This window comes from Microchirus variegatus (assembly GCF_963457635.1).
Source record: "Microchirus variegatus genome assembly, chromosome: 22".
NCBI lineage: Eukaryota > Metazoa > Chordata > Actinopteri > Pleuronectiformes > Soleidae > Microchirus > Microchirus variegatus.
In genome coordinates, this window is record NC_139823.1 from 4,932,631 (window position 1) to 4,989,346 (window position 56,716).

Below are 56,716 nucleotides of genomic sequence, written 5' to 3' on the forward strand. Positions count from 1 at the left end.
TGTCACTACAACACTGTAACACTGCTGTATTTTAATTAACATGCCTGCGGTGGTAAGCACATTGTATAATGACATGTATCCCATTGTCTTGCTTATTAAAAAAAAAAAACACAGTGGAGCTACTACTTTGTATTGTATTGCAATGGCATCGAACAAAAAAAAGAGCGATTTTACTAGAGGAGTGATTATTTTATTTTATTTTCAGAGTTGCCGTGGGTGAACATGGTCTTGTTAAGTGATCTGTGTGGGGATTGACAGACTCGCTGTAGCTGATGCTGCAGAGACAGATGCAGCAGTGTTCAAGATCCATCAGGGATTCTCTTTTGCATGTTTTGAAGTGTTTTAGTGCGAGCCTCAGCTATATTTATGTCGCTGCGCCTCATTTTGTCTGAGCAATAATAGGGTTTGTAAAATGTTAAGAAATAACCATGTACCATTTTTTTGTGGCTTGACACTGGATGTATAGGATTTTAAAGCTCACATAGAGTGGTCCTGTTGCACATATATTAGTTATGGAGGTCTACTTACATACATTAACTTGTTTTTATGGTCAAAAACCTCCTAGTTGCTGTAAATGAGCCGATAGAAATCTCTCTTTTCTGACGCTCTCCTGAGCCGCGATATTTCAGACTGAAATCTCACCCCCAGAAAACAGAGTGTGTTGTGATTGGCCAGCCAGTGTAGAGCCTTCCCAACTGTCTTGTGATTGGCCAGTACCCGGAAGTGACATATTCAGCAGCTCTCCGAAGCGCAGCTCCCCCCTCTGGAACGGTGGATGCACTGCTACTCATAATCAAAACATTGTTTTAACAGTGTTATATATATATAGCTTCTTCACGACTCCCCGCCGCAGTCCCTTTTATGACTTTGACCTGGAGTCAGACCCAGAGTCAGAAGACACTGTCACTCGTGAAACACCACCACAAGGGACGTTATTCTTCTTCTGTGGTTCAATGTACGCAACCGGATGTGCCCGGACTAGTGCCCGGAGCAGGACGATCTGCTGTTCCAGAGAACCGGTTTTACGTAACCGGACCGGGTTTTTTCAGAGACCTCGCTGAGCCCGAGACTACAGGGGGGTGTGCCTATCTCAGCTGACATAGGGCAATAGGCGGGGTACACCCTGGACAGTTTGTTAGCCCATCACAGGGTCAGACATAGAGAAAAACAACCATTCACTCACACTCTCACAGTGACCCCTATATTGCATGTTTTTGGAGAAAGCCGGAGAACCCGGAGAAAACACACGTGGAGAACATGCAAACTCCTTGCAGAAAGGAGAACCCAGGAACCCGGGTCTTCTTGCTGCAAAGGCGAGACCGATAACCACTACACCAAACGTGGGCCCTTCTCGTGTGATGTTTTTAACGAAATTCTACTTTTCAATTATTGAATATTCAAAAAAATGTTCTTGTTTTCGTTAGATTTATGTACAATCTACAATCACATGTCTGTCATTGCTTAAAAAAACCCAGGCTGTCAGTGGGTTCAGAGTCAAAAAAAGACCTTGGGGCATTTGTTTGTTGATTTTTAATTATGTTTCACCATCTTTCATTGTCAAAAGGGTTGACGTCTAGTCATGGTTTGTTGGACAAATTTGACACATCTTTTGGAAAATCTCAAGCTCACTCTTACAGCCTGTCAAATATTCAGTCAACAGCGAAGCAGTCGCTTACACAAAATGCAACGAGCCTCGTCAGTGTTACGAGAGCTGACACATAAAGAGCTCTGGCAGAGAGTCCTCTCAGTCTTTAGTCTTGTTAGGAGTTGTACAGCCGCACAATATTGAAGGGACTTGAAAGACTTGTTTTGATGCCCGTGCCACCAGCCTACGGTGCACAGCCTTCAGCAAATAATGCTTCCCAGAGTGGATAATGAGCAAAGATATGAATGGTCAATTAATGCTAAAAGATGTGGCTTACCACTCTTTGATGTGCTGCTTTTAGAATATTAATGATATTCATGACCTATTTGCTACTTCACTTTATGAAGGCCTTGTTGCCCTGATGCATTCAGGGAAATAAGAAGAAGGAGTTAGCACAAAAACAATAGGAATAACAGGGGGAGTATATGAATAAACCTCACACAAACCAAGGATTTAGCATTAATGGTGGATTTGCAGTCCTTTTGGTTGTCTGAGCAATTGTGGGGAAAAGTCCCACTCTCATTATACAGTGACAAATACAACTCAGGGTGAAGAGATTTGTTTGACAGTTTGTGTATGACAGTGCTCCCTAAGGTTCAGAAGATGGCTTCCCAACACCCCCACCTTACCATCTGTCTCAATCCATCGCAGCTCATTGTAAATCCCAGAAACCCAGGAAAGTGCTTTTACGGCTCACCCCGAGACAGTCACGAGAGTTGATGACGGGAGAATCTTGCTTGAACTTCTAACTTCTCGAAAAGTTATCTTCAGATTTAAACACGAGCCACCATCAAGCAGAGAGATTTTCTGCGTCTCTTTTCTCATCAACAACACGTGGTTGTACATTAAAATGTCAACATTTGCAGTTCTGCAGCTCTCCACAATCTCTCCCCCTCCTACATTTCTGACCTCCTTCATCCCCACACTCCCTCTCGTTCCCTCAGATCATCAGCTGCACAGCTAACTCACTACACCCTCTGCCCGTCTCATCACCGTGGGATCCAGGGCTTTCAGCTACTCTGCAGCCCGCCTCTGGAACTCTCTCCCACCTGACATCCGCAATACTGACTCCCTTCACAACTTCAAATCCAGACTTAAGACACACTGCCTTCTACCTCTGACCCCCCCACCTTCTCTTTGTTACCTTTTTACCTTTTTTTATGTTATGATTCTTGAAGCAGCATTGTAAAAGGTATAGTTAAACACAATTATTGTCTTAAATATATGCTGCCCTCATCTGTAACTTTGTATAATCTGAACAAAGAGTTTCAAACACATCCAGGTTTGACTGAGAGCCTTTCTGTGTGGAGTGTGCATGTGGGTTCTCTTTGGGTTCTCCAGCTTCCGGCTGCAGTGCAAAAACATGCAGAGGTCAATTGGGCACAAATCGCCTGCAGATGTGATTGTGAGAGTGGCAACCCCCTCTCCATGTGGAGGATAAAGAGAGAAAAGATGGATGGATGGATTTCAAATACCAAAGTTGAACTTACTGACATGCGGAGGCGGGCGTTTAACCAACAACTCCTGTGTTCTGTAAGTAAATAAAAGCTGTTTTCATCAATTCCTGATGAAAAAGCCTGCACCAAAGTCAAAATAAGGTGATTAAATGATATAGTGCATAATCACACATAGGCCTGTGAAAAACTGTGACCAATAAACCTGATTGACACAGGTTATGAGGATCGACTACTGTGGGGCAGCAGCAAGTTGAGTTTCCAGTTTCAAATTACGCAGCTTCTCACTACAACTACAATGTGCCTGCTGCTTTATCAAAACTTTACCAATATGTTAATAAAACTGCTGAAATTAAACACAGCCCCAAGTGAAGCAGGCCATGATACAGTATCATCACATCCATGCTCTACCTCAACCACGGTTCAAAAAGGTCAACCTGTAAGTAATGCCTTATACACAGCACAATAATATTTAAAGGGGTCATATTATACCCTATTTCTCCAAGTTAAACTAGTTCCCTGGTGTCCTAATGAACATGTCTGTGACATGCTTTGGTCAAAATACCATAAGTATGAAGCACCACAGCAGTTCAATCACCCTGCCAAAACAGCCCAGTTCATAATGCTCTGTTTAGTAGTATCTCTTTGAGAAAAAAAAAGCAAAAAACGAAACTTTAGGGACAGGAAATGACATCGGCAACAGAGGCTACTGGGAGCTAACAGCAGTTAGCATTTGGAAAAGTGATCATTTTCAGGCTCTAGCTGGCACATTGCTGTCATATATAACATGTATCCATTGGAAAAGATAAATCCTCTGAGGCTGGAAGTTTGTGTAGAACTCTGTGCTGCACTGTGGAGCCAAGAATAGAACTTTTTGCAGACTTTGCAGACTTCCGGTTATCGGATGCCGTTGCCCTCGCCAGCACTCTCGCGTGTTTTAAGGACCAAGCAGAGCTCAGCAAGACAAAAATTCAAGGAATTTAGTGCATTGTGACGTCCCAGTGAGCGCGGATGTCAACATTGTGTGTTTTATCTCCTGTACTTAGACTGAGGAGGACCACAAAAACATGAGTGAGTCATGTTTTTTCACACTTTTTCGACTATTAGGACCTCCAGAGTCCCAAATATAAGGATTTAAATGATTACAAACTTGGTTTTGCATAATGTGTCCCCTTTCAAATAATAATTTGCAGGTATTTGCATTGTCATGAGAAGTTTAAATCATCATTTTGAAAATGATAATTGCGAAAAAATGATCTGATTTGATTCAAGTGGACAATCGCCTTTGTCTGACATGTCAGGGTTAATGCTCCTGCTGTTATGTTACTGAACAAGATGCCAACTGTGTGTGGTGATGAAGGTCACATAGGTTCTCCTGTCACCCTGCATGTTTACTCTCCTGCAGCATCCTCAAGCAAGACATCACATCCTTATCCAATCAGTAGGAGTAGCATAATTTATCTGACATTGTGCCAGGGTAAAAATATTCCTTTTTCAAAAAGAAAAGAAATTTGGTAAAAAGCAAAAGGAAGAAAATGGGGTTCAACACGTTTATGGGTTTCATTCATCACGGATAAAATTTTAGCTGTATCCAAACATGACAAATTCCATTAGGAAAAGAACAAATGTGACATTTACCGACCACACAAAATGAGATGGAAACATAAAACTCGACAGCAACAGCAAAGTGATGCAGCAATTCTAACAATCCATTTATTTATCGTCGGAACACACTCGTACAGCTACATGTGCTGTACTTCTGACCGTAACAGTTAGATAAGAGGCCTTGGCACCAGCTGGCATTTGCTGCAGTGTGCCTCTTTTAGACTCCTTTTAGAGGGCTATGATTGAGGTTTTCAGATCGTATTTCAAATGCACTGCACTGCAGTCGAAGTCTCACAAGCTTTTCAGCATAATGACAATACCAAGTAAAAGCTGATTTGGACATCTAATGATAATCTTGAGAATAGTGAGCTTAGCCCAGCTCAGCTCCAATGAAAGTGATTTATCCCTATACCTCGGTGACTTGTTATAATGCATAACAGTTCCGCTAACTAATAATTTAATGTATAAGCTCCTACTGTAAACTAAACCATTCCATCTGGGATTTAATGTTGTTAGAATACAGGGCTTTGGACATGTTACATGAAGATACATGAGTCATTTGTTAAGCCTCTATGTCCCTTGACTTAATTCCTGATGGGAAAATGTGCAAAGGGAATAATTATATTAGTTTATCCCTTTCTTGAGAAGTATGATCAGATTAACTGCTATGTCAGAGAAAAAAAAAACAAACAAAAAAAAAAACCCCAGATACATTTAAGTATTAGCTGGCGAGTGGTTAGCTGCCTTCCTCCAGCTGTCAGTTTGGTTTTATGAGATGGCCAGGAAAAAAGAAGGAAATGTGCAACAGTGCAGCAGAAGCTGGATTTAAATTCCGGCTGCTACAGAACATGGGCAGCCTGCAATAATCCACTCACACATTATGTGTGAGCACCTGATACATTTATGTTGGAGTGTGATGTTAGGGTACACATCTATGGACGACATGTAGGAAAGGAAACATGCTTTTGACTGCTGAACATGCTTGTCTTTATAACGAAAAACAGACTTGACATTGATCGGCTGAGAGGTTTTCATGTTGTGGGTGATGGTTTGTAATTGTGCCTGCAGTTTAGTTTTTTTTGTTTGCTTTGCTTCATAAAAAAATAAACCTGCCCTTTACAACGGTGTCTTATCTTGAGTTATTTTTCTTGACAGGGTTGCATTTTCATCAGTCTCTCAACTGAATGAGAAAACACAACGCAGCTTTTCATTTGGGAAACATATTTCTCTGATTTTTAGACACATTTTGAAGCATATTCTCAAAAATGCGGCATGTTTTTTTTTTTTTTTAATACTTATAATTGCTGGCCAAAAAGCTTGGCAATATGTGATATAGCAGCTAAAGTGACACTCCGGGCCAGCAGAGAAGGGTATGCCCTTGATGTGCTGAAAACCATGAGGAAAAAGAGGCTAATAAAGAGTATGGGTATTTGGGCTTGAGCAGAGGTTAATGCGAGAGGAGCATCTCTGCAGGGCTCAGTATTTTACTGACTGATGGAGGGAAAACATAGTATTACTAATTTACCTCGATAGCTTAGGAAATCACAAAGAATAACCAATATTAAACAGACTCAATTCACATCTTATTGAGGCTTTATGTGAGCTGCCATTCTCATGTTTGGCTATAAATGGAAGGATGAAGAAGGATTTTGTCACTTCTCGCAGTCATAAGCCTGGATAAGCCCTCATAAATATAAGTGTGTCTCACGCTCACTGTTTCCAGTTGTTGTCGCAAATGTAACTGGAAAAGTTAAGCACAACCCAAGTCCAAATAATCCTCTCCATCACTGTAAACAACGCTCCATCCGCAGCAGCGTGTCATTTCTGCTCAACCCAGTCAAAACTGCGACATACATTATTCACGACCCGCACCAGACGGAAGTTTAACGGCAGTTTATGTTCAAAGTTTGGAGCTTTGTGGAGGTGTTTTTTTTTTTCGATACGCACACACACAAAAAAAAACGTTTAAAGATGAAAATAATGCAAAGTTATTGCCACGTTGGTTGATTGAAGTCCTTGAGGCAAGAATGAATGTACTCTGAGTCGATTATTTATGCACACAGACACATTCAGACAGAGAGGGGGAGGAAGAGACAGAGACAGAAAGACACAGAGAGAGAGGGAGAGAATTGATGCAAAGTGAAACAGAGGAGTGAAACAGCTTCAGGGACAGAAACATGGTCTGAGACTAACAACTGGAAACTGGAAAAAATACATATGTCGCCAGATGTTAGATCCTGTTTTGCTCTCCACTGTAAAGGGAATGGAAATGGAGGCTCTTCACTGAGGTCTGACTCGAGGGATATTTCTGTAGTGTTTGATTTCCTAATGTCAGCAGGTAGCATGGGTTTGTTTTTCTTCAGAGTGACTGTCACATGCTCTATGACACATCTCCTCAAGCTTACATAATGCAGATCTGCCCTAATTTACCCTCTTCCCCAGAAAAGTCTCCAAGAAGCTATATAAAAACGTCAGTCAGAGTCAGATATCATCCCCACTGGTTGGATATCTGATGGAAATTGACACTTTGATCTCGAATGGATCCGATGTTCACCATAATGCGATAGACACTCATCGATGTAGGCGTTTTAAATGCAAAGTGTACAATTTAGAAAATTGCATGTCTTGTAATCTTATACAGTATGTCAAAAAGTCTGAGGAAAAAAAAAAAAAGACGAGTTATAGATTGGATTACTCTGTGTGCCTCTTGCCCTACAATTGTTTTTCTGTGTCAGGTAATTGGACGTTTCCATGGATACTGGGGTCTCCTGAAACTATATGTTTCCCCTGCGTCTGCATGCACTAGCATATGCACGCTGACGTGTTCATACGCACGAGGCAATTTCAAACAGTTTTATTCCAGCTTCACACATATTAAGGAATCCATCCCTCTGTTGCTTTGAGGACATTTAAGAGCAAATATTTTGGATTTAATCTTACACAAGAAAATTAAATTAGGTATGTGGACATGTCAGCGTGTTCTGTCGCTATCTGCGTAGCTGTTTGAATGCTTTGGACAAGGGAGAACTGACAATTCAACTTGTTTTTAACATTTTTAGGGTTATAATAAGTAAAAGTTACCTGGATGTACTAACCGACACATATTTTTATTTACAATGTACTGTGTGCTACCACGAGGGTGAAGAGAGCACAGAAGCAAAGGTATAATCAAATGAATGCATATCTTTTAATCATCAGCTAACAACTAAATAAACAGCACACCGTTGTTGGACTGTGTTTTTTGCGATATAGGCAATTTTCTTTGTTTTTGTTTTATAGAGCTAATGTAGTTTTGCATGAAAATGCTGATGACGTGTTCTTTTTTTTTTTACAAATTAGAGACCGACATAGAAAACCACGGCTTCATATGAAAATCAAGTAACAAAAGCAAACGTAATACTTGGAGTAAGAGAAAAACATCGAACGACGCCGTTGTCTTTGCAAATAAAATATTTGCTCATATACAATACATATGCCCAAGGGCAATCACATTTCAATTGTTTTTGGATTATCAGTATTCACACACATACTGTATACACAGAAGAGAACAATAGTTTGGTGCTCAATAACAAAAAGAGGAAAGAGAAAGGATATTATTACAAATTGCTTCTGTACATAGTAAATACTTCCTCCATTGCACAGTAACATTTAAAGAAAATGTTAAAATTTCATCTGAGTTGGACATTCCCACTGAATAGAATGACAAACCCTGTGTTAATTTGTGTACCAGATATTAGAAATAAGGAGCTAAAACTGCTAAATGTACAGAGCCCCCGAAGTGACATGAGAAAAAAAAAAATATATAAAAATTTAAAATTTAAATCTCGAGTTTCCAAAAAATGATGAAAATTTCATTTTTTTTCAAATTATTATTTTTTAGTTTATTTTGGAAACTCGAGATCACGACTTTGAAACTCGAGATTTCAAAAAAATTCTTCATTTTTTTTCCCTCATGTCACTTTGGGGGCTCTGTAAAATGCCAGATACAGTAAAAAAAAAACAAAAAAAACACATTGAGTATCTGTGTGTGTGTTTGCAGGTTTACAGTGCTTTCACCACAAACGTCACAGCCACATATCGATACAAAACAGTCCTACACTTTAACACGTTTTAGTGTACAAACATGTGCAGGTTTACATCATGCATCACTGTGTAGACTTCATTCCTTTTGTTCAAGAGCAAAGACAGAGAAGTGACAAAATAATCACAAAACGACGCGAAAATATGAAAGTCGGGCTAAAAAAAATACCAAACCCATAAGACCATATCCTCGATAAACACCGTGACTAATGCTGCAGAGTAACATGATGAGACATGCTGACAGGATCCAGATACACCATGTTCTCTAATTAGCTGAGTTAAGATGACAGGTTTGGTGCAAACTACTGCGAATAATGTGAATTTATTCTGTGTATTAAACTCACCATTTGATTTTATATATAAGTCACATTTCTTGGCTTTACAATACTGACCCAGAAAATGATAACACTGCATTCTGACTCACTTTCTTTGTGGAGCATAAAGCATTTCCATGCATAAAGATGACAATCATTCAGCTCCCGCTTTCGTTCGCAGTCCATTTCGCAATCGAACAGCTAAAGCTCTCGCTCCCCTTCACACATGTTTAAGTGCCCACCGATCCCTCCATGAAAAGAGACTCAAAGAAAAAAATTGTCAGGTTTCCTTTCGAGCCTACACATAAAAACCCCCCACAAACAATGCCATTCAATGTTGCAGTGTTTTCCATTGTCGTGCTTGAATGTACAGATGTACTCATAATTCCCATGGTAACACATGTAATTAAAACCATGTACTATTACACAAGAATTGGGGCATTTTGTACAGATTGTCCAAGTATAAATAATCTATGCATAGTAACACATTTTCCTTTCCTTTGACATTTGATATCTTTGAAACTATATATATATATATGTGTTACTTGGATGTATGCAGTTATCAAGCCTACTCCTATATGGCTATATGCACGTGTTACCATATAGTGCATTTAAGTGACATCATTGTTGACCTGTATAAGTAACCTGTAAGTACATAGTGCATTTTCTTTTGGAAAGAAAAATGACAAAAAGCTAAAAAGCTTAAAAAAAAAAACAAAAAAAAAAAAATCCACATCTGTCTGTATAAAAATATGTAGCAATTTAAAATACTGCGAGTTTATGGGGCCCTGAGGCCCATATTCAATTTTAATTTTTTTTTAAGCTGGAATTCAAACATAGGCTAAATGGCTATTTGACTGTTATTGTATTGTAAATCCACTCAGACATAATGCAACTGGAAAATATTTGGGATATTTTCAGACATCATAGAAAGAAGAAGCTGTACGGGTGCAATAGAACACAGGATTGTGTTTCCATGTACCTTCTGGGCATCAAAATTTGCATATATTATAAGCCTGTGTCTGAAGTGCTTTGGTAGTCGTACAGATGAAGACACTCATTGTTCATCCGTTACAGTATGAACGTCAACATCGAGTGCGTTTTTTTTAGGCCAAATGTTCCCCTAACATCCCAGAAAATGCATTTTGTACACATTACTGTCTCACATATAAAGCTGATAGTCTTTTATGTTACAATGCAGTTATAATCTTTCAGTTATACAACATTTCTTAGTATCGTCACAATACTGATATCCAACTCTACATAAGTGCAACATGTGACCAGAATCCAAAAGTGCAGTTGGTCTGGAGATGGTGAGGCTTTTGAGGAACACCCTGCTCTGGATTTTAGCCTCACACACTGCGAGATATTCGAGATATTCCAGTATAATATTTGATCTAATGGTTTTAAAGTGATCATCCTGAAGCTGTGCACCCTGTGGTAATAAATGTATAAATGACTCCATATTTCCCCAGAGCACATTATATCTTACCACTGTCTACACCTGCACTCGGGTCACAGATCATTTTACTTGCAGAATAAATTTGATTCAGTGTTCTGCATTAGTTTTTATCTTGCATACATTTGAAGAGACACAACCGAGAGTCATACGTCTATAAAAAAAAAAACGGGGTGTGTTTTAGGAAACAAACATATCTGTTTTTATGAGTCATAAAAGCTTTAAATATACAGTTCTTTGTCTATGAATCTTCACCAAACTGTTTACACCTCAGGTGTAAGGTATGATAAAGTAGCGTTCCCCTTTGAATATTCACTTCTGTGACGCACAATTCTCACAAATGTGTATTGTTTTATCACAATGCACATCACACTGTATTAATAAAGGTGAGAAAAAAACAATATTTTCACACGGGCTGATTCCTGATTAAAGTGGACACAGCGATGCCTGTCCTCTCCATGCCAAGTCTCTTAGAACTGTGTGAATGTGGTTCGTTTTTCTAGAACCTCAAGGTAATCAGGATCAATATGAAGCTTTGCTTTAAGTTCCCAGTACTCGCTTCTGTTGGGCTCCACATAAACAGCACTCGGTGCTGCACAATAAAGTATCGTCTGTTGCATTCTGTCTGGCGGCACATACTGATGCCTTGCATCAAAGTCTGAGGTATACTGACTGGATGAATGCCTGCATGGTAGTGTATTGCTGTAGCGCACTTGCTTGTCCGGCTCGAGCACATCTCTGTAGTAACGTTGATCATCGCGGCGAGGGCTGCAGGCCTTATTAAGAGGCTCTGGAGTGGTGGCACTGTACTCTGAGCTTATTATATTACTGACCACCTCTTCATCCGAGTTACCCAGAAAAACACCGCTCAACTCGTCAAAGTCTCGGAAGCCGTCCACCGATTTGCTGTCTGTCCTCGTGTGAGCAGCGCTTGTGCCTGCGGATTCTGTGGGAGGTGGGATGTACTCGTACACGTGTCCGCCAGAAGTCCGCTCTTTGGGAATGGCTCCCTTTTTGTAAAGGCCATATTCCATGTTGAGAGAGCTAATGCAAGCGTTCATGGAGTTGTTCTGCTCGCTCTGACTCTTCTGGTGTCTCTTTTTCATTGTCACGAACAATCCTGCAGCCACAAACACAGACACAATGCACATGAGGAGTAGGGCAAGAATCATTACAGATAAAGGAACGGCGCTGTACTGTCTGTCCGAGTCCAAGGATGTTTCTATGGTGATAGTGCTGCGGGGGAAAGATTCTTCAGAGGGAGGGATCATCGAGGCAAGTATATCAGAGTTATTAGGGCAGAAATTAGCTGCCCTAATGTATCTCATATCCTCCCCAGCGAGCCTCTTAGGCGAACCGCAGATGACATTGTTTACAACTGTGCCAGTGCTCAGCTGCTCCAGCCACATCTTTAACTCCAGTATCCTGCAAGAACAATCCCACGGATTCTCGAACAAGTCGACTTGCACCAGCGCTGTAAGCTGATCCAGGACGCCACTGACGGGCAGGTATCGCAGGTGGTTGTTGCGCAGATTCAGTCTGGCTAATGTCAGGCCGTTAAATGTTCCCACGGGTAAAGTCTTCAAAAGGTTATTGTTCAGGAAAAGAAGCTGAAGTTTGGGCACATGCTGAAAGGTGTCAGACACAACCTCTTTAATGACGTTGTACTCTAAATATAAGAACTGCAGGCTTTCCAGACCATAAAACATATCAGTCGTGAGACGGTCTATTAAATTCCCGTTCAGGTACAGTCTTCTCAGGTGCGTTAAATCCCCAAAGGCTCTGTCGTGTATGCGAACTATTCGATTGTTACCAAGATGAAGCAGGTCTAATCCAGTTGCCTCCGTGAAATCTGATCGACGCACAGCAGGGACGTAATTCCCCGTGAGATACATCTTTTTGGGATTGTAAGGTTTGGGATTTAAATCAGATATATGCTCAATCTTTCGCTCCTGGCAATTCACATTCAGGCCAAGATCAGAAATTTGGAGATTGCAAGTGCAGGCAGTCGGGCAATCTAAAGGCACGGGGGATTTTGTCTGATAGGAAATAATTTGGCCATAATTTTGCGGCTTATTAGATGGGACGCGAGCTGTGGGCCTTGATTTTAATTTGCCTGAATGTCGAGGTGCCTTGGTGGGTCTTGATGAGGAGCGTGCGATCCCAGATGAAGTCATGGAGGTTGTAAGTAGAGCGGACGTGGTTCTGTAGAATGCATCACTGCTCAGATGTGGCAGCAGTGGCATCTCATATTCAGCAATGGCCCTCCTCGGGCACAACTCTTGTTTTGAGACCTCATCAAGATCTCTCCCGTGGAGCCGAAAAGGGAACTCACAAACCACATCGCCGACTAAAGCTGTGTACGATATGCTCTCGAGCCAGGTTTTGAGCGCAATCAGCTCACAGGAGCAATTCCACGGATTCTCCTCCAGCTGCAACTCCACGACACTGTTCATGTGCTCCAGCAGACCTGAGTAGGGCAGCACTTTGAGCTGATTCCCCCTTAGGTCCAAATGAGTCAATGGAACATGCTGGAAAATATTCACAGGCAGAGCTGATATTAAGTTGTCATTTAGAATCAGGACTTCCAGGTGCAGAAGCCTGCTGAAGGCATGAGGAGCCACATGTGTGATATAGTTACTATCAATTTGCAAATACTCCAGACTTTCAAGACCAAAGAAAAGCTCTTCCTTCAAGGCATCAAGTTTGTTATTGTTGAGATGTAAACGTTTCAATCCCTGCAGTCCATTAAAAGCTCCTGCTTCAACCTCCAATAAGTCATTATTTCCCAGGTGTAGTCTGGTAAGTCCTTTATAATCAACAAAGTCATTGGCAGACAGCTTTTCCAAAAGATTCCCCGTAAGCAGCAGATGATACTGGGGGAAGTTCACTGGCTTAATGTTTGAGAGGCTTACAATTCCTCTGTTTTCACAGCTGACTGTAAGAATCCCCTCTCTCTCCTCACAGGCACATTGTCTCTGACATATTTCTCCATAACTGCCAAACATCTCAGCGGTGCACACAGGGGCTGCACTTAGTAAAAAAACACATGGAATCCAAAGATGCATTTTCCTGCAAATTGACGGCCCGAGCTGACAGTCCTGCTATGGAATCCTCAATGTCATCTATAGGAAAAGAAGACACACAAGAAAACACACACACAGTGATGTGAAACCAGGCAGAGACCACAGTGAAAAACTACACTTCCACACAAGAAAGCTGCAGCCTGCATGAGTCAAATCTTCATTTGCCATTATACCCAAAGGTATAACTTCAGGCTGTGTGTGGACTGGATGCTGATCTGAAATGGCTCAAAAACAAAGCAAGACACACAAAAGCAACTCCTTCAAGCTACGTGTGTGGGGGGAAAATAAAGGCAAGGTCAAAGCAAGACATAAGCACAACACAATGGTCTGGAAACAGATGTGAGGGGGAAGCCACCGTGCGCAATTAAAGACTATAGTTTGAATGGGAATCTATTTATATACACTACAGGTTTACTGAAATCCCGCATCACTACAGCGGCGCAGAAAATGAGACAACCGCACGCAATAATAACAAGAACTGTGGAAACTCCTTATAATACATACCTCAGGCACATTGATGAAGATGTACAGGCTCGTCGGGAATTATTCAACGCATCATCATCATCATCATCATCATCATCATCATCATCTCTATTTCAAAATCCATCAAAAAAAACGAAACATGAAACATGATCCTCTCTCATCGCCAGTGCTCGGTCGTTGTGTGCGTCTGCCTCTAAATGCGTCTGAGAGGATGAAAGACGCGCTGATGATCGACCATGGACGCTTTATTCTCTTACCACACTGTGCCGGAGGAGACACCGCTATGCCTTGGAATAAAGTTGCTTATTCTCTCTCTCTCTCTCCCTCCCTCCCTCCCTTTCCCTCTCTCTCTCGCTCTCTCTCTCTCTCTGTGGTCGAGAGGAAGTCATTTCATGCACAAAGAATCAGCTCACTGGAGCATCACCATGCCACCACACACCCCCCCCCCCCCCAAAAAAAAATCTTGACCCACCTACACAAAGATGTCCCAAAGACAAAGATCAATAATTCACCGCGAGCTCCTCCCTGCGCGTGACCCGTTTATTGGAACGAATTATTGACTCTGCAAACCAGAATATTAATCACCTAACGGTGTCCAGGTATATAAGCAGCTGGGGAGACTAAAACAGTCCCTTCGTTTTCACCTGAGGACGTGTTGACATTTATCTCCTAACAGTTTCACACCAAATCTCACTTTTGTTTCCATGTCATTACTCTCTCTCTACACCAGGGGTCTCAAACTCATAATGACCTGGGGGCCAATGCGCATCTATTGTGGTCAAGAAGGGGGCCGGCCTAACCTAAAACAACTGTTCACAATATTGCATCATGATATCACACGTATACATACACTTAATAATACTATTTATGATGCAAAATGAATGTATTAATATCAAAAACAGACATTTATTTTAAATTACATAAAAAATAGTGTGGACATCTGGAATTAAAATTTGTGCCAGGAGCCATTTCGACCACTGCCCTTCATAATTATGACCAAATGTCTTATTATTACTGTTATAATAACATCGCTAGCAAACATAGTATATTGTATCGTCTGTGCCTCCGTTACACACTGTGTTTAAAAGACGGTCGAGGTCGTGGGCCATGTTTTCATTATAACATGATATTAAGTGGGGGGCCGCATGTAATCGATTGGGGGGCCGCATGTGGCCCCCGGGCCGCCAGTTTGAGACCCCTGCTCTACACGGTCAACTCATTATACTCCTCACCTGTGTTGTCCCCCTGCCCGAGCTGCTGCTCACCTGCTTAAACACAGATTATTTGTTCACATTCACCTCACCTCTGTCCGATAGTCGTGTTTGATAAAGCCAAGGCCAAGCTTTTTTTTTCCAGCAATATTACTTCAGGGTATCTGATCTGACCTGTAATTCTGGTTTTTTTGACCCTGCATTCTTTGCCTGCCACTTTTTTTTTGTTTGTATCCGTTTGCCCGATGGACCGATATCCTGTTTTTTACTCTGCTTTGTATTCTGATCTAGTAAACTAGAGGGCCACATTTGAGAATGTGAAGATTCCCGGGATGCAACAGTAAAAAGTTACATGCAAATGCTTATTTTCATTGTCACAATGGCAATGTGACCACATCTGAGCCACACAGGAGTGAACAAATAAAGAAAACAAACAAATCTTACCTCAAATAACATAGTAATATAGTTATATACAGTTATACACTACCAATCAAAAGTGTGGACACACTGCAGCATGAAGGCAAAAGGGCCAACAAGTGCTCAGCATCTCTGAGAACTCCTTCAAGCCTATGCCTCATGAAGCTCATCGAGAGAATCAAAGCAAAGGGTGGCTACTTTGAGGAATTACACACTTTTTTGTTCACTACAAAATTCCATGTGTGTTCATGATGCATTCAGTGAGAAACTACAATGTAAGTAGTCATGGAAATGAAGGAAAACCATTAAAATGAGTAGATGTGTCCAAACTTTTGACTGGTAGTGTATAGTATAACACCAATAATTATAGGCAAAACCTCAGCCAACTTTAAGTTTAATTACTTACATATTCTTATAACCAGACGTGATGTACAATAAACTTAGGCTAAGACACAAACTAGGCCCCTTTAAGGTCCTCTCATCAGATACTAAGGTGTCAGGCATCTGGACCTGATACATTATATCTCAAGTCTATCAGACCTGGCACTGCTCGCCACAATCTGTGATGATGTCTCACTGTTCAGATGTCAGGCAGTGTCTCATTTTCCTGTCTTCAATAACATCTTTCAGCTTAACTCATCACTGACTCCAGAGGTTCCATCATAGGTCATCTCACCTGATGAATCCACAACTCTCTGTAACACTTATTCCAAAGTTAAATACAATAAAGACACTGTTTTATAACAACTGTGCCGTTGGTGTCTTTAATTTTCTGTCCCAGTCAGTCCCTGGAACATAAATAATACATTATAAAAACCAAAGCTGCGGGCCTGACTTTAGACATGCATGAAGTCAACAGAACATCCCTCATCTGAATCCTGTTTTTGTCGTGTTTTTTTGGGTTGACACTCACATGACTCCAGCTGTTGGACAACAAAACTTTATAGATTAAACTTTTATTACTATGGTACTGTAGCTTATATATAATCATATTTTCATCGACTTACCACATGCATGTCCCTGCTATCACTGCATTTCTAATCCTCTCACTCTATACGTGTTTTAGTGTAAGCACAACTGTATTTCTTATTCATGTATAATGACATACGTGACATTTTAACGTTGCTCTTTTGCCAGAGCTTCAGGTCACAGGTCGGTTTGTGTTATATGTATTCAATTCAGAGTGGCTGGAATACTTTGTTAAAATCGAGGTATCAGGAAACCCCCCCCCCTCCCTCCTTAAATGAACTGTCACCGTGATCCCATTTCAGCTCAGCTAAAGCACCAGCCTGTGCAGAACTGCATTAATAATCATGTCATCCCTTTTATAATGCTGCACACATGAACCTGCTGTGACTTGATAGGATGTGAATTGATCCATCTCAGTGTGCCGCAGAGTCTGAAATGAGAAGTAATGGTGGTAAAAATGGGCAATCTTTGCCTCTTGGTTTATTACATTGGTGTATCCTTTGCTGCTCATGGGTGCATTTTCACATCTTACTGGGAATCATATAATTAGAGAAAAAAAAAACCCCACTTCCTATTATTTTAATCCATCAGATGAAGCATGCGAACTGGTGGTTGCACATGTTGCACGACCACTTGTACACTAAACAAAACCAGGAACTATAGAAAAAGGTTATAAAAAGGACAACGGCTTGTTATTGACCCGCTCAACTTGCTGTGCATTGTGCCATTCATGTGGACGTAACATTGTATAGTGTGACCAAGATCCTCTTCATTTCATCTTGCTCACATGGGAGGAGAGCGTGGCACAACAGGGACACTGCCTATAGCTCATAGTAAAGGGAATTGAGGCTTCATGCCATTAATTTATGCTTTGAATTTCAGATTTATGTTGCATATTGTGCTTCCCCCTTTAAACATTCCACCACTATTTTTGCATACATTAACATTTATGTTTGTGTGAGAAAAAAAAAGAAAAGGATCTGGCTGTAAGAGTCATTGCAAACGAGAGCTTTATTCTTCATTATTGTGGTGTTTAAGTCACTCAAAGGTTTGCATCTCTCTGCTCTACGACATTCACGATCACCCGTGTGGTGAGGGAACGTGAGGCGCACACAGGCTATGAGCGTCGTTGAGTGTATTTCCAAGTCTTCCATGAGACTGAACATGATCTTCACCAACTGGGACGACACTCTCTGTGCACAAACACGTGCACATGCACATGATGGAATGGCTGGAAGAAAACGATGACTAACATTTACGTGCTCGGAGGTCAGAAATACACATATGGGCGTTGGATGGGTATTTCTGAAATATAGGTTCCTTACAGATGGTACACATACTTTGTCTTTTGTGTCCAGCTGGAACATGGAAAGAAGAACAGTTGGCATTCGTGTGAAGTTTAAGTTGTTTCTCTGGCAGAAACATTGTTTTTTCAAAGGCTCTTTCAAACCTCTGTTGTTAGCAGCAAACAACTATACCAGCACTTTATGCAGGGCAATATGTTTTTTCCTGTAGTAGCATTATTTCTGTTTTAAGCGACAATGATCTTTAGGTTCCTCGCCTGTCTAAGAAAACACCTTCTTCTTCCCATTGGTAATTGAATAAAGGTACAGTGGATGAAAATAACTATAGGTCATTTTTGTAATGTTATTACTGCGCATATGCAGGAATCCTGAAGTTAATTTCAATACCTTTTCAAGATCTTCTCAAAATATTTGAAAGATCCCATATTATAGCCTATTTCTTCAAGTTAAACTAGTTCCCTGGTGTCCTAATGAACATGTCTGTGACATAAGTTGGTCAAAATACAATAAGGAAGAAGCACCATAGCAGTTCAATCACCCTGTCAAAACAGCCCTTTTCAGAATGCTGGTTTAGTCGTATCTCTTTGAAAACAAACAAAAAAAAACTTAAGGGACAGGGAATGACATCAGCCACAGAGGCTACTGGGAGCTAACAGCATTTAGCATTTGGAAAAGTGATCATTTGCAGGCTCTAGCAGGCACATTGCCGTCATATATAACATGTATCCACTGGACAGATAAATCCTCTGAGGCTGGAAGTTTGTGTAGAACTCTGTGCTGCACTGTGGAGCCAAGAATAGAACTTTTCGCGGACTTCCGGTTTACGGATACGGTTGCCCTCACCAGCACTCTCGTGTGTTTTACAGACAAAGCGGAGCTTCGCGAGACAACAATTTCAGGAATTTAGCGCATTGTGACGTCCCAATGAGCGTGAAGTCAACAGCTCGAGTTTTATCTCCTGTATTTAGACTGAGGAGGACCACAAAAACATGAGTGAGTCATCGTTTGTTTCACACTTTTGATTTTTAGCAACATTTTTAATAGTTGTTACATGCTACAAATGCAACAGGGGCACAGAATTATTACGAAAAGACATTTTATTGGACACAGCTGTTCAACTGCTTGTTAACACAAGTATCCATTCAGCCAATAACAACATCAACTCAACTCATCAACTCATCAACTCATGTAGACATGGTCAATGCAAACATGAGAATGGGAAATAATTACTTTTTAAGTGACTTTGAACACGGCATGGCTGATGGTGCTATAGACAGCTGGGCTGAGTGTCCCAGAAACATGCAGGGATTTTCACGCATAACCTTTTTTTTTTTTCCGGGCTCATAAAGAATGGTCCAAAGAGGATAAAATATCCAGTGAATGGGAACTCATTGGCTGAAAATGCTTGATGCCAGATGTGACAGGAGGACGGCCATATTGGTTCTAAAGGCAACACTGACTCCCATAACCATTAGTTACTATACAGAAGATCACTTATGAATGCACAACATGTCAAATCTTGAAGTAAATGAGCTACAGCAGCAGAGGAGCCCAACAGATGACACTCCTGACATTTTATCAGAAGTACTCAATGTATTTCAGAAAGGTCAGTGAGTGCATTGGGGTATTAGGCTACATTGGCTCCTGATGCAACAATAGAAGTTTGAGGTAAGTCAATATGTTGAATAATGTGGAACATCTTTATTAGTAACCTAATATATGCAGCAAATGAGACAATAAGTCAATAGCTGTTGTACCAATTATAATATATATACCAGGTAATTTAATCGCACACTCGCTTAATCAGCGTTTGTCTTTTGCTTCAAGACTAAAACAGGAGCCTTGTATAGGAGCCTATTGTGAGCACCTTTTGATAAAAAAAGGTTTTATCAAAGCAAATGACAAGGAGCTGTGGGCTGCAAGGACAGGATATTTGCAGGCAGTCTGACATGGAATAGCTAATCATTGAAACATCCTTAAAAACACAGTGCCTTTTGTGTCAGGGACAAAGAGGCACTGTGGTGGGCAGAGAAGACACAAAAGAACAGGAGGGTAATAAAAAAATAAAGAAACGTTAGAGGAGGAAGACTCAGGACAGAATGTAACAGAGGAATGTGAGCGAGTTTGTAACTGGCATGAAAAACATCTTTGTATACAAGACATCTAACAGCAGGCTATCTGAGAACATGCCTCCTAGGGCACATCTGACCTCCCTGGAGAAAGTGGGGGTGAAACAGATGATGGTCACATCATCAGCCAACATGGACGCCACGTATCAAGCTTCCCGTGGATCCCAAAGTGCCCAGGGCAGCTTCTATTGTGCAACTAAAATAATGGCACACCGTTTTTTTGTTATTGTCGTCATCTTTGCTGCCACAAAGTCAAAGCAACAGCGGTGACCGGGTAACCAAATCACTCCCCAAATAATACGATGAACTTCTACATAAAAGTCATATTGTTGAACTCTGAATAAATCTCCACTGTAATGATTCCCTTGCACATCTGCTCAAACATATGCTGCTGTTCAAAGTCTATTCATAAAATGTTATTGAATGAAATCAGTTATATGGGCCTCTTTCATCAGCCACATTCATCTTCATCTCTGTGTTGTTTTTTTTTATTCCGCACACTGTATAAGTGTTAAAATGTGCATGAGCTTTGTGATTACGCACACGTCAATCAGAACACATGTATCCTGCAAGATGCAACCTACTCTCTCCAAGTCCCTCTGTATGAGTCCAACACTCTAACCTCATCTACCCTGACATATGACATATCCCCTAACATCAGCAGCAGAGCACTCTGGACTGATATTAGATTGGGCTCATGGACTTTTTCCAGCTGACCTTCAGCAGACCCCCCATTGTTTTGTTTTTTTTAATAACTGCAATTTTTCTAACTACATCACCTGAGGAAGGAGGTTCTCTTCTTTCTTTTTCTGGTTATTTTGGTCTCCGTGGAACTTTTGCAATTGCAGACCCACACATCCTGTCCAGAACCACACAACCTGTATCAACATAGTGGTAAAGGTTATATCAATGTATAGTGTATATATGTATATATATACACACACACACACACACATATTTATATATACATACATATATACATATACATATATACATATATATACATACATACACATATACATATATATACACATATACATATATATACACATACATACACATATACATATATATACACATACATACACATATACATACATGTATATATATATATATATATATATATATACATACACATATATACATACACATACATATATACATACATACATACATGTATATATGCATACATACATATATATGCATACATACATATATACGCATACATACATATATACGCATACATACATATATACGCATACATACATATATACACATACATACATACATACACATATATATATATACATACACATATATATATATATATACACATACACTTATACATATATACATACAAATATACATATATATACACATACATATATATATATACATACACATACATACATATATGTATACACATACATACATATACATATGAATACATATATATGCAGTGCAAATATAAATAAACTTGCTCAAATTTGATCATATTTACTTGACAGTAGTATATGACAGACTCACATTTTGTCTTGGATCAATGGTTTTGCCCAAACCACCCAAGTTTACACCCCTTATCTTAATGACAACAAACTGAGTCAGTCCTTTCCAGCTCACGTGGCGCCACCTGTTGGCACATTTAAAGAAATGCAATAGTCAGAGAACGGACAGGACAAAAATAACTAGTGGTTAGTTAATAACGTTACACCCGTTTTTATGAGCAGGGCAAAACGTGAAGGCACAGACACATGCAGGATGATCAACATGGTGAACATATTTTATGCAGACACAAGAAATGGGAACTTTACAAAAAATAAAACATTTTGATTCATTAATTAATTACCTTTTTTTAAACCCTTATTCATAATATGATATGAAAAGCTTTATGAAAAGATTAACTGAAATGAGAGATGCATCAATTTTCTTGCATCAGCTTAATTTTACTTTTTTTATTATTATTATTATTATTATTTAAAATATATTAAAGAAAACCTGTTGTATTAGTGTGGTTATTCTTTCTTTCTCTCAGCAACCAAAACAATGTAATTTCACCTCAAACCTCAAGATGTCACTGCTGACTTAAGAAAGGGCCTTGTTAATTTCCCCTCAATATTCCTTTGTTGTTCCCTGCCATAACAAGGACATGTTGACATTTACAGCCTTAAAATATTATACTGATTTTGTCAAGGAAAAACATGGATGCACCTGCTCCAACCGACAAATGCTCAATGCAGCTCTCGACGCCCCGTTCTGCAGCTGAGGGTGACACCTTCTGTTGGAAATCTGATGAATTTGATTTGATTTCATTCAAGTGTTGCAAACGTATCATCTGTCTGGAACACGGTTTCCCTTTACATCTGTGGTGAACTGTGCAAGTGCAACCCACTAATATTCATTTGATTTGAATCGTGTGCTTTTAATATCACACACTGAATTTGGTTGTGCGGGGGGAAAAGAATGCATTAATTGACATTCAAGTATTTTAGGAACAAGAAGCAAGAAAATAACGTTGCTTCAATTTACTGAAAAAATAAAAACTGGCGTTAATCCACCACTTGACAATCGTTTTGTTTGTTTGTGGAAATCTGAAGGCTGTGAGCTATTTACAGTCTTCACAACTCCTGCTTAGGGGCGATGGAAACAAGATAAAGTCTTGACATGTTCACTAAGGTCAATTGCTGTGTGGTATCTGTATACAGCTAGACATCAGGAGGGCTTCTTACTCGCCTAATTAAATACTACATTCACCTTATCTCAGTTCCTCATGCTGACAAGCCTCTCCAGCAAACTAGAGACATCTTTTCTTTGGCTGACAGATCAAATGCTAATGAATAAACAAACAAGCAGCAATCATCATGCTGGTGTGGAATGAACACCTGTGCCATGGCTCTCAGAGGATAATCTGATGTAGAGAGAGAGCTCTGCTGGCTTTATCTTTGACTGCGATGACTCAAGGGTTAAGGTAATTACCTTGGTCACATAGGTCAATGTGGAACATAATGGAAAAGTAACAGTGTGAGCAACTGAGATGACTTGCATTTAACTAAGCACGGGCAAGGAGAGAGGAGGAAGACGTGCTCGTGTCAGATCAGCCGGGAATTATTGGAATTAATAGAGTAGAATTAGAGCCACTTTCATACGTGGAAATCAGTGTGACAGCATTGTCAAGTTTTGTTGTCGGAGTAATTGTTTTGGAATTAATTTCTGGGTAACACTGAGAAACGCTTTCACTGTCGAGTGATGATACTTTTTTCCCTTCTCTTCCCCACAGAAACAGGTTGTTACTGAATTCCCAACAGAGTGAAAAAAAAAAAAAACAAGAAAATAAAAAAAAAATGCGAATTGGAAAAGCATATAGCAAACAAGCACTTGCTTTATTTAGCCGTGTTCCTTTAACTCGCAGGGGGATTGGGTGCAATGTTGATTGTTCACAACCAGAGCATTAAAAAAAATGGAGTCCTCTATGATGTTGCCACGGTAACACACATTGTGCCTTTAATGACAGGCTCTGCTCACATCTTGTTGGTGATCATTTGCAGTCATGACAGTATCCAATTTGCGCCGCACAGATTTTCCGTATTAAATAACTTAGAGCAGGTTCGCACGTGTTTTACACATTCAATATGCATTTTATAATGGGAAACATAGTGTATCAGTCAGTTGTTTACACATGTTAATTAGCTCCCAGTGTGTACATTTTACATGCATATTTTGTCACGCTGTCTGAAAGATTTTTTTTTCTTTGGCATACCTGCATACATGGATCAACATGTGCTTTTTTTTTTTGCACCAATGATGATGATTCTGCTGACCGTCACCTCTCGCTGTGTGGATTTTTTATATGAAAAAAAACCTGGGAAGCAGCAGAGACAGAGACGACACAAACAGCATGAGCATTTCTATCACGTTTATCAAACCATCCACCATCCAAACAGTTATGGAGTTGCTTTCATTTTCAGCTCATATTTGTACAGCCTTAGGCAGTAACCCAGAGTGATACCTGGTGGCAGGCAGGACTCAGATAGTTGTACATCACTGACGAATTAATGCCTCTACTCCATTTTGCGAAATGTTATTTCTCGTAATAGACCAACCCTCTAGCTGCCATTCATAATCAATATTTCATCTGGATATGCATAGAAATAGGAACATATGCAAGCATCCTCATTTAGCCTGCTTTTCTCTGTATAAGATGACAGCCTGTGCTGGATACTTAATTGAAAATTCAATGGATGAGGGGATAATAACTTGTGTGTGCTTGCACGTGTGAAAAAGTGAGGACATGCAGCCAGCAATACAACCCAAGGTCTTCCAAAAATAGACGCAAATTTTCATTTGAACACATTATCACCCTATTAAGTCATTTGGAAATTGGTAGTGAGCTCCCAGTACAGAGCTCTCTGTGCACTTTATAGTTACCCGGAGGCATCAGTGTGTGTTTGTGCCGTCTCCTGAAACCCCCACACGTCAGATGTGCTACAAGGATTCAGCTAGATACACATTCATACTTCACAGCAGATACATTTTTGAAAGTTTACGTCCTACATTTTTTTTTTTTGAGAGAATATTCCAGCTGTGGGGCTGTACCTCACAGGACTCCAAATTCCTAAAAGGACCATGTGTTATTATTACATATTTTGTGGATTGTTTGGAGGCCCTAGATTTTATGAAGACTTCAAAGTATAATGGGATAATTACTGCTTTTACCCCCAGAGGGAGAGAGAGAGGGGAAGAGAGGCGAACACGCCAAGACAGACAGACAAAGCAAGAGGTGCTAAGAGGGAGAGAGTGAGTAATGTGTGTTCAAAATAGACAATAAATCTAATAGTGTGCAAATTGAATGGTAATGTGCTTCCGCTGAAAACAAATCTGTGTTTATGATTAACTTTGATGTTTTCTTTTTATCTGTTAGAGTTTAAGATTGCTGTATATATATATATATATATATTTTATTTTTTTTTCTTCTCCCCAGCCTAGGTAACAGAGAGAAACAGCTGGTGCAAACATGGCTGATAGCAGCATGCTCACACTGATTAAATTGCAATCGATTTCCACAAAATGTCAGGAAACGCTAGGGTGTAGTGTCAGTTAATGTGCATCAGATGAGGGCTGAAGGTAAGGGTCTGTGTTATCACTCATATGTCACGGAATGTGGAGAATGACAGGCTTGTGCTGGGGGTTTAATTGGCGTAAGTAACACTTGTAGTGTGGCGAGCAGTCCGAGTCTCCAAGGCGATGGCCAGTCAATGCAAGTCAAGTGAAGCACTCAACAGTCTTTGAAGGGAAGCAGTTATATTTACTTATTGAGATGGATTTTTGGGGAGTATTTTTATAAGGCCGCACTACAGCCTGCAAAGTGATGGGAGGCATGCAATTTAAAAGAAATAGAAACGGAAAACAATAACTTGAGTACACACAGATCAGAATCAGTGAGCACTACGGCTCTCCAGAGCAAAAGAAATCCTTTGCAGATAAAAACTGATTTTGTTGTCTAATAAAACAGAGCCTGTGATCAATATCGCTGTAAATTGCTTTTGTTGGATACGACGCCACCAGAACTGAATAAATATAATCATGCAAAATAACCTTATATAAAACCTATTCACATGTTGCCTGTTACTGCAAAGGGAGGCAACTCAGCAACAGATAAAATAAATTGTGTACAAGTACAGACAACAAGATTGACTTACAGCATCTTGTCTTCAAAAACCATAAATACTAATTAGCCCAGTAATTGATCAGGAGGGGTCGTCCTGTCCTGCTCGTCCCGCTCGTCTCAGGGCTTCAATGACACCAGGAGATTATTCCTCTGAATTATCAGAATGGCTTTTTAGTGGAAAGTCATTAATCAAAGTCACCCAATAGTTTCACAGAAAATATCTACAATCTCCTCATGACAGCACAGAGATTTCTGGCAAAGCTATAAAGCATGGTGTCATGAATGACTGGCCTCACTCCAAACCCATTAATGATGCGATGATTGAACTCTCATTCAAAGAATAACCCAAGACACTCAAAATGTCATATCAGGTTTGTCGGCAAAGATTGCTCTGACAGACCAAGGGCACACAATAAAGATGTGGCCTTGATGTCACTTATTAGCTGTTTGAGTAAAAGAAATGCTGTGGCACATGTTGTAGAAAACAACAGTTGCTCACGCATGGACCTTAAATAATTTCAACCGTGCATAAACAACTTTGACTGCCAGCCCCATTAGTCACCGTCAAACAGAATAACATATAAGAGCTGCACTCAAACGCTCCTTCTAAACATAATATACAGCACAGAGCAATAACAAAAAATCTATTTCGCTATTTATTTCCAAGACTTTTGTGTCATAACATCTTCCAAATGATAAGTTGCTCCGCATGTAAATGTGTTTCAGTCAAGTGAAATGTTTTCCTCTGGATGCTGTCCTCCTTTGAATTGACTAGAGGATCTGGGAGAATTCCCATACAAACCACGACAGATAAATTAGGCCGTTAATTCAGTCAGAAGCAACAGATAATTTATTCTCCATTGTCTCCCTTGTGTTTTTTTTTTTTTCATCTTCTCCGCGAGGCTAAGAATGCAAACATACAACGCGTGGGTTAATTCAGAGGAATATCTGATAAGAAATGAGGCTTATGGTATATAAATCATGCGTCTTGTATGTTTACAGACAAGAGTTAACATTCTTTACAATTCTCGGAGGCCTCCGTGATGAACGAGGCGGTGTAGGTGGATGTGAATGTCAACTGGATGACGGTGAACGTGCGCAACCTTTTATTTTGCATGTCATGTTGTTGGAATTGTACAAAGCCTGGCCTTTATATTGCGTTACGCAGTTTGCCAGGCGATGCATTAATATACAGGTTTTCTTCCTCTGAATTGACCAATTACTCTCTGCACTGTGGTGCCACTTGCTGTTAGTTCTTGGCTTGTGTAGAGGGAGTGCAGCCAGATGTTCCAGGATCAGTATACCATCACACCCTCTTGAGAGGAGTAGTTGCCAAAATGATGCAAAAAAAAAAAGAAAACCCTGTTGTATAATTTTGTGCAAAAATACAAGATCCAGCATTGTGTGGCAACTACAAGGCTAAAGAATACAAAACCTGAAAATAAAAAAGCAGAAGAAACAAAAGTTACCATATAACAACTTCCCAAAAAAAGGCAATAAAAGCAACTCTGTGTGAGAAAATGTATCACAGAGCTGAGGCCAGTAAGAATAAAGACTAGCTTAGAATTCTGCACAATTTCAAAACTGCCTTAAGATAAAGTTCTTAAAGTGGCTGTCAGATGCTGCTCTGAAGTCAGAAGTAAGACTTGTGTGTGTGAAGTCCTTCAGTTTCCACTTTCATTTCCCTCAGCCTGAAAAAAACAACCCTGCCCTGAAAAGAGGGAGCTGTTGCTGTCCCCCGCATGTCCTCTTTCCAGCAATATTTTAAAGATGACTCTTAATTCAGGTGTCAGATCAAACCTCTGTCACTTCATTACAGCATATGCCAAGTTTTCTTTCAGCTGGATGAGTACAGTATGGAAGCCCATTTCCACCAGTGTTAAAAAAAAAAAAAAAAAAAAAATCCCACTATCTCAAAATAATGAGATAGTATCTCGATATATTGACTTAGTATCTCAAAATAATTAGATAGTATCTCGATATATTGACTTAGTATCTCAAAATAATGAAATATCTCAATATATTGACTTAGTATCTCAAAATAATGAGATACTAACTCAAAATAATGACTTAATATCTCAATATAATTATTTTGAGATAAGTCAATATATTGAGATACTAAGTCATTATTTTGAGATGCTAAGTCAATATATTGAGATAATTAGTCAATATATTGAGATACTATTTCAAAATAATGAGATAGTATCTCAAGATATCTCATTATTTTGAGATAGTATCTCAAGATATTATCTCATTATTATGAGATACTAAGTCAATATAATGAGATACTAAGTCATTATTTTGAGATACTAAGCCAACATAATGAGATACTAAGTCATTATTTTGAGATCCTGTCAATAAATTGAGATACTAAGTCATTATTTTGAGATACTAAGTCAATATATTGAGATACTAAGTCAATATATTGAGATACTATATCATTATTTTGAGATACTAAGTCAATATATTGAGATACTAAGTCAATAAATTGAGCTACTAAGTCAATATATTGAGATACTATATCATTATTTTGAGATAGTGGGATCTTTTTTTTAAAACATTTTTTTTACACTGGCTTTTACTCAGTGCTCTCCCTGAACTTAAACTTTTCCTTGCCACACACTCTCTTGACCCCATGATGCGTTTCCTCCAAGGTCAAAGACAACTGCTTATGTAAACGGGTGAACAAGAAAGAAAAATACAACAGGATTCAAACCCAGCTCTAATCTCCCTTCTCAAGACGACGGCGGAAAAGGATCTCGTATGACAGAAGAGTCTTTATAATGGATTGGGAGAAAAGATGACGAGAGCCCACGCAATCAATCCACCCTGTGGTGCAAGAACCAAATCCCCAAAGGAAACTCATAAACATTCAATTTGTTCAAGGCTGCTTCAAAAATGTATTTTTTTTTGGTTTCTCATTTATTGTACCTTTGGTGCAGATGCAGTGAAGCGCTGTGGTAGCATGACGACCAATCAAATACGCAGGAAAACCGGTTTGCCGCCTCTGCCATTGCCGCAATCATTTCCACCACACTGACAGGCCATCCATTATAATTCACTCGAAGTAGATTATACATTAAATTAATTTAATTCTAATTTCAGTTAATTTGGAATTAATCAGTCATGTAATTTGTTTTTCTTTTTTTAAATGTTAAGATGAGCAAGGATATTCATGAAGCTGTTGAACTGAATGGGTAAGTTTCATATTAAAGGGAGGAAGAGGAAAAAAACAGGGATCAAGGGAATGTGAATTCTACCTCATCTCATCTGAGCTGAGCCCAGTGAAACTTCACTTTGGCTGCCGTTCTCCACATATGGAGTTTTCAGGGAAGGGAAGAGAAAAGCATTTGGCTCCACAAAGTGCATGAAATCCTGCCCATGGTTTGATGATAATGGATCAGGGCTTGAGGAGACATACATTTTGTCTGTGAGGCTTTTGGTAGATGCCACAAAAGCATGTTTTTGTCTGCAGTAAAATGAGCAAGGTTGGACAGGTAATAACCTAATTACCAAGCGTATATCCAGGATCCCCTGCGTTTATTTATATATTTATAATATGGTTAGAAGCAGCATCCTTGTTGCAGAGAGGTGACATTGTAAATTGAAATGAGAGTGGATTGGAAGGGAGGCATTGCATCAGAGTCTGTTGCTGGTTTGAAATGGGCATGCAGCTCATTTGAGTTGAGCTGCCTATGTTTTTGGCTTTGTCCAGGCTATAGTAAACAGTAAACAGACCTTGAATGATCTGACTTTGGATGTTTGACAGAGTAATTACTTTGCAAAAGGACAATTTGTGAAACGTAATTGATGAACTTACTGCCTCACTGTGACAAATTCCGGGAGTAGAGTGGCCAGATTGGCAAGAAGCACAACTGTCAAAGCTGGAGCTCACTGTAGTCGCGGCTCTGGGGTCAATATTGTAAACAGAGTTTCTGCTCCAACACAAACAATTTTGATCAGAGTGCTCCCACTGATCCAAACATTTACTTATTCAAATGTACTCCCAGTTAGTTCCTAAAAAGACAAATAAGGCCTTTATCTGGCAGAGCGTGGTTGAAATATGCTCTTACTGATGGATGGGTTAGTGTTAGAAGAGTCTGTCTGTCATCCATTTGTTTATTTTTTGCTTACAGTGTTCTGAGCTGCTAACACAGATTAAGATTCAGGCCTGTGTTGAGACCTTTCTAACCTCTAATCAGCATAGCTGTAGCACGATGCAGTTTCCTGACTTTAATTATGGAATATTATTATAATTCCATGACAACACCGAGGTCATTGAATCTTTGCAAACTGACCTTTACAGTTTTGAGTGAATTCTCAGCTCCAACTAATGCTCTTAATGTCGAGAAAGGACAATCGCACAACATTTCAGTGTGGTATGATTTAAAACTGTACAGAAAAGGTAAACAGATGCTCATGCGGGCATCCATTGTATATGAATGAATACCTTCGGTCGTAAGTAGACTTTGACAAGTCTTAAAATGTTGGTCTCGTTTCCAGAAGTTATAGCCAGGACATAAAGAGAGTGGATGAAGATGGACTGAGAAAAGAGATATAATAGTGTCACATGCAATTAGATCCAAACCCAAGCAAGAGCTGAAAATGGATGATTTCCCAGAGGGTTGTGCTAATCCACTAAAGTGCTACGGCACCTTGTCATGCATGTCTTTAAACAAATCATATTTTTATCCTGACGTAAGGTCACGCTGTTTACATGCATTTCTGTTTCAGCCAGAATAATTACATTTAGCATTGCTCTCTAAAACATTATGAACTAAATGTTCCCAGTGTGTGTATGCATGTGTGTGTGTGTGTGTATCAACAGCGACATATGTGTCAAGTCTCTGGGTCTCACGATTCAATTGTAACTGATGAATGTGTTTTCCCAAGACCCCTTCATCAAGCAGCCGCGGGCAAACCTGAAAGGACGGGCAACACTCATCAATACTTGTACATAAATTCAAGTATGTGGCGTGTGTCACGACTAAATATGTTACGCGTAATCATGAGCAGCGCGATAATGTATTGGAATGGATGCGTATCTGCGCTGGTGAACTGATGTATGAGGTATGTCGGTGGCTGTGCATATTTGCAAGGAGAATTTAATTCATAGCCGAGATATTCAAGTGCCATGAATTTTGGGTCAATATATGGAGCTACTGTAAGCTGCCTGGAATAGTTTATAAGGACAAATGCTGTCATTATGAGGTTAAGAAGCTTGGCTTGCTGTGATATTTATCCAACTTGCACAGTGTTATGGTTAACCTACTTTTGCTTGGTTCAAAAGTGTGTGTGGGGGTGGAGATGGATATGGATATTCTCTTCAATGCTTTAATCATGATGACAGTGCCTCCTATTTAAGAAGGGTATCAAAGTTACATGAAAATAACGCAACCTTTGTATGTACCCGAACCAGAATAAGGTCAAAGGTGTGCGGGGTAATCTCGAGGCAGTCTATCTGCAATCAGTGAACATTAAAAGCCTGTTGGATTACTTTGGGTACACTATATATATGTATATATATATACACAGACACACGCACACACACATACACTATTAGCACTAAAGCTACCAATTAACGCTGTTTTTTGTGTATCTGCGCCATTACCTTGTCTATGAAGCCCCGAAGGTCCGAAACAGTTCAGCTACTGCTGAGAACGCTGTGTTGTATTGTAATCTCGAGCTCAGCTAGATCGCTGATGCGTACATTGAACCGCAGAAGAAGAACGTCCGTTGTGGAGGTGTTTCACGAGCGACAGTGTCTTCTGACTCGGTGTCCGACTCCGGGTCAAAGTCATAAAAGGGACTGCGGCTGGGAGTCGTGACAAAGCTATTTTTAAACACTGTTAAAACAATGTTTTGTTGAGTAGCAGTGCATCCACCGTTCCAGAGGGGGAGCTGGCGTGCCGATTACGTCACTTCCAGGTATTGGCCAATCACAAGACAGTTGGGAAAGCTCTCGCTGGCTGGCCAATCACAACATAGTCTGTCTTCTGGGGGTGAGATTTCAGTCTGAAACTGCACGGCTTACGAGAGCTTCAGTGAGGGGAGATTTAGATCGGCTTATTTACAGCAACTAGGAGGTTTCTGACCATAAAAACTTAGACCTCCATAGCTCACATATATGTGAGATTGGAACACTATGAGAGCTTTAAGCATTAATAAATATTGAATTCATCATTTATAACGCATGAATACTCATTAGTATGTGGTTTATAAACACAGTAATAAATGTGGTACTCATGTGTTGAAGTGTTGGTATGTACTGAGCGACTGCTGGACACACAGAGAGAGAGGTGAGAGAGCAGTCCCTTGTAAGTCGAACAAAGAGCTTGTTTGTTGGAGGCGGATGCTGATTGGCTGCTTGAGTACAGCAGCTATTTGGACACTGTTCTTCAGCTGATGGGATGAGTAAAACATTTATAACTGTGTTTATAAAGGGCAACCCTAATGATTATTCATGCGTTATAAATGATACATTCACTATTTATTAATGCATAACTAATGCTAATAGTGTGTACTTATTATAAAGTGCTATCTTATTTTGCTGATTTCTTACCACACAATGGCAGAAAAGAAAAACATCATTCAAGTCACATTGTGACACGTTAAAAGGTTTTATTGATTCAGCTGTCACTTACTTATTGTCTTTCGAGCATTATCGTGCACCAACCGTAAAAATCCAGATTTAGCATGTTTAAATAGATTAACAATAAATCAAACTGCCAATCCCCCCCCCCCCCCCCAAAAAAAACAAACAAAATAAACATTGCACAACAGCAGATGAGCTTTTAGGGAGAGGTTAAAGAAAGTGGAAGAAAAGGCAAGTCAGGGATAATTTAAGTTTTAGTGCAAACTCAGGGGGTTGAAAGCAAACTTCATCACATACAGTGTGTACAATATATCACAGTTACCCTTTTCTTCATTTTGCCATAGGTTACACTATAGTCATCAGATGAAACACACCTGAGACAGCTGACCCATGCAAGTAAGAGGTAAAAGGTCTGTATTTATATCACGCTTTAATAGTTGATGGCCACTAAAAAGGATTTACAGTTCTGCCATTCACCCTTTCACACCCATCCACACACATAAATCCATACAGAGAATCTCAATATGCAACACTATTTTTTTTCATCATTCATACACCGCTGGTCAGGGTTATTTGGATTTCAATGTCTTGCCCAAGGACTGGTCTTTTGATCAGTAGATAAACCACTCTTAATAATATGCACAAACATTTCCTCCTGAGCTGCTATATTTGTGCATATATAAACATTGGTGTACATCGTCATGTTCTGACATTGGGTAAACTGTGTTTTCAAATGAGAAACTATAATAATAAAAGTATAAATTGACTCACCCTAACAGGTTTAGTAATGGGGCAGCGTGATGGTTGTCACTTGAACGCACTGTACACACCCACACAGTCCTCAGTCGAATTTTAATCAGCCAAAATACATTGATACACCTGTGTGGGTGGACCACCGGTGAATCAAGGCTTTAATGTCAGTTGCTGTTCTGCAAAACATCCAAATTTGGCATAAATAAATAAACAAATAACATTATAATTTCCATGTTTGCTGTTGCTCCCCGAGTGTGATTTTCCACCATTCTGTGCAATGTTTTTTTTTTTTGAGAGCTTACTTTCAGGTTGAGGAGAGCATTTGAGTGCACAAAGGATAGGTTTTGTACTTTGACAAGTACAACAACACAGTGATGAATAGCAAACACTAAATCACACATGTAAGCTTCAATTTTTCCCTGTGTGTTGATGTATAAAAAAAACAACAACACCACATTAAAATGGATAGAAATCGTTAGCTTCTTGTAGAATGGAAAAAAAAATAAATTATGTAATTAATCCATGCAAATGTTACAGTTAGCAGCCAGAACCAAGTAGACAGATAACAGGAGAAAAAACAGACAAGCAACTTCACTTCTGTTAGTTTTGGCCTCGCTCGGCAGAATGTATTTATTCAGTTTGTCATATAAAAACAATACGAACATTATGTTCATCAATTACTTCAAACTGTCCAGTAATGCATTGTCTCACCGTCTTTAAATCAACAATCAAAATCAAATCACACATCGTCTCCAGCCTTCAGTATCCTTCCTGAGTCATATTGATATTTCTGTTCATTAAACCGATAAAAAAAATAATAGCAATATCTGCTACAATCCCAGGTTACTTCATATAATCTTAAATAAAACAACTATGTTAACCTTCCTACTTACTTTAGGATGCTGTTACTAGTCTTAGATAGTTAGAAAGTGCATGATGTTACAGCCTTATTAACATTTTACTTATTTTCTTAATCTTCTACAATTGCTTTTAACATTTTGTAAACACAAGTAAACTTTTAATAACATCCTAACCCATTACACATATCCACACAATAGAAAATCATCATCAACAGTGGTGTAGTGTGGTCAGGTTGCCAAACCAGCAGAACAATAACCCACAAAACGAGTATGCACATAATGAATTGTATTATATTTAGTGTTTTTAAAGAAAACGACATCTCTGGATGTGCAAAAACAAATTACATGAGTATATTTTTTTTGTCAAAAAAACAGAGTTGAATGCCCATTTTTAAGTGGTTATAGTGAAGTCATGGCCTTTTTATACCTGTGTATCACGTAGACTACAGCACTGAGTCAATCCAAATGCATTGGAGCGAAACTAAACCTCTGTATCTACTTGGACGTAAAGGAAAGAGTTTACCGCAGCGCCATTTTGTAAAATTCTCGGCACCCGGAAAACCAGATTGATCGATTTTACACACACACATCTCAACATTTCCTTACAAAACACTTTCCCCAGCAAATCGTATAATCTATATAATATATAGCAAACGTATTTTAGGTTTCACATACCGACAAACAGGAGAAAGAACAAACACAGGGCAACTTCACTTCCGTTTGTTTCGGGCCTCGCGCGCTCAGCAGAATGACGGAAACAGACCGTGACGACGTAAAAGCCGTAAAGCGACTGCTGTAAACACCGGTCCGACAGGTGAAGTCAAGCGCACCGCTGCCTCCTGCTGGCCACAGAGAGGAATGTCATGTAGGAAGTGAATCACGAAAAAATAAGTACTTTCCATTACAGACATATTATAAAAATAGTATATATATATATCTATATATATATAGATATATATATATATTGACAATAATAAAACAGGTGCCTATAGAACAAAAAGTGGGGAAAAACAACAACAGACATTTATTTTAAATTACATAAATAATAGTGTGGACAACTGTAATTAAAATTCGTACCAGGAGCCGTTTCGGCCAATGCCGTTCGTGGCTCGGGTTCTAACAAGTGTATTTATATATGTAATCTAATGTTGTATATGATACATTCAATAATGGGATAATAATGACCAAATGTCATATTATTACTGTTATAAATAACATTGCTAACAAATGTATATTATATTCTATCACCTCGCTGACAGCTGTGCCTCAGCTACACACTGTGTTTAAAAGACAGTGAGGTCATGTTTTCATTATAACATGATACTAAGTGGGGGGCCACATGTAATCGATTGGGGGGCCCGCCAGTTTGAGACCCTTGTATTAAAAGCATGTTGGTAAAACATGTAAAAATAAAACAGGTAATAATGACCCTCACACACAATAAATACATACATAAATATATAAATAAAGACACTGAATCCACCTCCAAGCTACATTATTGTCTGCAGAGAGAACTCTATATTGGACTTATGAGAGGTCTCCACTTGAACCGTTACAAAGGCCACTGTATATGTGCTGTATTTAGAGGCGTTGTGTCATACTTGTACTGTTACCTTCAGTGTGTTTAACCGGCTGAACAACAAAGAGGACTCTCCGATAAGCTCTGTGCCTGCATGACACTTAATCGGGCCATCCTGTTCGATGTCTGCCACTTAAATCAGATAAGACAGGTTTGCACCACAGCAAACTGCATTGATTCAATAAACTTTGCATCGATTTGAAAAGGCTAGCCATGCAACAGCTAACTCTGCTCAGTGTCTCCCTTCTTCGTTCTCACCTTCACATTTTCTATCTAATTTGTGACGGCAGACAAAGCACTTAAAGGGTGAAGGATTTAGACTCAGAACTTTGACGGATATGACAGAGTGCATTTAGCTTTTCCACTTTATGCAGATATTGGCCCACTTTGTCACTAAAAAGGCATATGGAGAGGACTATTTTTTGCCCAAATTCAAAGTAAGGAAAGTGTGTCATGACCCAGTAACACAAAGCAAAACCTGTGTGAAGTCCTGCCGGAGCGTTCCCTCATGCTGTATCCTTTCTTGGCATTAAACATTAATAATGATTGACAGATTGGCATGCATTTGAACTCCTCCCAGGAGAGAAAACCATCAGTAACACCTTTTAAATGAGTCCTCAAAACGAAAAAACATAGCTTTGTAGTCAAGATTTATTTATTTTTTTGTCAGATGGGGTCAGTAAAAAGTGTTGATTCCTGTGGGTGTGAATGAAAACTAAATGCAGCCAAATGTTCCATTTAAAAAACGGGGACAAAACAATAGATGAAGGGCAGTGTCAAAGTCTGTCTCCACTCACAAAGGGAGAATCAGTTGTGAGAGACGACTTGCATTAACACAGGCATAATATTACAACGCGACTTTGAATCCAAATGAAGGAAATCATACTGAATAGGGACGATTTGCATTTGCATCTATCCCCCACTTCGCCGCGCTTCATAGAAACTTAACAACACATTATTCAGTTTTGTATTCAAGTTTTTTTGCGAGCGCCCAGACGCCGTGCTGCAACGCAACAACAGCGAGTGTGCTATATTCCATCCTGACTAAAGTGACACCATGCTCAGCATTTCTCATCGTTTTCTTTGAGTCTAGACTAGGTAAGATGTTGTGAATAGTATTATATAATCTGTTGGTGAATGCATTCATGACAAGAGTCAAATTAACAGACAAATTACGAATACCCAGGAACCACACACACATTACAAGATGAACAGAATATGACGTCCAAGATGGCTCAAAGTTCCATATTTAGTTTCTCGATTCACTGGTGTACAAAGGCATTTTTCAGTCTAACCTTATTGATTTGTGGAACCCTGAACCTCCACTCGGATGATACTAGTTTGTATCCATGGTTCAGGCCGTGCTTCGGGTCAGAGGCAATGTTCTTAGTCAGTCTCAACATGTCATTGTGGGGTCGGATGATTCATAATGGTTTTCAATTGGTTGACCTACAATCTTTGAGCAGATTTTCATTTCATGAAGTCGTTTTGATTCCACAGCAGCGGTGGGCAGACTTGTGTACCGCGTGGTATTTACAGTACTGCACAACACTCCACACCACAGAGGTATGAAACAACAACACAACATAAGGCGTCGGGAGGAAATAGATCTTTTGATTTGTCTTTTTGCAGACAAGTTCCACGTGGTCTTCTAATGCTGGTAATGGGAACTTTATGGCAGTCAGATGACGATCCAAACACCGTCTCTTCAGTGTTAGCAGTGTTTATGTTGACAGCGTCATTCTCGTTCCGCCGTCATTCACTTCCACGTTGGTGAAAGCGCAGGTTCGTCTGAGTCACCAAACAAGGTGAGGAAAACTGCGTCATCAGAGCACTTTAAATTATATTGATTTGGTGTATTTGCACTACAGGCATCGTCGGCGTGAAGCGTACACAGAACAGCTGAGCTCACACATCCCTGGGGGGGGCAGAGGCGCAGCTTGTGAACAGGCAAGGCAGGCAACTGCTTGGGGCCCCGAGCTGATAGGGGGCCCCCAACACTCGGAGCCTGAGGGCTGTTTTTACTGAAAGTTGCAGTAACCAGCCGCCTCCCCGTCCCCCTTAAAAAACAATGGGCGATTTGCAATGACATCTCAGTAGCTAGTAGAAACCTCCCTAAAGGGGCCCCACCTCACGTTAACCTGTGTGAAGTTATCGTTTTGCAAGTTGGAAAATGAAGAGGATTATTTACAGTGTAATGCATATCTTTTTTTACTCAGTTTATATATGTTTTTTTTCAGTTATTTACAGTATTTTATTGTTCTATATATTTATATTGTTTTATAATGTGGGTTCTTTACAGTGTAATGTATTTTTTTTTACTAAGTTTATATAGATTTTTAAAAGCTATTTACAGTATTTTATTGTTCTTTACATTTATATTTTCACATGCTTTTTAATTACAAGGTGTTTCCATGTTATTTCATTCATTTAAAAAAAAAGAAAAATTGAACTCATACATTTTTCGTTTGTGTCCTATGGAGATTATTTGTAACATAATGGTGATGAACACTGGTTGGAAGGGCCCCCTGGCAATTTTTGCGTAGGGCCCCTACAGACTCTAGAATCGCCTCTGGGGGGCCCCAACATTGGTCGTGACAGCAGAAGACAGATTTTTGTTGTCTTTTACTAACTGGACTCTGTTAGTCAGGAAGGAGGCGTACCAGTGAATCAGAAAGGGCTTTATATTCCCCTTTGAATCATTTTTGTCACCAACATCTCAGCTTGTGTTGTGTTTAAGTTCTCATGAGCTGTCCAGAAATATCGTTTGGTAATAATATGAACCAGTGTGGCGAGCGCATCTCCAGTTCCTCGCCTTGCTTGTATGCAAACTGATACGGGTCGAGTTTATCTTGTGTTGTACTGATGAGATAGTGAAGCAAAAACCCTCTCTAGGGCTTTCACGTGTTGTAATAAAAGGTGTTCCTTTTAATGAAAGACACATTAGTGACATACTGTAAAGGTTAGTTTATTTTAAGGTGTGCTGTCATTTGGTTTGAACATATAAATTTGTGAAACTACTTTTCACACCTTTGATTATTCCACTTGATTAAATAAACATGTGAGAGGGAAAGTGTTTAACTATTATATATATATATATTTTTTTTTTGAATAATTAATTAACACTGTGTATAATTAAAGTAATTGCAAATTACAGCACCTTTACGGTAAATTCAGAAGCATCACATTTTAATAACTTTACTTTACAGTGTTTTTGATGAGCAGGTTTGTCTTCTTCCTGTAAAACAAACACGCAAAAAAGCAAGCGGCAAATATTTTTCGCCCCAAAGGCATTTGTGCATTTTTCTTCAATGACGTCTCATGGTTAAAGCAGAGAAATACTATCTCACTATTGTTTATGTGTTGTGTTGACTGTTGTTTCCCCACCAACAGTTCTCAGCCAAGTGGAACCGTATCCCATAGCATTTTGGTGGAGGTGGAAGACAAGCTCTTAATCGGCTGTGTTATTGAATTATTGAATTAAAAGCTTAAGTACTCAGGGTGAGCATGTCAGTTTTTCACAACTGAATGGTACACTGCTCATTCCATTTTCATCTGAATAGATCATTTGTGTATGTAAAATGCCAAAGAAAGGAAGTATTACACAGATCACTTTCATTGTCTGTAATTCCCTTTCAATGTGACTGTAATCATTCTGAGAGACGAGTCATATGCAGTGTTACGTTCACACAACACTGCATGCTAGTCCTTAATCTGCATTCACCTTCCCTCAACGACATAGCACTTTTTTGTCAAGCACCAGTTCTGTCGCTTAGTGTTAATTAAGACAGGGTTTGCTTCCAAGCAAATTGTTTACAATTATGACAGAAGTGGAAGTTTAACCTGCTTTGCATCCTCACAGTGTGAAAAATTGGAGGAGCGAGCGTTGCGGCAAAATGGTTCAGCCCCTTTTGTACTTGACATTCTGCTCACCTGTCTTCATCCCCCCCCCCCATGTTCCAAAAAACCCAGAGAACGATACAGATAAAATGATGTGATATTTCTGTCTGTATTTCAATGGGATGAGTTGCTGTGACCCACGCAATCTTCCTCTCAAAGAGTATTTCAACTTATGCAGATGAGCTCATCAGAGCTGCCTGCTGAGATGAGACATCTAGGTCTGGAATTGTGTCAATACCAGCACCAAAACAAATGCAAATCAAAATCCAAATTAATGTGTTTTCCCTGAGGAGAAACGGAGTCATACTTATAGTCGGCTCTCAGTAGATGACAGGATTTTGTTATCCACAGCTCATGAGAAAACAAGGCCTTCTCAACTACTGCTCACTGAGCCTGGGCACAAAAGTCACTATCTCCAGACGGAGCAGGTAAAATGAAACAGAAGTCTTTTGCGTGATTGTCTTACAGATGAAAAACACAAAACATTTTTCCAGATTCCTAAGTAGAAATTTGCAAACGTGCGTCACGGTTTGCTCTTTATCTCCTGATATCTCAAGCAGATGCAGCGAATGCTATGGATTTCCGGTCACAGCTAAATTCATTCCCTCCTCTACTGATATGAATAAGCATGAAAAAAATACTATCCTCACTATAATCTCCCTGTCTTTGGTTCAACATATAAAGGTGCATTATGTAATAAATCTAAATCAACTGGCCATAAAATCCTCCTAATATGTCACAGAGACTCAGGAATAATGTTCATATAACAAACTGAACTCACCAACAACAACAGTACAGACAAAATATTTGCATAAAAAAAGATATTGTGCAGACTGCAAATCATGTTTATGTTTTGAAATCATGTTTTGGCATGTGGCGCCACCTACCAATCATTGCAATCAGTAGAGTCTCAGCTGCCGAGCAACCACGGGTTGCCAGTTAGGTCGGAAAAGGATACCTAAAAGACCTTGGTATTTTGAATTTGAATGTAGTAACCGTTTTTGGCCACAATCTTACATGTGGCAGCTTTAATAGTGGAAAATTGAGGCATAAATAAAGAGCAACAATTAATGGGCTCTCAGCGTTAGATATTAAGCACTGATGCCCGATAACCTTGACATCCTTTGCTGGAGATGTTATGTTTTTTTTTATTTGGTGACTAATTGCTAACTAATGAATGGATAATTCTATCAGTTTTTTTATTTTTATTATTTACTTGTGATAACCTTCAGTGTCCTATTTGTTCAACCTCTGCTACTGCAATGACCCGCTTTCTCCCACAGGGATCATTAAAATGTAATTGTACGAAATCAAAGACAGAAAAAGAAAAATATCCATGTCAAAACAGCTTTGCTCGTAACTGCCAGTTGCAGCTGAATGTTATGGTTTGTTTTTCTTTAATTTTTGCGAGATTCACGTCTTGTAATTTGTCACACACATTCATATTTAAATAAAGCTTTAATCACAAGTAGACGTTTAACTGACAGCAGCTCTGATGACTTTGAATTTGAGAGTGAGGGAGAAAAGGCAAGAGCAGGATTTTCCATCTCCACCGCATGATGGATGATTATCAGACAATATGAGCATCAAGCAGAGGCAGTCAACTCATCTCCTGGTGAGAGTACTAATACCGGTTTTTTTTAAAGAAATGAATGGCTCTTTAAAGTGTTATTTCCCTTTGAAGTTCATCAGACTGGGATCTTATTAAGAACGTGTTAACTTGGCTGGTATTCAGTATTTAGCTAAGGAGCTCCTATATATTTAGTTTTTGTTATGAACACATTTGAACAGGCACCTGGCTCACATAAACAAAGACTTAAAGATGTGTTGTCAGTCAGAAATAATTGCCATCCATGCACACAGTGTATAGAAATTTAATAAAATACACAACAAGTACAAGTAGCCCACATTCACATGTAAGCTCAGCTTATTTTCACAGAAATTGTGGAGAGGACAACAATAAAATTACAAATACATTCTTAAAAAATTGTTTTTTTTTTACAGGAACCTTCAATGGTTTTATGAAAAGGGACATTCCCTGTTGCACCACCATTAACAGTTCATAAGACACTTCACTTGTTGTATGTAACATCACTTGATATGTGTTGCAGTCGTCTGTGATATTCAAAGAGATGTTTCCTTAAACACTAAACGGAGACAGAAAGCTTCACTGTACAAAAGCAGACAGGACTCAATACCGTAACAGTAGCAATTTGTTCAATAGCCTCACCAAATTTGAGCTTGAAATGTGTAAAATACAGACATCCAAACTGACAGATACAGAACACCATGAAAACACTTGAAGTCAGGTAAGCACTGATTTTCTCCCCCAAACCTCCACAGCAGTCAAGGACACATATTTCACCGAAACACAACAAGTCACAAACTCAAAAAGAACATACACAGCAGATGGTTTTTGGTTATACAATGTGTGTGTGTGTCTGGACACCTCTGTAGGTCAAAAAAAACAAAAAACAAACAGGGAAAAAAAAGAATCACCTCTTGGTCATTAATCTGTGATTTAATCTGTGATTTAATCAGCTCACCCCTGGCAGGTGAGAGTAAGCAAGATGATCCGACCTGTCAGTTACCAGAGTCCCGTGGGTCGAGCGGATAATCTGACCCCCCACACTCCTGGCTGATGACAGAGCTGTGAATGAGACTGCTTGACAGGGACTTAGGCTTGAGCTCACAGGTCAGGTAGGACGGCTCCTCCAATTCAGTGTGCAGCGGGGAGCACTGGCCATCTGGAGGGCCATAGGCACTGCTGTCTGAACCCCCCTCTCTATCTTCTTTGGACCCTTGGTTGGCCAAGTCCAGGGGCAAACTACTCTTGGTTGGACTGTTGGACGCAGATGGACTCTCCTGCAGTGGTGGGCTCAGTGCACGCTGTGATTTCAAGTAAGGTTTGACATTGGCCACAAGGATTGTACTGTCTCGCTGTTCCTTCCCAAACGTGCTGAGGGTTTTTCTGCTGCTGCGGCTGATGGTGCCATAAATCTCTGTCTCTACCATGGCATCCATTCCCACAGGGATGAAAAGGTTGGTGCGATTATCGGCGCTGTCTGCTTGGCTTCCTACCCGTAACTTTGGCATCCAGCATCTGTCAGAATGTCCCAGTGCACGACATTCATCGGTGCAGTGGACTGATTTGTCTTGCTCTGCAAAAACAGTTAAACATTTGTTATTGGACCCTTCTGGGGTGAGAATAAACAGGCTGCAAGAAAATGTTGAAGAACGAGCAACAACAATAAAAAAAAGCCAACAAACACAAATTCCTGTAATTTTTCTTGAAATCCCCCACTGCTAACAATAGCAGTAACACATATGGGAGAATAACTACCATTATGCAATGTTTTAAATGACTTAAGACCAACATTCTCTATTCTAGAAATCACACACAACGACTAACTATCAGCATGACAAACACACACACAAAAAAAGTTCAGTTTGCTTGTTTTCCTTTTGCAGTTCAATGCAGCAAATGATTAAGTCCATACATGCATTACCATCCATTCACTATTCTCAATGCGTTGTGTAGGTGTTTTCCTCGAAAATATGATCTGGTGCAGAGGATGTGATGCATTTTTCAGATACATTTACATTTTCGGCAGCAGCAGCAGCAGCAGTTTGTGTGGAATTAACAGGGAAAAAAACAACAGCTGTGAAATGTGCAGGAGCCGTGGTATTAACCTTTACTGGTTTATGGATGTGTTCAGAAATACTGTTGGGAGGGTGTTCCTTTTTTATTCTTTGTTCCTTTTTGTACAATTTCTGTGTTAATTTTGGATATTTCCCCTCCAAAAAAATCAATTAGTCCAATGTGGAATAAAACATAAAAGGGAAACTGAATTTTGGAAACACCATTAGTATTACAAACATCCATTAGCCTGACCTGTATTCGCGTTTCTAACAACTGCGAGAGATTCTGTTGCCCAATTAACGGCTCATTTGCATTTTCTGCCCATTTTTTTCGTTCAACTTCTTGTTAGTGGACGCACATTGTGACCTGTCCTTGGCACAAGTGATCACCTCAGTGATCAACAGTTTCCCCCCGCTGCAGAAAAAAAAGGAGAACCAGTGTGGGTTGTGTGGAAATTCAAATGAGAATCATCTTAATAGCGCCCACAGCAGGACACTAGTATGACAGTAGAAGCGGTCGCATTTGACAAACTGCTCGGTCATCATTTATCTCACATAATGGAATAAACGCATGCAGCCTTTTTTGACATGATATTAGTGATTAAGGTGGGTCATGCTGATTACCTAATGAGTGAAGCAGCAGCAGAAGCTTACCGGGCCAAACCCCGCGGGATTGTACGATATATGTACGTGTGACTGTGAATTTTTTTTTCCGTTTAAAAGTTACAACAATATGAGGCTCTTTTACATTTCACACCACACCAAATCCTGGCAGACATAAAATGAGCACCCGGGAGTGTGACGTGGAATGAGCCAGTTTCCACGATACTGTGATGCAGAAGGTGTCATTTTTTTTGTTTGTTTTTTTGTTGCCAATACTTAATGCTAAAGAAATGTGTTTTTTTTTTTGTTTTTTTTGCTGAAGACGCACAGAAGTATTTTGCATTCATGGGAAATGAAAGTTGTCAAAAGTGTCTTTGTTAAAGGGACGCTGCGTAGTATTTATGGGTTTAGATCACCCAAAATCCACTTTTGTATAGATATTATGTGCTCCTGCATTGTCGAGTCGCTGTATAATAGTGTTTCAAAAAAGTCATGTAAAATAACATGGTCACGGGCCGCTGTTGCATTGCCAGGACGCCATGTTTCTACGGGAGCCTGTATAGACAAACCCGGGAGAACAAATCGAGCGCCGAGACGAGGCTGAGAGCGGATCTTTTTATGCGTTTAGAATGGAGGACCACACGTATTTTACAGCGGATAAAGGAACACCAGTACCTGACCGCATCACGGAGAAAGGCGACGAGGACGACATTTGACCGGCTGAGGATACCGTATCGCTCAGGGAAGGGAGGGGGTGAGCAGAGGAGCAGTTTGTTGTTGTAAATTTCAGCCTCTCCTCTAGATGGCACTATAAACTACTTACTTCACCTTTAAGTGCTGAAAAATCGTTGCACACCTTTGGATTTTTGTAAGTGCTCCATAACAGATGCATCCGAGGGAAAAGTGGCCGGGCAGATTTGCCTTTATAAGCGTTTGTATAGACCAGAGAGACAATCGGATGGTTCTGAAGTCTTGAAGAGGAGTTTGTATGGAGTAATTAACAAATCACAGGGGGGAAGGCTCATCTAAATCATATCAAACACTGTTTCAGGCACATGAGGGACTTTACACATCTATCACACATCTCTGTCACTGCTTTAGCTTATTGGAAGGTGTGAAAACAAAACTGTAAAGAAGAGAAGGATTACAGCATTTGACTGCATTTATTTCAAAGGAACCACTATATACCTGAGCAGCATTCAGGAGCCATTAGCTCACTGACTTTTTCTTCATCCAAGACTATAGTTTTGTCTACACCGCCTTGTGGTTTGGATCATATTAATGTGCTTAGCATGCAGAACGTAAGCGCCTCTGCGGCTGCTTCTGGTGGGCACACTACCCACAGAAGTCCGCACCGTGGTGCCTCGCATGAGTATAAACAAGGCATAACGCTATTCACTTAAGTATAGTATATATTAAAATGATGAACATCGAGTTTCCTATTATTAATGTGGGCACGCCTGTGATACAAATAAAAACAGACACACACCACATCACATCGGCAAAATCTCCCTCTACACATGTTAATGCAGGCAATATTTCATCTGATGACAGCATTACTTCATTCCACACTGATCAGCTCCCTAAGCTTGGTCTATAAATAAGGTGTATCTATCTATCTTGCTCACACAACCATTCTATGATATCAAAAAAACCTTGAACGAGTGACTGAATGAAAACACTTTGGAACACGGGCTCTGATGAGGGTGAGAATATCAGCCGGGAACAAGAGGAAGCTCCATATGATGAGGAGGAGGGAGAGGAGGAGGAGGAGGAGGAGGGGGGAGTGCTCTAGTTCAAAGGCAACAGTGTTGTAAAGTAGCCTTGGACAGTTTGCCGGAGGATGCACAAACCCAAGGACAAGAAAAAGAAACCATCGCTGTGCCTTCCTTACCCAAGAGATGTGGAAAGCAGCAACCACGCACGGGCAACGCCACACACATACTGTACAAGCTCATTTTTGCAAACCACGTGCCGCTGCTATCACGTAGATCTGATTGTGATTGAGTGCATAAACATCTACACAAACACGCCCACACACACACACTTACAAACATAGGACACGATATAACAGAAAATAAATACGAGACTGACATTCAGCTAATTGAATCGGGCTGTAACTTTAACACTGGAGCGGTTTGAGCGAGAATTACCCAAGCAAGCGTACATTAAAAATGTTAATGGAAACAGCATTTTTACATTTACTGCAAAAACTGTCCAAACAATTATGACATTCTATATTTCCTGATCTGTGATATGCATCGTATGTGTGCATGGTAATATTCTATAATAACGATTGTTGGTTTGTATCCTTGTGAGAAGGAGCTGCAACATTTTTGGTTGTTTTCTACACAGCTTTTTTTTTTTATCGTTCACAAAGATGTTTGCCTGACAGAGTTATGTATCAGTGTAATATTTTGGGAGTGTGCAAATTTCATCATGTGGGGAAACCTTTTCCTTTTCCTTTGTGTGCTGTTTTGTTGTTCTCTGCAGCTGTACCCAGCTGGATGAGCACACGCGCCCTCCACCTTAAGATGCTTTACATAAACATTGTTCCCACGAAAACAAATGATTTCTGTCTCGCTCAAAAAAACCTGATATGGCCAATGCTAATTTGGTGTAAAAAATAAAAGAATAAAATCCTATTGAATGTTTAGTATTATTTTATCATCTTAACTTTTTTTTACTAAGCTGAAATAGGCAACATTTTAACAACATTAAATGCCAAAAACAACAATTGATGAGTTTATAATAATATACTGGAAATCTTGTGTTTATGCAGTCATTTTTTTCACATCTTTGAAATGTTGCTTGTGTATTGTTGGTCAGGTCTCTCTTCAAAAAGAGATTTTAATATAGGCAACTTAAATGATCAGAATCACTCATTTGTAATTCATTAAATGGTTTAAAAGAAGTGACAGCCAAAAAAAAAAATCATAAAATTCTGTCTTAAAGCCTGTAATAAAGTAGCAGAAGTGAAGCCTCCTTTAATATTTGATTGGCTGTGTGCACAGTTGTTCATCAAACTGTAACTAGAATTGCCACATTTTTCCCTCTTCAGATTTCAGGTTACATTCCCGGTTACATTTCCTTCCTTCTGCATAAACCATTCTAATGCTATCTTTGTCAGGACCAAGATCAAGAGAAAGTACGCCAGGTTCAAAATGCATTCCACATCAAAAGGGATAATGGCTTTGATTTGGGGGGAAATCGTAACATAGGTTCTGCATATAAGCGCTATACGCTTTGAAGTATCTACGCTGCCTTACATTGCATCACATCACAGTCTGTGCCCATGCATTTGTTTTACGCCATCTTTATTCCAGGTGCATGGGGAGAAAAAAAAAGGCACAAAATTGCCTACATGGGGGCCAGGACGATATGCATAAGCAATGGAAAAGCAGGGAGATGCTGCATTCATTACACTGGCCACTTTCACCATTTTCAACACTAAGCACCATATGTGCATTTAGACGGTAGAGTTAAGTATTTTAAATGTAAATAGGTGAAACTTTTAAACCCCCCTATGTAGAATATATTAGCGATGTATATTGATTTATTTGGTTTCTAACACACTACAATGTGTGTAAGCAGATAGTCTGCAAAAGCCTATATTATGAATCATTATTTTGCATTTGTCATTAATTGCAACTATCACTTTTAATTATAATACTTTATTTTATTACACATTTTTACTGTTGTTATTTAATATCTTTTTTATTTACCGGCCCCCGCTTTTTCATACCCACGAGAGGAGTTATGGCTGTGAACAAATTAACAAATGAATTAATCAAAACTGTATATCTGCTTACATTATAGCACGATGAAAGTTATTATATACTTTATATACTGCTTATGAATAAAGCAAGGGGGACTTCAAGTTAAGTGGTGCCATTAATGTTGACAAGGGATGATGCTTTATGTTCTAATCACACCTTATTACGCTTCAATACTAACCGGAATAGTAACCAGTTAGTAGATGTATGATCTAAATTATACTGTCTATATTAAAAGAAGAGGACGAGGAGGTGGTGATGCTTCCATCGTACCGTGTCTGGGATTGGCATTCAGTTTCAGATTCACCACTGAATACAAATGGATAATTATTAGCCCTAAAAGGGTTGATTTACACCATGGCTTTATATAGTCCGCTGCATTTGCAGAGGCGCATAACCGAATCATGACGAGTGACAAAGAAGCCATGATCTTATGGGCTAGTGTGAAAGGAACAATAACATGCTCCAAAAACAAAGAAACTGCCTGCCCATTATAAATAGAATCAGAGAAAACCTAGCAACATACCCAGAGTGCATCTGGTGTCTGTGAGAGTGAATAAATATTCAGAGTGCATGATAGGGGAAGCTGCACAGGTGCATACATTACCTGTATCAAAGCAGCCGGGAGACTAGAGGGATGGTAAAGGTAAAGACATAAAAGCAATACTACTTAACCCACAAGCTTTTGTGTTGGTGCATTTGGAACTAAAACCTGTGCTGTCTCCATTTTGGATAATGGCTCTGTCTTGTCAAAATCTGCAAAACAGAGGCTTTGTTGTTCGACAAATATACCTGTGTGTGTGTGTGTGTGTGTGTGTGTGTGTGTGTGCGAGCATGCAATTGTGCATGCATGTGTTAGCAAGAGACAGAAGGAGTGTGTGGGTTGGAGGGTGATGTCTCTGTGTGATCAGGTCTAAGGCACAATGCATTATGCAGCTCTTCCATCTTATAGTCAGCAGACAGTGACACCATTTAATGTTTAACTAAGTAACCCCCACAAGAGAGAACACCATTTCATCTAATCATTACTTTTTCTTTTCTAAATAAATGTTTCACATAGAGGAGAGGCGTTTTGCGAAGGCTATTAATATTAAAGCAATACCTCACATTTTTCTTATTCTTATAAATGCAGGTCTATAAATTGACTGACATTCCTGTTCGGCAGGTGTCAGTGCTGCACACGCAATGATTTCTAGTCTCGCACGTACAAAGCATCTATTCCAATATCTTTGCATGTGATTAGCCTTCGAACTTGGGCTGAATCCGATTCTGAAATGTGCTACAAGAAGAGATGTGATTGAATTTACACCTCCCACAGAGTCAAGTTTGGTCTGCCATAATTCCTCATACACAGGCGCACACACTCGCATCACCACAAAGACATAAACACAAAAGTGAGATAGATGGAGAGAGAGAGAGAGAGAGATTGCAATTCACACGTTTTGTTTCCTGGCATGCACGAGAGTGCTTCCATCTTTGCCCTCCTGAACGAGCTGCAAACAAACAGTTCATAGCGATGTAAATGGTGTGGAAAGTACTGCATAGGGACATGATGACCAGAGCCGTTCCCTTCACAAGTCTCACACAAGGAAACGATAAACCTCACCACTTTATTCCCCCATCATCTTTTATCTTACCAGTGAGAGCTGCTCTCATATTTTCAGTCTATATCCACAACAGCTAAATATATCAGTCCCTATCAGGTCAACCAGGTTGCAGCAGATTGACAATCATCTATGATTACACTCCTGGCAGCGTAGATTGTTTCAGGTTTTGAGAAATAAAATTCACCATTTCTATTTTCAGTTGTAAAGCAAAGCTCCTTTCAAAAGCAGTGTAACCATGGCAGGACTTATAATAACTGAGAAAATCCTTGCAAGCAAAACGTGGAAACACTCTGTCATGTTGCACCAGCAATACCTGTCATTTCCTGCCGCAAGTGTCTATCGTGCTTTCTTGTCTCCGTCATGCTTTTCAAGACATGTGGCAAAGCGGTGTTCAAATAATGCCGCGATCAAAAAGATACAGGCGGAGGTTCACTCTGCAATGCACATAAGTTTGTTTGATGGCTAAATCAAACGGGAGGCGTTTGAACATTCTACCTTCAGCCAAATGGACTCGTTTATCCCTTTAAACTACCATCTACCTTCCACTCTGGTCCCCTCTTCTCATCTTTGCAGCTCAGCTCAGGCTGTCTGCAATGTAAACGCAATAAAAAAAAAAGAAAAAAAAAGCTCCTGCAACTAATAACGGCCTGAATTCATCTCTTCCGTGTTCAGCGTTTCGCTGCATTTGCTGAGGCCGGCGGGCCTCCCCTTGAACACCAGCGAGCTGCATGCATGTTTTCGGCACATAAAGTACAAGATTCAGTTAGGCATCTTCAAGATGTCAGGAAGAGAGTGCGTCGGCTCACCCTGCTCAAAAGGCTGGCCATTAACTGCTGTTGCTTTCATCTTGAGGGCCTCTCTGGCAGACGTGTCGCAGTGTGAGCCTTTATTAGTATCCTGGTCACTATCAGCCTGGTCACTATCACCATGGCCACTGTCTCGGAGGCTTGCTCGTTCTGCATCCTTAAATGTTGAGCTGCAGCAGAATGGAAGAGAGACAGAGAGAGAGAGGGAGGGAGGGAACGAGAGAGAGAACATAACTTACCCACTCACCTCTACATGAGTGCTCCTATTTGATAGCCATAGTCAGCTGACAAGATACAAAGATGAAAACACAGACAGGAAGGAATTCACATAGACCTCTTACCTTTGGACAAATGGTTGCCTGCTGCCGGCATAGTTGGACTCTGAGGGGAAATTTTCCGTCTAGAAATAGAAAAAAAAAAAAACACTGTGAGTGACTGAGCAACAGATTTTATGCTGTTCATTTCATCAATCAATACTTTTTTTCAGATTTGAATGGCACACATGAATGCAAGAAACAAATCATATTGATGAGCTCTCATCCCTGCAGCAGTAGTGTACAGTAGTGATTAGTGCTCCGTCTCATGTGGCAACGCTTCATCTTGTTTTAAATCTAACACACTAACACAAAACACATTAAAGGTGCCATATGTAAGCATGCGGCCAAAAACGGTTACTACACTCAAATTCAAAATACCGAGGTCTTTTAGGTTTCGTTTTCTGACGTAACTGGCAACCCGTGGTTGCTCGGCAGCTGAGACTCTACTGACTGCAATGATTGGTAGACGGGGGTAGGTGGCGCCACATGCCAAAACATGGTTTCAAAACATAAACATGATTTGCAGTCTGCAAATTATTTTTTTTAATGCAAATATTTTGTCTGTACTGTTGTTGTTGGTGAGTTCAGTTTGTTATATGAACATTATTCCTGAGTCTCTGTGACATATTAAGAGGATTTTGTGGCCAGTTGCTTTAGATTTATTACATAATGCACCTTTAAAAGAAAATATATATCTATATTTATATTGAATAAAATTGCAACTGCAAAATCTGTCTGAAGTTGAAATATATATTTTACCAAAATCATTCAGCCCTCATACACATGCATGCACGCACACACACACACACATGACAGGTGTCAATAAAAGCCGCTTATCAGGTGCGCCACCAAGAGCGCCCTCCAATGATGAAAGAGGAAACAGTTACGCGTCTCCATCATGACCATGTTGTGTGTCTCTTTGGCTGGGCAGCAGAATAAAGCATTAGCCACTGTCATCAACATCCTTTCCCCCCCTATCTTGAGAATAATGTGTTTGTGTTTATCACACCCACATACACTAGTGGCTGGTGACAGTGCCAGGCCTTGTCATCTGTGTTATCATCTCCAAATGAGACTGTCTGTGAGAGCGCCCTAGATATTTTCATCGTTTACAACAGATAACTCGGGTGTGTTAAACAGCGCTACAAGCCCATGCTGTCAAATTAGCATGTTAGCTGGCTTGTGTGTGCAATGCTGCCGTCTCTACAAGGCAAGACTGGGCCCTATTAATGGCCTTATTGTGCCAACTGTGGATGCGGGTGGGTAGATCTGGCCCATATTTGTGTGGAGCAAAAAAAATAAAAAAATGCAATTGTGAGGTTATGCTGTGTGCATCTCACTGCCTGGCGCACACTGGTTCAGTAATGTGATCGGACAAGCTGCTCAAACACCTGTCCAATCCCACATTTCAGGCAGGGTTTTGTTTTCACTCTATAGCAGTGGAACTGGCAGGGTCACAGCAGCCTTGTTCAAGACTCACACTGTTTGCATGTCTAACTGAGAGGACTTTCTGATTATGCAGACCACCTGTACCACTTTGCAGGGAAGACTTTTAGAGCAGCCTCTAAAATGATTCTGATTCACTGAAAAAAAAAAACCCACACCATTCTTAGTGAAATACTTCGCGCATTCCGACATTGTTTCTGTATGATTTATATAGAGAGAATACTTCATAATGTCAGAACAGGGACAGAAAACTGATAATAATTATGATATCTGCTCAGAGAGAGTTTCTATTTCAGTCAATTACTTTTCTTTTGTCAGATTTGTGTGGTAAAGCAGCAGTTGGAGATAAGCGAGAATAAAGGGCAGATAAAGAACACAGCGCAGCAGCATCCTCCTTACCTGTATCACTGACATTCTACTTGCTGGAGTGTCTGTGCTCAGCCCGGCAAAGCTGGAGTGGCAACCGGCTCTGGGGACTGTCAGGCTGTTCGGGGTGGTTTTCAGGTACATGACCTCTGACCTGGGCAGTGTGAGTGGCAGAGGGCTCTGGTAGTCGAAACATATCGGAGACGTGATGAGTGAGGGGCTGCTCACCACATTCATCCTGCTCGCAGAATCTCTCTCCTCCATCTCACTCTGCACCAGCATGATGTCACTCTTGTTGATCCTTTTCTTTTTGCCCTTCCCCACTGGAGGATTGGAGTACTCAGCCATGCGGCAGTTATAATTCCCAGTCTCCTTATCTTGATGCTTGGACTTGACAGCGATGGCAGTCATGACTGCTAAAAGCATGACAGAGATAATGCAGAGGGTAACTATGAGGGGCAGGGAAACATCCCAGTGCTGCTGTTCCCCACTCGTGCTGGAGCCCCCTCCTGGTGCCGTTTCTGTGTTCGCCCTGATGATCAACTTAGCAACAGCAGATAAGGGGGGCTTGCCATGGTCCGTTACCTTCACCACCAGCTCAACCACCGGGGCAACCTCTTCCCAAAGAGCTTGGGCAGTTCTGACTTCTCCTCCAAACGGATCCATTTCAAACAGGTGGTCGTCATTTCCCTCTGTGATCTCATAGGTCAGATGACCACTTTCTCCGTGATCGTGGTCCACTGCCTTCACTGTGGTCACGATGTATCCGATGCCAACATTCCTAGGCACTGGGATTTCAGCCGTATCATTCTGCAGAAGGGGCAAAATAATGACTGGAAGATTATCATTGACGTCGAGTATGTTGACCCTGACTATAGACGTGCTCTCCATGTGAGGAGATCCTCCGTCTTTAGCCTGAACTTTGAACTCAAATGATTTTGTTTGTTCATAGTTGAAAGAGCGTGAGGCATATATGGCTCCATTTGTGGGATTAACAGACACATAGGTGTACACGGAAACATCTCCGATGTGTGACGGCAGAATGGAGTACGACACTGTTCCATTTCGACCTACGTCTGGGTCGTGGGCCAGAACGGAGCCCAAATACTCCCCTGGGATGTTGTTTTCAGGCACCTGTAGCACATAAATAGTCTTTGTAAAGCGCGGCGCGTTGTCGTTCTCGTCCAGGATTTTCACAGTGAATGACTTGGTGTAGTTCAAAGATGGGATCCCATTATCTCGGGCCACTATTGTAACATTGTATTCGTCTTTCATTTCCCTGTCCAAAGGTCTGTCTGTGAGCAGCGTGTAAAAATTATCGTTGTTTTCCTGCAGTCTGAAGGGCACGTTTCCCTGCACCCGGCACTGAAGTTGACCGTTTCTGCCGGAATCTTTATCCGTCACTCTGACCAAAGCGATGACAGATTCTGAAGGTGCTGCCTCACTGATGGCTCCTTGACGGACAGAAACAAAACTTATAATGGGCGAGTTGTCATTTTTGTCCTGCACTTTGACCGTGATTTTACAGTGGCCTGGTATCGGGTTGGGCCCCAAATCCTTAGCCTGCACGTCAAACTCTATGATTGGATTTTCCTCATAGTCGATTTCTCCCTGGACCTTGATAACGCCTGTATTGGGGTCAATGGAGAACAAATCTTGCATTCTCTCAGAAGCATATCCAGTAAAGGAATAAACCACCTGGCCGTTGCTTCCCTCGTCTTGGTCAGTGGCATTCAAATCTATGAGTACTTTTCCAGGCGGAGAATTTTCAGGAATCTCTATCACGTAGGAGGATTTTTCAAAAATTGGGCTATTGTCATTGGAGTCAGTCACTCTGATGTTAATCTGCATGGAGCCTGATCTCGGATACTCCCCACCATCAATTGCAGTGAGGAGAAGGGTGTGATGACTCTGATCCTCTCTATCCAGGGGTCTCTGAACCACCAGCTCTGGATATATAGTCCCATCGCCCCTCACTTTTAAATCCAAAGAAAAGGTGTTGTAGTCGTCTCTTGTGACTTGATAGGTCTTTATCCCATTTTCCCCTGAATCAGAGTCATGTGCAATTGTCAGAGGGAAGCGCGTGCCAGCAGCTGCGTTCTCTGAAATATCAATGTTAACATGATCTGAAGGAAAACTAGGCGAGTTGTCATTTATGTCCTGTATATCAATTTTGATCATGCATATTTCCTTGTCATTGGCAAACACCTCCATGGAGAGCTGGCACTTGGGGTTGCGCCTGCACAACGTTTCCCTGTCAATCCTTTGTTTGGTGAATATAAGTCCACTCTCGGGGTCAACATCCACCAGATGTGGTGCAGAATTCTCCAGCACTCTGAAGTTAGATTTCTTCCCTCGCTCCATAGTCCCATATCCGGCATCTTTTGCTATATTACCTATAACTGTACCAGGTCCTTGCTCCTCCGGGACAGAATAATTCAGATTTTTCAATGTCAGGGCTTTAACCCACAGTAAAAAGAAGATGGGTACAGAGAGACGCATCCCTTCAACTCGATATGCGGTAGAGGCAGACAGGAAAAAATAAAAAAATAAAAGAATCCTCGTTGACTTTCAACCTGTTGATTACGGCACAACCTGGAGGATGAAACCCAAACCAGACATGTGCTTTGACGCCGATCTCACACTAATTGGATATGAAATCGATTTCGGAATCGTTATCTCCTTTCAATCGGTGCATTAACCTCTTTCACATGCCGTTCCCTCTATGATGAACTCTTTCTGTAAACAAAGATGACCGCCCGACGACACATCATGCATGAATTAAACATCACATTCAACACAGTGCGCGAGGAATGCTTTGGTTTTTTTTTTTTTTCCTCTCACGGGTGGGACATAATGAATAATCGATGACTATAAAGTATTAATATTCCCTCACTGCATCCAAGGTTAAAGCGTTTGAATCTCTGTGGTGAAGGTTAGACCGTGGCTCACAAAAGCGCATTGCCCTCATGCGACATCTACACCTAGGCTACAGCAGAATACTGACATACCCTCGTTCAAAATGCAGCATTGCCCAGTGTAAACCAGTCACAATGCATTTACTTTTTTTTCTTCTCCGGTGCGGCACACTGTTGCATATGGGCTCTGCTCGCGCAGCATATGCAGCCTGTCCATGCCACAAAGTAAAATAAAAGCAGCACGCAGAGCTAATACTCCTCTCCAACCTTTTGTGTCCGCGTCATTCAAGAGCATCTATGGCACGGCTGCGACTTTTTTTGCCCGACGATTGTCCTATAATCAGTCCAATAATCCCATAATCCAGTCCAATCGGAAGCGGTGCTCTCGCATCCTTCATTCGGACAATGATCGCCTTGCACTGGCACTGCTGCTGCTGCTGCTGCTGCTGTGATCCTTGCCGGAGGATGGAGAGAGAGAAAGAGAGAAAGAGAGGGGGAGAAAAAAAAAGAAGAGAGAAAAAAAAACGCGAAAAGGATGCTGGAAGATCTCAGATAATCAAAATTAATCGCTTCTCCTGCTCTCTCTCTCTCCAGTTCTCTCCGCGTCAACTGTTGAAACCTGCTCCCTCCGCTGTGAGATCGCACCGGAAACCTCTCGACGCCTTTATAACAGACTCCAGTGTATTCCGTGGCCGCATTTAATACAGTTTCTGATCCTCCTCCTTGCAAATGAGTGAACGGTGACAGATCTAGCCTTAGGGGGGGTTTCTCCAATGGGTCTGGCAAGATCGCATGAAGAAGGGCTGTTCTAGTGCTACGTGATTCACTTACTGATGTGCGCGCACTGAGCAGCAGCAGCAGCAGCAACAGCAGCAACAGCATCACAGAGAATACGTGCTGGAGGATGTTGCTCCTAATACATGTGGATGTGAACCATGGATTGTGAATAGATCGATGCAACGTGTTTGGCTGGGATGTAGTAAAAAAGCTGTAAGGACCTGACAAGTGGTCATTCTGGGGAGAAGTAGAGCACGCGCGAGCCACTTGGTATGAAAAATGGAACATTAAAGCTGATAAAGTGTGAAACGAACTGGGTATTTCTCCCCTCAGATTGCCATGTTCACCCTTAAAAAATGGATAAAATGTTCTTATCAATGAAACCATGCACCTGTCCTCTACGGTATTATTGCCACTTGTTTTAACAGACAGTGGGTGTTTTCAGGATAATCTCTGTGAAGAAGACATGATAAACGCCCTATTCTTCTTCTTTTTACGTCGTATTTCACAGCTCAAATATCACAGCTGTAGGTATAACCCGTCTTCTGTAGCTATCACACCTTCAATAGCCCTATTCACGTCCATCTCATATATCATATTGAAAAGATATGGACTGACATTTTAGTTCACTCACTATTTGAACAAATATTTTTGACATTTGCATTTTTATTCCCACTTGACCAGATCTCACCACCCCCCCCATTGGAGCAACGCTGAGAGGAAGCTGTGTCAACATTGCGGCTGAGATCAGTGTTGCCTAGTTCCTCATTTAATTCAATGTTGCTCAGGATCTAAATCAACCTTGAGTTGTCCCTGAGTTCATTCCTATTGTCTGAAACATGGCTGCTTTCCTCCTCTGGGGAGCATCAACTTTGCCTGGCCGGGGTACAGCCTGCATAAATTGCCTATTTCTGCAGGTAAGAGATAAGGACAACAAAGGGAAACTAATTATC

At 40.4% G+C, this 56,716-nt stretch overlaps 2 protein-coding genes across 2 annotated transcripts; both read right to left on the reverse strand.

Moving 5' to 3' along the window:
• Positions 1–11,027: 11,027 nt before the first annotated feature.
• On the reverse strand, positions 11,028–13,625 carry slitrk5b (SLIT and NTRK-like family, member 5b; the record flags this gene model as incomplete). The annotated part of the gene is made up of 1 exon (XM_083908499.1): positions 11,028–13,625. The coding sequence occupies one exon, from the start codon at positions 13,623–13,625 to the stop codon at positions 11,028–11,030; it is 2,598 nt and encodes an 865-aa protein (XP_083764625.1).
• Positions 13,626–42,088: 28,463 nt separating this feature from the next.
• Positions 42,089–54,570, reverse strand: LOC310943375 (protocadherin-17-like; the record flags this gene model as incomplete). Its single annotated transcript, XM_083908927.1, has 4 exons — positions 42,089–42,666; positions 49,940–50,109; positions 50,281–50,339; positions 52,102–54,570. The coding sequence occupies 4 exons, from the start codon at positions 54,568–54,570 to the stop codon at positions 42,089–42,091; spliced, it is 3,276 nt and encodes a 1,091-aa protein (XP_083765053.1).
• Positions 54,571–56,716: the final 2,146 nt, after the last annotated feature.